The 72,089-nt window shown below is 39.8% G+C and overlaps 1 protein-coding gene across 1 annotated transcript; it reads right to left on the minus strand.

Annotated features, from left to right (window-relative positions):
* Positions 1–29,943: 29,943 nt before the first annotated feature.
* Positions 29,944–32,396, minus strand: LOC124595326 (60S acidic ribosomal protein P1). The gene is made up of 4 exons (XM_047134028.1): positions 32,206–32,396; positions 31,978–32,131; positions 31,320–31,424; positions 29,944–30,024 (listed from the first exon to the last, which is right to left on the minus strand). Exons 1-4 carry the CDS (start codon positions 32,275–32,277, stop codon positions 30,011–30,013), a joined length of 345 nt encoding a protein of 114 aa, XP_046989984.1. The 5' UTR covers positions 32,278–32,396; the 3' UTR covers positions 29,944–30,010.
* Positions 32,397–72,089: the final 39,693 nt, after the last annotated feature.

Here is a 72,089-nt window from a genome sequence, read left to right on the forward strand (position 1 = left end):
ACCTAGTGATGAAACATTCATCAATATGCATGTGGCAGTCAACGTATTAAATCTCTGTGGCATCCATATTACGGAGACTTGCACAGATGTGGTCACTTTTTTCTGAATTGTTTCTAAAACAAATAATTTTTTTCATTCTAGTTCCCAAAGAAGTCTTAAAAGAAAATATTGGATAATCCCTTCACAGCTTTTGGAAATGACATGTTCTGCATGGATAGATACTATGCATCCATTTGCTAAGCATTTGCCACAATTACAAAGGCCAGTTGGTTTTCCTTTTAACTTTCACTGTGGAGACATATATTGAATTAAAGGACATTCAGAAATATTTTAAATCATTTCAGTATGTCTTGATGTCTTCAGTGTGGTACAAAGTGCTATCTACAATAAGCATACGTAACATTGTGATTCAAGCAAGGGAAGCCACAACAGAAGTCAAAAGTCCTAATATTAAGAGCTAGTGGAGGAATTAAATGAACTGAGAAATAGTTGGGATATTATTTATGCAGAAAGTTACAAGATAGCAGAAAATATTAGAATATGACCTGACTTGAACATAACACTTCATGGCACAGAGAAGTGGATAGGCATTTTTAATAAAAAAAAAAAAATAAAAAAAAAAAAAAAAAAAAACTTTTTGTGGATGAAACACTAGAAGAAGATTTAAACCTAAGCCCAGAGGACAGTTTTAAATAAAATGGTTTCAGTGTTATTCTAGAGACAGTTGTAGAAAACTTAAGTATAAAGTATGCTGCCATATACAACACGATGGAAGCAATTGATTTCTTATGAAACTACACAAGCCTAGGTGATTCTACACAATCACAGAACATAGAAAACATGGCATCTTTGTACAGTGTACATATTAATAAGCAGGATTTGAAAGAACAAATTTTTCACTTAAAAAAAGATTCATGCAGCTAATTTTGAATCTGAACTACTTCCCCCTCTGCAACTTCTCAATGCTCTTCATAAGTGCAATTTTAATAACATATTTCCAAAGATAATGGTAGCCTTAAGGAAACTCTGTACTTTGCTTGTTACTGTTCTCGAAGCAGAGCAGTCATTCAGCGTTCTTATAAGACTTAAGAATTGTTTGAGAACTACAACTGGGCAAGAGAAGGATGTTGGATACGCTATAATCTCAACAGAGTCAGAGTTAAAAAAAAAGAGTTCCCATCAAAAAAAGCTAGAGAGAAATATAATTTTGTAAAGTATCAAATTTATGTAAACAGCAAACATTAAAAAAGTTTCTTACAATGTGTTGTTTGATTTTTTTCCATATTGAAATGATCTGACTGTATCCAAAGAACTAAAGTTTAAAATAAAAAATTTGGGGGAGGAGCCTAAGAACACTTTGAATATCCTAGTGTCAACCCTGTGTGTATACCATGCTTAAGCAGGAAGAAAATGTATAGCAAAAACAGAAGAAAATGAACAATGTACTATCTTTATCTGGAACAGATTATCCAAGGGACAGTTAAAGGCTAATTAGGGCACACTAAAGTGAGAAAGAGTTGATGGAAAACTGTGTGGATGAATGGCAGAATCATGAAGCTGTTATTCTGAAGGCACACACAAAGAAAGAGTGATAAAAACAGACATTGAGAGAATGCACATGAAAACTGAATCCGTACCAAGAAAGGTAGGTATCACAACATAAAATATGTAGAGTGAAGAAGTTTAAAGTATCATAATGTTATCCTGGGTGGAATAACAACAGCATGGAAAGGACAGATTGCTACTCACCATATAGAGGGGGCACTGAGTTGGGGTTAAGTGCAATAAAAAGACTGCTTTTTGACTAATGCTACAGTTTACAGGCTGTGGCAGTAACCAGAGTTGCTCACACCGACTGACAGCTAACCACAGCTGCCAACTGCTATACATTTGTGGAAGTGATCCTCAAAGAATTACTCAGAAGTAATCCTTCGATAATGGGCACAGGGAATTTCGTTCTTACATTTAAGTTGTTGTTGTACTGTTCTTATTTTAGCAGGCTTTCTGTGACTCAATACCTCCTCTATGTGGTGAGTCACAATCTGTCCTTTCCATATTGTTGTTAATCATAGCATTGTGGCAGATTTTCTACGAACTCGATTATTCATTGCAGGAAAACATTAGGACACTTTTCTACCATAGAGTAATAAACATCCACAAAAGTGAGCCATCAGTGCAGCCTGTCCTAAGAGTCAAAGTTGCAAAATGTTATGTGACAGAACATAAGACACAGGTGAACCTTAACGTTACCTTATCACAAGCAAGTATCTGTATGTGAGTTATGATAAGCATGAGTTTTATGCATTAGAGAAGGCAATAGTGTGGAAAAAGTTAGTATTTATAAAAAGTAACATCTTAATGCTTGCAAGAATTTCACTGCAGCTGTCTGAAAGTTGGTGGAGACAACATTCATTAAGAATGGCTGTCATGTGTTGTATCTGTAGTCAGAAGACAGAAGCACACTTAATAAAAGTTGGTATTAAAGCTTCTTAGAAGGCAGTTTAAATATTGATTATAAACAAATAATCTTGCTTTAAGATGTATGAGACTGTATTTTATACCTTGTATTTACTATCATACCTGTTTTTGGATAATGCAGAAGTTTGCAGGCCATCACAGCAACTAGAGTTCCTCACGTTGACTGATAGCTAATCCTAGCAGTTGTAATCTTCTGGTCAAGTACTCATCAGCCATCCAAGTGGAAACTGATTGTCATGTCACTGATAGCATGCTGACTGTGATGTTGCCAGTGCTTAGTCCAACATGAAATAAGGCAATATTTATGCTTTGCATCTCCTTCAACCTCAGAATGTCAGAATTCCACACTGTACTGAGTTTCAGGACATCACCCTTAATGGGCGTCTCAGCCACAGTGTTTATAGAACCCTCCCCCCCTTAATATGCAGACTGGTGTCAGCATCCTCTCAGTGACCACCCTACAGCACAGAAGTGCAGTAAAAAGCTATTGCATTGAACAAAAGCCATCACAGGTGCTATAACTCTGTCACAAGAACTAAGCCACCCAAAAATGTCTTCCAATAGAACAGCTATAATCATGAGCAAATTTCAGTTGTCATTTTGAGTGAGGTAATCAAGGAAACCAGCCCTCAAAGAACAGGTATAGAAGTGTGCAGTTTTGAAATTTTGTGGTTCAGTGATAAGGGAAGCTAAGCTGGCTCCTGAGGAGACATGGTATTAAACCAGTCTTTAAGACATCAGCAAAAACACAGAACTTCTTGAAGCATGTGAAGGACAGTATAGAACTCAGAATATTTTATGTATATAAGGTCCCTAGTATCGATTTGCATGTGATAATATCTCGGAAAAAATTAGGAGAACAAACTGTTTCTGGAATAGTGTAATAAAAGAAGTAATTCAAATTTAAAACCATGGAAAACACCCTGATCCAAGAATGATGTGAATATGTGGCACATGAATTAAAATTATAATGTGATTGCTGTATGGACTATGGAATCTTAATGCCTCACGCTCTGCACAAAGTATAGTTTCAAATATTTCTCTGCACCCATTTGTGATTCTAGACTTTGTCCTATTTCTGTTTCAAAGAAAATCTTTAAATTTATAAATATTTTAACATAAAACAGTGAATATACATACTGTTGGTCAGTAAGGATTCTGTTCTGAGAGATTCCCCAGTAGGTCTACACGACAAATAACAGAGTAGGTAGATAGAAGCTGCCAGTTAGATTTCTCAACAAGCATTCCAGGTTTCTTTCAATTTTCATCTTGTTGCATGTTTTGTTTTTTCTCCATCAGGCTACATGTCTATTTCTATTGCCCATAGGGTAGTTATTTCATTCTTTGCTCTTCCTGAACTCTACTAATCCATGCCCAAATTTCAGCATCTTGATTTCAGACTCTTGACTTTCTCGGTGTGTGTGTCATATTACAATTAAAAATCTACTTGATATTGGGGCTTTCTCACAATTTTCAAAAGATGGTTGTTTAAGCATTCACTGCCCAAATATATGGAGTTTGCTGCCTGGCTGTGGTTCAGAATGTAAAAATGGAATGTTTACTTGTTCTCAAACAGCTCACTTACACATTCTCACAACCCTATGGCACATTATCCAATGGCTATATCTTTCACAAAAATTAATTTGCACTTGTTTGCATTTCAGAGAACTGATATTTCTTTCTGCCATCAACCAGTCCCCTGTCTGTTCCAGGCTCATTGATGATACATTCATGATCTGGAAGCAGGGTCGAGACACCCTATCCTTATTCATACATGACTTCAACACCACCTCTGCCATTCATTTCACCTGGTTCTCATCAGTCCAGTGCGCCACTATCCTGGATGTTGACTTACTCTCTGACAACTTTAAGCCATACCTACGTCCCTACCAAGTCACTAATCATTTTATGCATTACCTGCATTTTGACAACTGTCATAATCCCCTCCCTCCCACTATGGTGGACAGTGCATCTGCAGTGACAGGAATTCCCTTGCCCAGCATGCTGATGGTCTCACAAGGGCCTTCACAGACAAGCACTATCAATGAAATTTCATCTGCAAACAGATTCCCTGCACTGTAAGGCTCACACACCCCTAATCCTCCCACCACCCCCAAGAACTGGTTGCAAAGGAACAACCCCTTATTCACGAACATCGTCCCAGACTGGAGCAACTCAACCTTGTCCTATGCCAGGACTTGTGACTATCTATCAGCCTGCCCGAAAATTAATAATTCCCTACCCACAACCCTTCCCACTCCTAAAGTGGTATATGCTGCTCACCCAACCTAGACAACATCAAGGTCCATCCTTATGCCACACTACACCCAAGCCCCTGTGGAAAAACTAGGTGCAAGAGCTGCCCAATTCACATACTCAGCACAACCTACTCCAGTCACAGGCGTATGAAAGCAGTCATGCCATATATTAGCTCTGCTGCAATTTCTGCACAGTATTTTATGTGATTATGCCCACCAACCAGCTTTCCATCAGAATGAATGGCCAGTGAGTGCCAAACTGTGGCATAGAACAGAGTTGATCACCCAGTGGTGGAATATGCTGCTGAACACAACAGGCACGAGTTCAGTGGTTGCTTCATAACCCATGCCCCCTCAAAATCAGCTTTTCTGAACTATATGGGTAGGAGGTATCCTCGAAACTTGTCTTTCACTCCCATAATCCTCTTGGCCTCAAACTCCACTGATCCACTGCACCCACATCTCCTACCCAACAGTCTCCCCTTCTTCTGTTTTGTCACTCCCTCACAGTCCACTACCAAAGTCTTTGAGCTCTGCATGAACTTCACATGTGTTGCATTCCTGTGTTGTGTACCAGCTGTGTCTCTCCCCTGCATTACTATTTTTCACACATGCTGCCTCACTCTGAACCATCAACCACCATCACTCTTCCCCAACATAATATGAGCTTGTGATCTATCTTTAATGACTGCACTGTTGACAGGACATTAAACTCTAATCTTGTTTTCTTTTGTCCCTTTACCCATCACACAAGACATGACCCTTTACTACAGTCTACCTGCCAAACAGCAATCCTAGCATTGTGTGCTTATCTGCCACAATTTAGTTGTACACACAGAGAGAGAGAGAGAGAGAGAGAGAGATAGAGAGAGAGAGAGAATGTGTGTGTGTGTGTGTGTGTGTTTATGAGAAGAGAGATTTAAAAAAAGTTTCTGGCCAGTATCTCTCATTCCCATAATATCTAAGGTCATAGAACACTGCAGAAAGTGCAACTATGTAGCTACTTTGACAGTAAATTCACCTCTTCTTGTCTGTATGACTTTAGGTCCAGTCTGTCTACCATCAAAGCGACGAAAGGCAAAATCTCTAGTTACAGATTCCTGAAAAGTTTTGAAAGCCATTCTTTTGCCTATGTTGTGCTCCTTCACCTAAGCAATGTACCACATGATATCATAATATCTAAATATGACAACATACTGCTAAGGACAATGAACTACATTAATCAAATATTACTTATTAGACATAAAACAAATTGTCACAGTAAATATTTGTAGATCAAGTGCCCTACCAGTTTCTACAGTGGCTTAAGGCTCTGCCCTGCGCCTTTTTCTTTTTCTAATACATAGGATTTTCAACTATTGTAGGTAGAAATGAGCACCAACACACTTTCATGTGGTTGTTAAGGAATACTTAAAAAAAATTTCACAACAGGCACATCAGTCGTGGCTTCTCAATATCACAGCCTCCTAGGTCTCCCAACATGAACACACTGGATTTTTTGTGTGGGAGCATTTAAAAGCATTGGTATATTCCAGCCCTGATGATAGTATTTGTGAACTCTGGGAACACAATGTGGGTATTTGTCAATAGTAGTAGTTCAAAGCCCAAGTGACACAAACAGTCATTTCGGGCTCTAAGGTGAGAGGGCACCACAACATAAGATTTTTATACAGAACGAATCACAGGCTGAGAAGGGTGCCAGTGATTTCTAGCTGCAAGATTTTTATTCTCCGTATGTGTCACAATTAATAGTGACACTGGTGAAAGTCTACGAGGGGAGGGGGGGGGGGGGGGAGGGGGAAAGAGGGTGCCAAATGATAAGATGCTTCTGCACAGAAACATTCTCAAACCTGCCCTGGTTGTCAATGCATTCAGAAACCGCCTATGATTTCTGAATGTGTATGGGCATTGATGAGGAGATGTGCTGAATCCTTTTGCATGAATTGCAGTCATTTGGACACTTTGCGACAGTGCCTACCTGCATTGTCTGTTAAGCCCTCGAGAGACTTGATGATCAAAGTCCTGTAGAATATCTGTAAATGGATTTCTCTGATGATGTCTACTATACAGTTTTCCAAGTATCATGGCTTTTTCCCTCATTTATTACCCCCACAAACATTGCAATGACCAGTTCAAGTTTTATATCAGTGATGGTTCAACTCATCACAGCATTCTGAACACCCATTGAATGGCTCTAGTGTGTCCTGTGTGAGCTGCCAGTGAAATAAGCATGCTCATCACAGTGGCTGGGGATGCTGCAGCCCTGACTTTGGTGGCACAGTGGCATGAGTGAGTGCTTCACTGTCGAGCCATCAATGAGGAGACATGATCTGCCATCACACCAATGGTGCATGAGTGTAGTATGTCATGTGCCTCAAGCTGGTGAGAATCTGAATTCATCAACTGGATTCATGACTGGCACATTACCTTGGGATGGTATCACCTCAGTTTAACATGAATTATACAGAACAAACACATTGTGGTGTTATATGGTGATTCTACAGAATAACACGTTCAGTTTTAACTACTTAGGATGATGAAAGATGTTTGTGGAGACAGAAAACGTAGTTTAGGCTGTTGTCAAGTATGGAACACCCCACTGTGCATACATTGGTTTGACGTTAGTGCAGATGGATGCAAAAGTCATCTCAGCACATTGATAAGGAGCAATGGAGAATGTGTGTGTTGATCTGCTGCAGAGGCCCACTTATGCTTTGGCATCACGGCTTGTGGGTGCCTTTGAGGCCAAGGAGAAAAGAGCACATGCAAGAATGTATTTGTCTGAACATATGAAGAATATGTGAGAACTTTCACTCTGTCAATTGGTTCTGAAATGTCAAATCAGTAGATCACAAAATGTTGTGATCTGTTTGGAGCTACTAGTTAAGAGAGATACGTTCACTCACAATTGTATTGGAAGCTGTACACAGAAAAATTGTGCATAAAATACAGAAGAGTTACCACCAAATTGTTCAGCATTTAGTAGCTTGAATAGATTTAAGCTCTCTTAAAGCACCTGTCCCACTGCAAAAAATGAAGATGTCACATGGTATTATCCAGTGGCACTGCATGGCAGGTCACTACAGAAAATAACCCAGAGAATGGCAATGGCAAGATATTATTAATTTTATGTATATAGACTGAAGCAGTGAGTGAAAATTTGTACCATGGCCAGGAATTGAACCCGGGTCACCTGCTTATTAGGCAGGTGCATTAGCCACTAAGCCACCTTGGCACAGCGGCTTACACAACTGCATGGATTACCCGGGCATGCCACCCTCCTCAATCCAAATTTTGACATGCCTCTTCAGTCTATATACATAAAATCATATTTGTATGAAACAAGTAAAATCTCTGAAATTGTGTCATTTCATTTGTATAAGTATCTGAACCTGAGTTTCAGGCTGGATTCCCCATTTATGTACAATGCTGAAGTGCTATTCCAGAACATGGAGAACCTCAGCAATTCTGTTTGTGTATAAGGAGCAATTTAAAGTAAACTGGGGTGGCAGTGAGAATTTGGATCAAGGAAGGAGGCACGCCAGGGTAATCCGTGCAGTTTCATGAACTGTTGTGCCAATGTGGCTTAGCGGCTAATGCAGCTACCTAGTAAGCAGGAGACCTGTGTTCAATTCCCGGCCTTGGTACAAATTTTGAATCACTGCTTCAGTCTATATACATAAAATCATATTTGTTTGAGGTCAGTAAAGTCTCTGAAATTGACATTTCACCAGGTATTATTATGGTAAAAGTTGGCACTCACATTAAATCTGGTGACAGATTGCACATGGAGTGCAACCCAACAACATCAATTACACATCTACACATGTTCCAGAGCCGTAGAAACATAAACTTTTGTGTGGCAGTGGAATTTGGCTACAGAGAATCTTCACTGGCTCCATGTTGGTTAACATTGTCAACTGAATACCAGTGATTGTCATTTTTGCCAAGGCATTTGTGATAACTTGGAGCCTTCCTTATTACTTATGTTTTGACTACTGCTTCTTTTACAGTGACCACATTTAGAGTGTTGTTTCTTTTCTTTTTTAAAAAAAATCTCTGCTAATTACTGTTTTGGGTTGGTTTAGTGCAGGAGTCAGTATGGATTTAAAATCATATTTGATTGTTTTAAAGGTATTTTCTATACTATGAGTTAAAATTTCTAAAGTTTTTTACATTTATGTACACATAATGCAATTCTACATTTGCTATAGAAGCTTTCGAAATGTGGTGCTACAGAAGAATGCTGAAGATTATATGGGTAGATCATATAACTAATGAGGAGGTATTGAATAGAATTGGGGAGAAGAGGAGTTTGTGGCACAACTTGACTAGAAGAAGGGATCGGTTGGTAGGACATGTTCTGAGGCATCAAGGGATCACCAATTTAGTACTGGAGGGCAGCATGGAGGGTAAAAATCATAGAGGGAGACCAAGAGATGAATACACTAAGCAGATTCAGAAGGATGTAGGCTGCAGTAGGTACTGGGAGATGATGAGGCTTGCACAGGATAGAGTAGTGTGAAGAGCTGCATCAAACCAGTCTCAGGACTGAAGACCACAACAACAACAACAACAACAACAACATATTTGCTTATTAATGTTTGCACATAGGAATGAATATAATTTTTGCTGATTAATTACAAATGTTCGATAGGGGTTTGCCTCTTACTTTGGGTCTGAACTGAATTTGTTTTATCTTAATTTGGAATAAATATTTTTCCTAAATGTTATTGGAAACCTGGCAACCCAGCACCACCACTTCCAGTTACCACCAGTTTGATAGCAGAATGTGGTTAGTGGTATGCCAACTGAGAATTGGTAGGGGTATAAGTGTGGTAACTCCAACACTTTTCCATGTTAAGAGGCATCCCTGTCTCCTGCAATGACTCATCCAGCAGTGGCTACTGTCATTCATCCAGCCACCAGTTGAAGTACAATGCGGTTGAAATGTGGCCACATTAACAGCATCACACCATTTCCCCCTTCTGCCTCACCATGCTACATCATCAAGGCTCATCCACTAGTCAAGGTGAACATTCCAGAATTGATTGCTATGAACAGCACCTGCCTCTCTGTAGTGAGTCTGCGACACAGATGCATGCACCTATGCTCACAGTGCGGCAGCTGGCCTATTTACGCCACAGACTGCACTCCATGCTTCAATTCACTTGCTGCTCCATAATGATTGTGTTTTCATGTACCCTGCATTGTGACTATCTTGGATCTACTACAGGACTTTGGATTACTGTCTTCAGATCAGTGTTTTCCAATGCTTGTAATTTTGGTATTAAAGGACTCCTTACCAGTTGAAATCTTGAAATTTTCAATTTTTTTCTTTTCCCCCTTTCCAATAACATACAATACATAATTATATCTAAAAACAAAGATGATGTGACTTACCAAACGAAAGTGCTGGCAGGTCGATAGACACACAAACATACACACAAAATTCAAGCTTTCGCAACAAACTGTTGCCTCATCAGGAAGGAGGGAAGGAGAGGGAAAGACGAAAGGATGTGGGTTTTAAGGGAGAGGGTAAGGAGTCATTCCAGTCCCGGGAGCGTAAAGACTTACCTTAGGGGGAAAAAAGGACGGGTATACACTCGTGCACACACACACACACATATCCATCCACACATATACAGACACAAGCAGACATATTTAAACAATACATAATTATATATTGATACATAATACATATATATATTATTGCCTTATTTCTATTTTATTCATTAATTTAAACAAAACATTGTGTGGATGTGACAGTTCTCAGACTAAAATTAAATTTTAACAATGTAGGAAAGACAGGCACAATTAAGACACCTACACAAAGTTTTCAGCCACAGCCTTCATCAGCAAAAGAGAAACACACACCATTCATACACACAAGCATGCACACAACTGCCAACTTTGGCGGCTCAGGCCAGAACGTAACTATCATGTGGGAAGGTAGCTGCAATCTGGAGGGGGCGGGGAACAGGAAGGGATAGTAATGCCGGGAGGGGCAGAGGAAAGATGTCTGGCAAAGTGTGCAGGGACTAGAATGTCAACAGGCACAGAATCAAGAGGTTGTGAGGGAGTGAGATGGGGAAAAAAGGAGCAAAAAGGAAAGGAGTGGGGAAAGATAAGCGGATGCATTGGCAGAAGATGGCAAACAAAGAGGCTGGGCAACAAGAATGGGGAGAAGGTAGGGAAGGGGGGTTGAAACTGTTGGGTAGAGTATGTGGGGACAGTATGTTACCATAGGTTGAGGCCAGGGTAATTACGGGAGCGAAGAATGTGTTCTAAAGATAACTGCCATTCATATAGCTCAGAAAAGCTGGTGTTAGGGGTTAGGATCCAGATGGATCACATAGTGAAACGGCCAGTGAAATCGAGCCTGTTGTGTTCAGATGCATATTTTGACACAGGGTGGTCCACATTGCTCTTGGCCACAGCTTTGTGTAAGTGTCTTTTAACTGTGCCTGTCTGCAACTTAACATGTCTTCTTTATGATAAGTAGCACCCTGTCTTTTCCTACATTGTTGATATTCCTATGTAGCATTTTTATTATTTGTTTAAAATTAATTTTGTTTTAGTCATCTGCTTCTGAGGGCTTACGCATTAGACGTCAGCAACATTATTGTGTTAGCTGCACTCTGTACTACCTGGATGTAGATTTATGATCGCAGAGTACGGAACTTTGGAATGCCTGCAGATTCTCGTCATCTGCTTAGCCTGCCGTGTTGTAGTTAGGCAAAAAAATTTCCACCGATCTGCACATGATAAACAATTCTTTACTTATTCCTGGCTTTGAACTTTATATCAATATGCAATGAAATAGGTTGATATGGGAGCAGAATCAAAAAGTATTTCCATGTTGAGTTCTCGTGACATTTCATAACAGCCATGTTGTAACAAAATATAGACATTCTTGGCTACTACATTCAGACAGCTGCAGTTCAACATGCAGCTGAAAATTTTTAAGATACAAAAGAAAGTGGGAAACCACATGTTCGGCCACATCACCTCAACATAGCTGTTTTAAGAAAAAATTTAAAGGAGTTACAGCAATACAGTACATTTGAAGAAGAGTGTAGTGGAATTAATGTAAATGAAATAATTAATATGGATATAATGTGTTTGTTGCTGTCTTGTCCAAACACCGTAGATGTTAAAATAAAAATGAACATGTAGAGAACTGTATTACAAACTGCAGTGGAGGCATAGAGGTGGCAGGTGTTCTCATGATTTTCCAAGAATCTGAACAGTTGAAGAAGGTAACATTCATCAGTTATTGAGGAGATGGGATTCAAAAGCTTTCAAAGCAGATAAGGAGGAGAAGCCATATGGAGAAAATGTAACTATCACTAATCTGGAATGCACAGGCCATCAACAAAAGTGAGTGGGTATAAGGCTGTGAAGACTAAAAACTGCATAAAAGGGGGAGAAATTGGAAGGTGTCAGAGGATTAGATGGTAGGAACAGACTCACAGAATCTATCATAGATAAAATCCAAAATTATTACGGCATGGACAGCAGGCAAAATGTTAGTTGTGTAGAAGATATGAGAAAAGCTGTAAGGGCAGTTTTGTTTCATGTCTCTTCAAGACGATAAACCCATTCATGGCCTATGTCCTGCAGGAAATGATTCACAGTGCAAATACAACAGAACACAGCATACCAGTGAGAAATTTATTCACAAACCAGCTATTCCTTTTGCAAGTGAACACCTGAAAGAAACTTTTGAAGATTTATTAGATGTAAGTACTGGACGGGATGAGAATGACAGATTGGTTTCAGAGAGAGCTGTTAGAGACCTTGAAATAAGAGCAAGAGCAGCACAGACAAGCTGGAAAAAAGATATTGCAGGATGAGATGGAACAAGATACAGAAAACCCATTGTATGGAACTGGGATGCACTGACAGCTTTAATGGCTGTTTCCCGCAAGTTGTATTTTTTAAGAATAAAGTGCACTTTTTCTCAGCTTCTACTTGCCAGAATTTGGTCAAAATTACAGGATACACTAATCTGAGTACTGTGAATATTTTAACATAAGAATTTTCTTATTTTGTAAATCTGAACGATGTTAGAGACTTATGTACATAGAAAAATGTAGACAGTTTCTTATTTTCTTATTTTGATGTCCACTTTTTTACAAAAATAATAATTATCTTTAAACTAATTAATATTCTTACAAATGTTCCCATTAACGTGGTTAGAAATGTATAACCTACAAGCCATATTTTTTACAGGTTTTCACTCCCAGCAGATTCGAATAAAAGGTAGGTGTACCTTTCACAAGAATAAATTTTATTAAGGTGGCGATTACCGACCTGCCTGGACCTTGTTAATAAATGTTAGTGTTACAATTTGTTTAACTGTATAGTTGTCACTACAGTACACGAACTAGATTTCCAAAGTTTTGAAATTTTAGTTTTTTTTCCTGTGGAATTTTTGGCTTTGCTTAAACTAGCAGACATTGCTTGTGGAGAATATATGTGAGGATGTTTGCAAGGAAGATAACTGATATCACATAATTGAGAAAAGATGAAATTATCTATGAATTGCCCAGTTAGGGGTTGCAAGGTTTCTGGGAATTCAGCAGAGTTCGCATGTCAGTTGGGGAGGCAGCTGACCACTTCACAGTCCTTGGATTCGACTGGAGGGGGGGGGGGGGGGGGGAGTGAAGCAGTTGTCAGCATTCAGTGTGCGCTAAGGGAGCTCATATTGTTAGTGTCCTTTTTCAAAACTACTAAGCCATCATGCTTGCTAATTAGTAGAATTAGAGCATGAGTGGTGCATTATGCTAACACAGTTAAGATTTGGGTAGAGTCAACACAACTGATAGCTGACCAATTGCTCGAGAAGATGCAAAGGTTAGTCAGTTATTCCACAGAATCCATGGGGGAGGAAGCAGCTTTATCTAAGGAACCAGTGCATAGTGAGCGAACTAGCCTAGACTTTTTTGCTAGTATTTCTGAGCTTTTTACTAAATTTCCTAATCCTCCAGCAGTATTGCAGCAGGAAGTGAGAGTACTGCATGTTACAAGCAGTGAGGTGGTCAAATGGTCAATTCATTTACTTTTAGATTTGCTGGATCATAGTGAAGTCTCTGGCCTGAGTGACAGGCAGTTTTACCAAATTTTGTGTCTGATGGTCTTCAGATCTTTGGAACAATCTTTGCAATGTGCCCCATCTCCTGGTCTAGAGTTACTATTAGTGAGCAACCTAGGAGGTTTCAGAAGTTGGAAAGAATGATCTCGAAAATGGAGGCAGTACTCCACCCTTACAATATTCATAAGGAGAATGTGGGCGGCATATGAGAGGAGGACATCAGATAATAGAACACTTTACCAGATGGTGATGGTGTCAAGCGTTACTTGGTGAGGAAATGCCAGCAGTTGAGAAACAAGAGGTGAAGAGTCTTTATCCTTGATTCCCATTCTGTAAACAGAACTTGGTGATGGCCAGTTCAAGGACCCCATTTGTGTGTGGGAACATTAACAAAGAACCCAAGTGTGCATTTTTGAATTCTGGAAATTGTTAGAGCTTGGTCAATGAAGATTGGTATCTGCCACAGCGTACAGTGTGCAAATTTCTTGCATTTTCTGCCCAAATTCCAGGGAAGTGTAATCGCTGGGGGAATTTCCCATTAAGGTTGACATTAAAAACTTAACCTGGCTAATTAAAGTCTAGGTGGCTTGAAATTTGTCAATTCCTGTTATTTCAGGGGCAGATTTTATCCATCATGCTGGCCTAATTCTGGACTGGAGGTGAGGCGAGGCGAGTTTTTTTTGGCTTCAATAGTGTGCATGCCTATGATTTTTGAAAGCAATTGTCAGGAAGAGCAGTTGGGAATCAAAAGAGGGTGGTCAACATGAATGCATCTAAGGGAGACAATTATGATTTTAATCATTTATCTTCTGAACAAGGTCATTGGCTCTGTCCACTCTACAGTCAGTCAAGGGCCTTGTCCAATTTCCTGGGAGAACTGAAAAGGGAAAAATATGAAGATTAACTCCAAACGGGTGCTCTTTTTAAAGTTTCAGGAACAGATGTGTGATGAACACATTGATGAGAAATGGCTATTTATTGCTATTGCCTTATCATTTATTGCAGTAATTTATGTCATACAATGATTACAAATAACATTTATGCTTAACAATTGGTTCATGTTGTAAATACTAATTTATTACAGTGGACTTACAAATCAATAGTTTTTGACTTAGGGTGAACACACTGCATTTTGCACAGGGAACTGTTGTTTGAGAATGATTTTTGCAAACAAAATCATCACAAGAGCTATATCTTACTGTTGTGGAATTATTCTTTCCATTTCCACAAATTCCATGTGCAACTTTTTTCTTCATTGCCTGCTCTTGTATATGCATCTCTTCAACCTTGTAATCGTGTAGATACATGCTAACATCAGATGGTAAACTTAGTATCATAGATCTTTTGATAAGATGTGGTTTCATGAGTTGAAAAGAAGAGTTCCACTCTACAGAAAAACTCTGACACGTACATTTTTCATTCTTTTTGTTTCCTTGAAACAACACATGCACATTGATACCAGCCATGGTCAGCAATACTTCCCATATAGCCACTGTCCCTCTTATAATCATTTGCGTTACTGAATATTTATTGCACAGTAGGTCAACAGTAGCAACACCACCCTTTGTCTTGTTATATCTAGTATAATATGAGGTTGGTTTGTGAGAATGAGTACAACAAATTTGTTACCTTTAGGTGCATGTGATACCATAGTAACGCCTTTCTGGTTCCAAAACCTGCCAAACTAATTTCTCTGTTCTTGTTGGGCAAAAACTCAGGCAGGGTTTCTTTTTTATCCTTTCTTAGCATTCTGACACTTGTGATTTCAGACTTAACAGATAGCTAGCATACTAGTTATCTCTTATCACTGTTCTACTTGTACCTTTTCGGCTCAGATGGCTTATTAGAAACACAAAACAGTCCTTCTGGCTGTGTGCAACAATATGTTTCCAACAAACCAGACTTAGCATCACACAGAGCTAATATTTTGATGCCATAATTAGTTAGTTAGTTTGTTTGTTGGGAATGTATTTTACGAAACTGCAACAACCTCTGCTTGCTTCGCATTTCTTGTCAGTAGTAACAAATTCTTCAAGATTGTAACTGTGTATGCAGTTTTTCACAAATGCATCAAGAAAGCTCCTGATAGCTGCTAATCCATCAGTTTGATGTCTCATATCCCTAAATTCTTTATCTTCAAATCTAATGCACCTGTGAAGCTATAAAAACTCTTAATTGAAGCTATAAAAATCTCTTGTAATTGATGCAGGATCTGAAAACAATCATTCCTGTTCCATTATTTCACCAAAAGTTCAAACGACTTATGTGATTTCCACTGTTGGGGGCAATCAAATAAACAATGCCTAATACTGAACAACTTTCATTTTGATCTGTCAACATAACACCTCTTCATCTAGAATAATTTTCCTCTCGCCTTTTTCTGTAAATGCACACATTTGTTAAATGTAAAATTTCACCCATCAAATCAATATTGATGATTTTGTGGAACTATTCAGTTTCTTTTACAATATTTTAGGCCCTATAATGATCTGGGTAATATTTTTGGCTGGTACATGGGATGTCTTTTTATCCATATCATTTTTTATGTATTTTGTTTCTTTGTTCCCACCAAAAAATATATGTCTTCAGTATCAAAGGAAGATAATCTTTCACCACATGCAATTTTAGAATCTTCATAATGATCACTCATTAATATTACTTCATCCGCTTCACCAGAAAACATATCAGTATCTCCACTGTCGTCTTCTTCCACAAGCACCTCTGAAAGAATCCACTCTAACTCCTCCTCTTATCAAGTATTTTTTGGCACTAAAATTAGAAACATGAACAACTGTTAGCAGCCAATGAATTAGAACAATGGATACCTCTAAAATACACCACTTTTTAGCACACTGCTTTGTGCAATTGTACTAGAGATGGCGCTGACAATTCAAAATAGTGCAATACTTACATGACAAGGCATGTGGTATATACAGTAGTGGAAATATTTACTGCACCACCGTGAATTACTTCGTCTTTTTCAGCAGTTTGCTTAAGGTTATACCAGTCCCATGTGGCTAAACTTTGTCGACATATTCTTGCCTTAATAATCTGACTTATGCATGCATTATTTCCAACGATACACAACTCTTTATTGTTGGCATTTGGTTTTACAATGAAACCAGTGCTTATATTGCCATTCTGAGTTGAGACTTTGCAGTGAGAAGATGGGCAGGTCAGTTGAATTAACGCCAGAAAAGAAAGCTGCTATACTTCCTTATTGTCTGCTGGTCCCAGCACCAGAGATATAGCCTCTAAGACAGGATTTAATAAGTCTAAGATTGCAAGACTACTGAAAAATACAGGGAAAAAAGAAATGTTGATCTTGAGAAAGGAAGAGGTCGGAAAAGGGCATCTGCTGTCAAACAGGACAGGGTACTGAAATGGCTTTCACTCAACGATCGTCGCCTGTCATCAACTGAACTAAAGCGAGACTGGGAAGAAATGTGTGACAACTCAGTAACCCGTAGAACTGTAAGAAATAGACTACGAGAGGCTGGACTCTCAGCCCATTGTTCTAGAAAGAAGAGTTTATTGACCAAGATAATGCGACAACAGTGACTACAATGGGCAAAGGCACATGCAACATGGACACCAGAGATGGGGAACAAAATAACCTTTTCATATGAATACAAATTTAATTTGCATGGCTAGTTGGAAAAGTGTTTGTGCGTCGAAGAATTTTTGCCATGATGCATAACACATACAGTCAAACACCCACAAGAACAGATGGTCTTGGGGTGCATTTCAAGTCTTGGAGTAGGTCGTCTGGACTTCATCAATGGCACTGTCAACCCAGACGCCTACACAAGCATCCTTAAAAGGAAGCTAATGCCAACCATTAGAGTCCAGTTTGGAGATGTTTCCAATTGCATTTTTCAGGATGACTCCACTCCTTGCCATAGAGCTTTGAAGGTGAGTCCTATGACTAATATTTGTACCAAAGATGATGCAGATTACTTTCTTGGTTAATCATCACATACTTCTACATTTCAGGTAAAATTTTTCCTTCGACAAAATGGGGTTCGAGTATTAGAGTGGCCTGGAAACAGCCCTGATCTCAATCCTATTGAGAAATGTTGGAAGATTATGGGAAATGCTATCACCAAAAAGAAGCCACGGAATAAACGGGAGCTGTTGAGACCCTGTCAAGGCCTTTATGATGCCAAGCACTGATTAAGGCGCATGGTGGAGCAACAAAGTATTAAATGCAACAGTGTGTTCATAAAACACTAAAATCCATCACTGTTATGTTACAACATTAATATGCAGTATTTCTTTCAACATTAGTATTCATATTACAGAATAGCCGACATATCCACTTAAACTCATTTTTCAAGAAAGCGTTAAATTATATTAAAAAAACCAATTTTATTGAAACAAAAATTAAGAACAAAAACAGATTGACAAAAATTATTGTGTACTTTATTTCTGATCAAGAGAAATCAGGCAAATTTAGCTTAGTTATTCAATGATTGTAACAAGAATTGTTAAATCTACATCTACACATCTGCATTTATACTCCGCAAGCCATCCAATGGTGTGTAGCGGAGGGCACTTTACGTGCCACTGTCATTACCTCCCTTTCCTGTTCCAGTCGCGTATGGTTCGCGGGAAGAACGACTGCCGGAAAGCCTCCGTGCGTGGTCAAATCTCTCTAATTTTACATTCGTGATCTCCTCGGGACGTATAAGTAGGGGGAAGCAATATATTCGATACCTCATCCAGAAACGCACCCTCTCGAAACCTGGACAGCAAGCTACACCATGATGCATAGCGCCTCTCCTGCAGAGTCTGCCACTTGAGTTTGCAAAACATCTCCGTAACGCTATCACGCTTACCAAATAACCCTGTGACGAGGCTCTTCTTTGGATCTTCTCTATCTCCTCTGTCAACACAACCTGGTACAGATCCCACACTGATGAGCAATACTCAAGTATAGGTCGAACGAGTGTTTTGTAAGCCACCTCCTTTGTTGATGGACTACATTTTCTAAGGACTCCCCCAATGAATCACAACCTGGCACCCACCTTACCAACAATTAATTTTATATAATCATTCCACTTCAAATCGTCCCGCAAGCATACTCCCAGATATTTCACAGAAATAACTGTGTTTGTTCTGCTATCATATAATCAGACAATAAAGGATCCTTCTTTCTATGTATTGGCAATACATTACATTTGTCTATGTTAAGTGGCAGTTGCACTCCCTGCACCAAGTGCCTATCCACTGCAGATCTTCCTGCATTTCGCTGCAATTTTCTAATGCTGCAACTTCTCTGTATACTACAGCATCATTAATTGTAAGAGGTGATGCAATAAATATTTGCGTTTCTGTATAGTAGACTAATGCTGCTGCTACAATTTCAGGAATAACTTTATCATTTTCCTTGACTTGTTGGCATTGCAATCACTATGACACAATTAAGCAATGAATGAGAAGGTAACAACAATTAGAGGGCTATATGGCATGGTATTTTTCCAGTAAAGAACAAAATATGACTCTGGTGTATAAAATGACACGCACTGCCTTGCTGATCTTGTAATTTGAAGTGAAAATTTTTATTAACACCTTGAGCATATTAGACAAGTCCTTCAGCACATTCTCATTGCCAATTTCACATTTAAGCCATTAAAGGTGAGCTTCCGCAACCCAAGGCGATGTTTAGATCACCACGTCTCTACTCATGGTGTCAGAGCAAACCAGAACAACACTGAAGCCATCCAATTGTGCCTGCCTCTGAAGACTATGAAAGGAGTAACCTGCTTCATTGGCATGATCCATTTCTTTCAAAATTTTATTCCAAATTTTTCTGAGCTCATGGCACCCCTTAACGACCTCAGGAAAAAGATGAGCAAATTTGAATGGGGCTCTTCTCAGCAAGCAGCATTCAAAGTCCTGAAGGAAGCCTTGGTGAGTATCCCCATGTTAGCAACGCCAAATTTTAAGGGAATTCATCGTTCAGACTGATGCGTCTATGGTAGGTGTTGCAGCAAACAATGGAAAATCCAGGATGGAAAGTAACAGTATAATGAAAAGGACAGTTGCTACTCACCATATAGCAGAGATGCTGAGTTGCAGTAAGCCACAACAAAAAGACAAAGGCCTTGTTGGCCAAAAGCTAACTTTCAGACAACCGTTTTGTTGTGCCTTGCTGCAACTCAGCATCTCCAATATATGGTGAGTCGCAACTATACTTTTCATTACATTGTTAAGTGTAGTCATATTTTTCAGTCTTTACATTTATATACAAATAAAATAAAGCTACTCTGTACTTTCTTTCTAAAGGTTGCACATTGGTGTTGTTATAATTTGTATTAATTATAAATTTTCACTGGGACTTTACCCCTTGCTTTGGATCTGCTTTGAATTCGCGCTATTTTAATGTGCAATGAAGATCATTATTACTTTTTGCTGAATGATGTTGCACATTTCTCAACCTGGCACCACCACCCCTAACTATCACACCATCAAATTTTTGTATGCAATAGGCACCTCTTTCTCTCTTCACTATACATGTACACAGACATGGCATTGGTAGTATAATCACCACAGGAAAACAGTCCTTTTTAGACAATATTAGCAGAACACAGTGGCTGCAAATTATGCAAAATGCAAACAGTGGACACACTAGAATTTTTAGAGGGTCACCCAGATGATTAAACATCAAGGGCATAAAACATGATAATCTGGATTAAACATCATCCACCGTTTAAAAAAAGCATAGTTACTGCTCAATAAAAGCACATAAGATAATCCACGCATGCAAGCTGGTCATACATACACGGTCAAAAGATTTTTCATAGAAATGTTAAATATGAATGTCATCAACACTAATAGCTGTACAGCTGTCAACATGATAACAGTGAGCTGCAACTTATCTATACAGAAACCAGCACTGTAGAAAGGCCACAAACTCAAGAATCAACTTTAATACAATCCAGACTAGCCGCAATTTCTCAAAATATTGCATAGGCGTTCTGTCGCTGCTAGCTGGGCGCAGATTGAAAATTCTGGGTGGCACCCAATTATTTAAAGACTGGTGTATGAACTTATTGCTTGGAAGCTAAACAATCTGAAAAATGGCCATTATTTTGCCACATAGTGTGCACTATACATATTAACAGCAATTTGGTTTATGAAGTGTATTGCAGGTTAAGAAATTAGAAAAGTTTATGAAACCATTTTTGCATTCACCTCAGGAACAGATATTTACAAGCACAGGCACCACACTGAAAATTATCATAAATTGTGTAAAAATCTTAATGGTTAAATTAGTGAATTATGCCATTGTGCATAAAATCAAGTCAACAAAAGTGTCACAACAGTCAATTTAATAACTACAGGAGCAAAATCTAAAATGTAACTGGTCATAATGTGAATTATCCCTTAATTAGTTTCAGATAAATCAGAATACTTTACTGGAAAGCCAGGAAGCCAATTCTTCTAATTAATCATGTCAGTCTAATCAGAGTTTCTGATTACCTCACCAGAAATTTATTCTTCCATTTTGCCAATAATCCTTTTTTTTTTTCTTCTTCTTCTTCTTCTTCTTCATTAACATGGTTTTCGTGAAAATTGCCTATGCCATGACAATCAGCATACCACAAATACAACTCTCAACATTAAATACAAGTGAAACTCATTCTAGTTAATGTTTTGAAATATGTGTGTGTATGCTACATGTACACTCAGTAGATTAGGAAATAAATTAATAATTTTTCTTATCAGAGGTGCAAGAAGAGCAGATGGGAGATTCCAGCTCACTGTTTCAGCTTCTTGTAATGTGCTCATCTCAAGCGCGTATCTGCAGTTTGGACCCTTGAGGACTTGTTTTCACCTACTCAGTTATACTTGGGAAACCACTGGTTTCTGAACCTATGTTTATTAGGATTCTTCACTTACCTCATTGCCCTCTACTCACCCCTTTCATGTGTACACTACATGAATGACCTACCTAGTTCTTTGCCCTACCATTCGAAATATATGATGCTGATACAACCTCTGTAATGGCTATCACAGTATAGACTAGGTGAAAACACCGACAACAGTGGCTATGTCTACACAGTGCTTACACAAGAGCAAAATAAATTCAACTGCATACCTTTTTCTCCATAAACTGGGAGAAGAAATAAGAGTAGACTATTAGGAAATTATCTGGGTCCACAAGTGCAGTGGGATGAACACGCAGTAATTGTGCACTCAACTACTGCAAATGATTTATGAAAATTAAAACCTGTGTCACTTTGGAACAGCTGTTTTTCATCCTGTGGCACTTCTCTCACTTAACTCATGGAAATCTGCCTCTCAGTGAAAAAGCAGCCCGATACATTAACTTGGAAATGCTGACAATTGTGGCACAAGGAACAAATATAATATAGATTTAGAATACACTATGTCAACCGAGATCCACAACAGTTTTAAACGTACTGACAAAAAGCCTTATTAACTACAACATTTAATTTGTGAGGTATTTACAGAACTTGATCAGATGTATTTATAAGGTACAAGAATTCCATAATAGTATGGTATCCTAAAATATGTAATTTTTTATGTAAAGTCTTATCATTGAACAGCTGCAAAGTGCAATTATCGAAACCCTTGTATTCACGGTCATGGACTGATGAATTACTTTTCACTGACAGTTTATGAGGCAAAACTATACAAAGCCTTAGTGATTAGGAACAACACACTGTTTTTCCAACACCTCTGTCACCAACACTCACCCATCAGCAGGAGACAACTATAATACTGACAATTTATGTCCTCTCCTATAGTGTACTTTTCTAGAAATACAGAGTTTCTAATCAGACTAATACTAATTGAGAGGTCATTGAAAAATGAGTGCTTGTAGTACAATGAAACTTCATGGAAGCATTTGTAATGACATGCAGAGCGGAAGTAATGAATAAATGATGGAAAGAAACATATCTATTTCGACCCCCCCCCCCTGTGAGGGTAACATTGTTAATTGCATACCACTTATGTCCCAGATTACAAATGTTACTCAATGTGACAACCATCTGCCTCCACAACAGCCTGGAACTATGCTACAGCTATTCTCTACAGCTGCTGCCTGCCAACAGGTGGAATGTTGAGTATCACCCTCACTATCCTCATCTTCAGCTCCAACATCTGTTAGTGTCCCATTGATAAACCCTGTCCTTCAGGTAACCCCCTCAGCCAGAAATCATACAGATTCAAATCTGGTAGTCTTTGTGGTCACACACCAACCAAGGATTCAGTTCTAACTGAGTGACCTCACAAGCACTGTGAGGTAGAGCTGCACCAAACATTGAAACAGAGACCACAGCACCTCTCCCTTAGAGCAGGGATCTATTTCAACCCCATGCCATCATACCACTAATTCCCAACAGCAAGTCATGGCAGCAGCACTACTAACAATGCAAATCCTGCACCAAGTCAACATTCGCTCATGTAACAAAGTAGTGAAGCAACTTAAATCACTTAGTAAAAGCAAGTCTTCTGGTCCAGACTGTATACCAATTAGGTTCCTTTCGGAGTATGCTGATGCATTAGCTCCATACTTAACAATCATATACAACTGTTCGCTTGATGAAAGATCCGTGCCCAAAGACTGGAAAGTTGCACAGGTCGCACCAATATTCAAGAAATGTAGTGGACGTAATCCACTAAATTACAGACCCATATCATTAACGTTGATATGCAGCAGGATTTTGGAACATATATTGTGTTCAAACATTATGAATTACCTAGAAGAAAGCTGTATTGACACAGTTTCAACGTGGGTTTAGAAAACATCGTTCCTATTAAACACAACTAGCTCTATTCACATGACGTGTTGAGTGCTATTGACGAGGGATTTGAGATCGATTCCGTATTTTTGCATTTCCAGAAGGCTTGACACTACCCCACAAGCAGCTTGTAATGAAACTGCATGCTTATGGAATATTGTCTCAGTTATGTGACCAGATTTGTGATTTCCTGTCGGGTGTCAGTTCGTAGTAACTGACGGAAAGTCATCGAGTAAAACAGAAGTGCTTTCTGGTGTTCCCCAAGGTAGTGTTATAGACCCTTTGCTGTTCCTTATCTATGTAAACGATTTTGGAGACATTCTGAGCAGCTGTCTTATGTTGTTTGCAGATGTCACTCATTTATCAACTAATTAAGTCATCAGAAGATCAAAACAAATTGCAAAACTATTTAGAAAAGATATCTGAATGGTGCAAAAATTGGCAGTTGACCCTAAATAATGGAAAGTGTGAGATCATCCAAGAGTGATAAAAGGAATTCGTTAAACTTCAGTTACACGATAAATCATTCTAATCTAAAAGCCGCAAATTCAACTAAATATCTAGGTATTACAATAACGAACAACTTAAATAGCAAGGAACATGCAGAAAATGCCGTGGGGAAGGCTAACCAAAGACTGCGTTTTGTTGGCAGGACACTTGGAAAACTTGACATATCTACTAAGGAGACTGCCTACACTACATTTGTCCATCCTCTTTTAGAATACTGCTGCATGGTGCGGGATCCTTACCAGACAGTATTGAGAACATCAAAAAAGTTCAAACAAGGGCAGCACATTTTGGATTATCAAAAAATATGGGAGAGAAAATCAGAGAAATGATACAGGATTTGGGTTGGACAAAAAAAAAAAAAAAAAAAAAAAAAAAAAAAAAAAAAAAAAAAAAAAAAAAAAAAAAAAAACCTTCCACATCATCAGTAAACGTTTCCGGCACAGCAACAATTATTTAACACATTATCAGTAAATGTTTTCATAGTAATAAAGTTACAAAATGCACAGTTCTTAAGTCATTTAATTAGAACTTGCCTTCTCAACAAATCCAAGTGCTGACCAACAGATAAGTCATCTGATCAAGATAAACTCTGGGCTGCAATACTCAGCACATCATACCAGTCTCATTGTTAATTATATCAACAGGAAAATTCACCTGAGAAAACTACAAAATTTTGTTGAGAGAGAATGACTGGGCAAGAGGCTACTTACCTTCATGGGGTGAAATTCTAAATGCTTCCAAGACACACATATATTTAGTACAAGAAAAATTCCCTTTCAGAAGAAATAATGGAAACTCCAGGTAGGAACATCAACGATGTAGGAAATGTAGATTGCTACTTACAGTAAAGAACACCCACACCCACCCACCCATGAGAGGGAGAGAGATAGGGAGGGGGAGAGAGAGAGAGAGAGAGAGAGAGAGAGAGAGAGAGAGAGAGAGAGAGAGAGAGAGAGAGAGAGCGGGGGTGGGGGGGGCGTGGTATGTTTTGGGGCAGGTCTTTTACCCCCCAGGATGAGAGGTATCCAACTGTCTAGAAGACAGGCTCTCCAAGTGACCTTTCTAATCTTCAATTTGCATCTTAAAATCTTATATTGAAATGAAATGTCGTGTGGCTCGGGCCTCCTGTTGGGTAGACCATTCGCCTGGTGCAGGTCCTTCAATTTGACGCCACTTCAGCGACCTGCGCGTTGATGGGGATGAAAATGATTAGGACAACACGACACCCAGTCCCTGAGCGAAGAAAATCTCCGATCCTGCCGGGAATCGAACCCGGGCCCTTAGGATTGACATTCCGTCACGCTGACCACTCAGCTACGGGGGCCGTACATTCATTTGAAGTTCTTTTCAGAGTGAAGTTCCTAAAGCTGGAAACTTTTTGTACTTGTGTGTGTTTGTTTTTGTTGACAGTACTTAGAATTTTGCCTCGTGTTAATTCCTTTGGTAACTGGGCCATTAGAACATATCAGGGAAAACCAGGATTACGATGAGGGGAATTATATATAATAAGTATTAGCAACATTAAGGGAGAGCAATTACATTTACAACCAGAATACACAATGCTGTATACACAGACTTGACATCCACATACCCTTCTCAACAGGATGAAAAAAAAAAATTTGGAAGTACATTTTTGGGGGATAGCCTCAAACTGTCCATTTGGGTATTAGGTTTTCAAGTTAAAGCTCTTATTCTTGTGGCTACACAAGAAACAACCATGTGCAGCCCCAATTGTTACATTAATTACACAACATTCCCAAGAATAGTATTATGAATATAGATTTCTACAAATCACTTCGTTCAGTACCTTGCATGTGTACTTAATGACACTGCTTCATCTATTCTTTCAGTTTCATTACCAGCATAATCTTTCAATTTAGCAATGTTATGAAACATTTGTTCTACATCCACTTTACCATCACTGTTCAAAGTATTCATTGCAAGTTCCTTAACATCTTCCAAAAACACTATTTAACATTCAGCGCTCCTTGGCACATATTAGAATGTGTCACTGTTCGTTACTTACCTGCCATGCAAAACAATGCACATCATACTGCTGCAGAAAATCAAATCTTAAGGCAGGAGAGTTTCCCAGTACTTTCATTTTTCAGCATAGACACAAACATGAAAACATCATCCAAAGTATTGAGTGGTTCTATTATGTTATTGAATAGCACATCTCTTTTCCCCTATTCTATCTGTAAGTGATACTTGTGAGCTCGACTAATGGAGCAAAAATATCTCTAAACAATTTTGCACTTTGTATGAACATTTCACTTTTCATTAATCCTACAACCCCCACTGTTCAATCTCAAGCAATGGTGGAAATAAAGGTTCAAGAGTGGAATTAAAATTCAAGGTGAAAGGATATCAATGATATTATTCACCGATTACATAGCTATCCTGAGCGAAATTGAATTTTGTGATCTGCTGAATGGAGTGAACAGTCTAACAAGTATAGAACATAGATCGAGAGTAAATTAAAAATCAAAGACTAAAGCAATGAGAAGTAGCAGAAATGAGAGAGAGAAACTTATTGGGACTGATCACATAGATGAAGTTAAGGAATTCTACTACCTCAGTAGCAGCAGCAAAACAGTCAATGACATGCACGTGCTTTTCACTTTAAGAAAGCATACACAATGCAAATTGTGTCTTGCTTGTGCAGAATGCACTACTTAGCATCACTATCAGCGGTGACAAATGGAATAAAAATTCACTAAACAATTTGCTAATATGTTAAATGCTCACATTAGCTACGGCATTCAGAGCAGAGAACTCAGGACACTACCGAACACTCATTGGATGTCTGAGGATGGCAAGATTGCTGTGAACAAGCCTAAAAATCTACCATCATCATTTGAGATGACAACTATATTGACACATGGACTGTGGGAAAACAAACACAAGAGAATCTAAGCATTTGAGATGTGGTGCGGCAAATGTAGGTTGCAAATCAGGTGGACTGATAAAGTAAGGAATAAGGTTCTGCACAGAATCAGAGGCAAGGAATATTTGGAAAACAGACAAGAAGGGACAGGATGATAGGACATCTGTTCATACATCAGGGAGTAACTTCCACAGTACTAGAAGACAGGGTGGAGAGTAAAAACTGGAGGGCGGAGATTAGAATACATTCACCAAATAATTTAGGATCTTCATTGCAAGTACTACTATGAAATGAAGAGGCTGGCAAAGGAGAGGAATTTGTGGTGGCTACATGAAGTCAAACAACCAAGACACTAACATTAATTTGCTAATTAGGCCGGTATTACACTACCAAATTTCTATGTCCAATATCTTTGTCAAAGATATTTGATGGTGTAATAGGGACTTTGTCAATGTCGTCCAATATTTGATCAAATCTAGGGCATCGCTGTAGATTTGATCAAAGAAATCGCTTGTCTTCTGTTCACTGCAATGTGACATGTTACCACATGGAGCACTAGCATCACTGTAGCGTTCTGTCGTCTAGTGTTTTTATAAACATTGCCGGTAAATACAATTGGTGTGTGCCGACAACTACAAAATTAATAGAGATGTATGAAGCTGATGAGGTGCTTTACAACGTGAGGCACCCTGAATACAAAAATAGATTAAGAAGATTGGAGACCTGACCTGACCTAACATAACATAACCCTCTCCTGTAGCAAGGAATCTGAGTGTTAACAGTGAGCCTGTCTTCTGAAGATGTAGCAGAGCTTCAGTGAATATTGTGCTTTGTGATATGAGGATACACTTCACTGAGCACATACAGAAATGTATGCTCATCCATTTTTAAGTAATTTATGTACAACCTGACATCTTCCGCTGTAAGCTCACGTAACAAGTTTTGCTGAATGCTTTTATCGTTTCACAGTAAAACCCACGGCTTCACCCTGATTAGATTAGTTTTTCATTCCATAGATCCGTGCTGAGGAGATCCTCGTGGATGTGGAACATGTCAATTTTTTAAAGCTGAAGTAACAATACTAATAGTATGAATAAATACAATACATCATTTGTTTCTATTAAAAATTTTGTCAATGGAGTAGGAGTTGGCCACTAGTAAGTCTTTCAGGCTCCTTTTAAACTGATCTTTATTTGTAACTAAATTTGTTTCCTGGCAAATTATTGATACGAGTGATCCTGAGTAGTGGACCCCTTTTTGAACTAAAGCAAGTGCTTTTAAGTCCTTGTGCAGATCATTTTTGTTCTTGGTATTGTATGTATGAACTGAATTGTTTGTTGGAAAAAGATATTTAGGACAAATTAAGGAGTAAATATACTGAGAGGCAGTAGTTAGTATATCCAGTTCTTTGAAGAGGTTTCTGCAGACGTCCGTGAATTTACTCCACAAATAATACGTATTACACGCTTTTGGACTCTGAAAACTTTTGTTTGACTAAGATTTACCCCAAAATATTATCCCATATGACGACATGGAATGAAAGTAGGCAAAGTATGCAAGCTTTTTCATTTTTATGTTGCCTATGTCTGCTAACACTAATTGCAAATACAGGTGACTCTGCAGTTCTGTGGTGTACTCTTCCCAACTGAATTTATTATCAAGTTGTAATCCCAGGAATTTAAGACTGTCAACCTCGTATGTATGGTTCCTTTTTCCCCCACTTCTTTTCCGCATGTGCACACAATGCAATTGTGGTACGTGCAACTGCTGCGGTTAATAACAAGTTGTCAGCAGCCATCTTTAGCTTTGACGAAAAATTTGATGACAGTGTAATACCCCTTCTAGTGCTACGTCAAAGATCTTTGTCAAATATATTTGACGGAATATTTGATCACATCTTTGATCAAATCTTTGACAAAGAAATTTGATAGTGTAATACCGACCTTACCAGTGAAACTTCAATATGGTAGGCTGACATCTTGGGCCAACTATACATACATCTAAGTTGCAAATATATCACTTAATTAACTTGTCCACAACACACCACTACCATATATTAACTGTATTGCTACTTGGCAGCACTCTGACCACTTCTATTCCTGACAGGCTGTGTGAACTAAATATAGTTCTCAAAAATACAGAAAACAAGGGCAAATAGCAACATTACTCAGTTTATATTCATTTAAGAAAGTATGCACATTTCATTTACTGCAAATCCACTAACCTTAAAATTTTACATGCAAAACCCAGAAGCAGGGAACTACACTTTTAGAAAATATTTACCTTAATTATCTGTATCAATCCCATTCCCAAACCAACTGTCTTGCAACTTGCATTAGGGTCTTCATTTATACTGTCTAAATTAAGATTTGTCAAATCAGTGTGATACTCCATTCCAAATTTTCACACAACCAGTTTCATATATAAGTATGCCAACAATCCAAGTCACTAAAGCCTCTTCCATTTTAGTTTATCACATGTTAATAGCAAAGATTTCTTTGAAAAAGTGTTCTGTCAAACTGAACACATCAAATTTAATATGTAGCCACACAGCCTTAATTTAAACAAAACCAATTATTTCAAATCTTCATTGAAACCATAATTATGGGCTGAAAAATTCACCGACACCAACACCACACTTCTTCACACTCCAAGTTTCACTTGGAATGTGTTCCATTGATATTGATCCTGGTAAATGCAGACGTGACTAGCGAGCACTTTAATAGAACCATTCCTCTAAAAATTCAATCTACTTTTCTCCACAATCTCAAAGTACTCAAAATAATATCCCCCTGCAACAAGATCAGGATACTACAAAACGCTCTCATTTAAATACCACTTCGGTTTTTTTGTTTGTTCGTCTGTGCTACAGTCCACATCTGAAAAACTGTATTTCAGGAAAGCTTCACAATGAAAGACAGTACAAAATTGATTAGAAAACTTTATTCAATTAATGTACAATAAAACTGTACAACTCCATGTGGAATGAAACAATTTAATCGAAGAGACCTGAAACAAAAGATTCAGAATTAGGATTTCGAAATCTGCCACTGAAAATTAGTAATTGTACTGCGAATGCATCATAGAATTTTTATCTTCACTTGTATCAGAAGCTAATACAGTTAATCATCTCAAATCTAAATGTATATTTCCAGATTTAAACTTATCTCTCAATCACAAATTACATACACATTTTCACTACATTTATAATTGCTCGTCCTTTGCCAACTACAACTGAAAGTAACATTTTCCGGGTCTAGTGTAGCAGGGGATACAACCCGTCGGCTTTGAACAATGATGTCACAAGTCGCCAGAGAGCATGTATTACAACGATGAAAGAGCTGAGGAGAATGTTGAGAAACAAAGGAATGCGAGAGAGAAACTTTATTTCACATATGTAAGGGCCAGTAGTATTTTCACGTTAACGATATCGCGTGTTTGTATCTTAGCATTTCTCCGCAAAATACAATGGAAAGAAATGAATGAAATCACTAGCAAAGAATACATCACGTTACATGTATGTCAGTTTTATCTCAAGTCTTTCGAACTGTATTGATTAAGTGCAGTACGGGATACAAGTTCAGCGTAGTCGATTTCTTAGTTTCAACTAGCATTGCTGTCCTGCTGTTCACTTGAACTATGTATCCCCTGCTTCACTAAACCGCAAATGAAACCCGATACAAATTAAAAGCTCATTTGAAGTGTTTTGCTTAAGTACAGTCCGGAATACGAGTTTGTCGTAAGGCGATTTCTTCGTTTTCACTAGCATTACTGTCCTGTTCTTCACCTGAACGATTTATCCTCCGCTTCAGTAAACCCTAAGTGGAACACGGGATACAAATTGTAGATGTGCTGTTTATTTTGTCTCCGCTATTACTAGCATAAAGCAGTATCAGTTTATTCTATCTTGTGAGATTTTTTTTTAAAGCCAAAAAACACTTATCAGCTACTGAAGCATCTGAATCTAATATCAAGTGATCGCTTTTAGATTCACATTCAATTATTTTAATGATAGCGCCTATTAGAACACAGAACTGCTTTATTATCTATGCCTCGAAGTGAAGACATTACTATCTATGACTAAGGAATGACATTGTTCAAAGCCGACGGGTTGTATCCCCTGCTGCACTAGACCCCATTTTCCAATGACTATCAACATGAACTTTGTAAGTGAGAGAGAGCTGCAGAAACTTGCCGTCATTAAACATTCTTCGTAAGTACGTAATACCCAACCAACAACATGTTATTCTGATTATAACCTACAAAGCTGTACAGGGCCATAATCCATTTATGAAGTAACTCACCAAAACCCATGTCATCATCAGATTCCTCCGATTCTTCTTTCTTTTTGGCTTCTTCCTTCTTTTCAGCTGGCGCAGCCTCTGGAGCAGCACCGGCAGCAGCTGGGGCTGTAAAAACCAAAGTTTCATAGTAAATTGTTTTAATAACGTTTCAAAACCGCCATAAGAAACTTAGAAATAAAGTTTTGACTACTGCTGGAAAGCACACTACGCAAATAGTCCAGCAACTCTCAAAACAGGCTAGCATTGCCCTGTATTTCCTCTTTGATGAAAGAATCCAGAAACTACGTTAGGTATAATAATGCAAATACAACTAATACACAGCCCATGTCTTATTAGCTTATATATCCCGTCGAGCGTTTAATTGTTAATGCCAAACCCAGATTTAATATAACGTTCGTAACTTCGGCATAAATTCATTTCCCCCTGGAGAGCGCAAAATTGTGCTAATGGGAAGAAGAAATACTACTGGTGGGGCTCTAACGTCTTACTGTTAAGTACTCAATTGCATATACCAACACAATTCGCGTAATTTGAATCTGAGTATGTCGTGGACTTGCCTAATGTTGGCCAAGTAACTAAGTTACAAACAAATACTACTACTATTACTACTACTACTACACATAAAGAAAGAAAATAACTACCAAGAAGAAACACTCACCTGCTCCAACAGCGGGACCAGCTCCAACGCCAGCACCCACGTTTGTGATTAAATCTTTAACATTAATTCCTTCCAGTGCCTTTGCAAACAATCCTGGCCAGTACGGATCAACATCCACTGCTGCTGCCTTCAGAATAGTCTGGATTTTCTCGCCCTTAAACAAAAATTTTATATTATAACCAATGTCACTGAGAATCAAACAACGTTACGCAGTTAGAAATTACTTACAGTTACTGCGACCTCATCGTCAACGAGAATCAAGGCAGAGTAGATGCACGCTAATTCAGACTTGTTAGACATGATGTCCTTAGTATCTCCTTTGCTACCTAATTTCAAGTGCAAGTCGCCAAACAGGCCTTAGCTCCTTACGAGAACAAGCACATGTGCAAGAGGAAGCCCGTTCGTCACAATTCCCACTTCTTCATTTCAAAGATGTTGAATTTCCGCTGAAGACAAAATGCAAGTACTTCATTTGATCGATGGTCAAACAATCAACACAAAAAGTCGATTCACACTTGAAGGCACGGAATGTCAAGTAATTTACAATCTATTTCAAATGACGTCGACAGAGCGGAAACGGGCGTCAACGTTTACTGCTAGAGGCCAATTCCCACTTTCCGCCACGTCGCATCCCGTCAAAACATTCTGCAAAGCATTTCAAATGGTGCTATCCACGCTGGTCGCCCCGGCACGTCACGTCACGCTACATATATTTAAACAAATTTTTTTCAGTGTCTGAAGATTTCAGTTCATTTCTTTATGAAACACTACAAATGGATGACAACTTTAAAAGAAAGTCCACCTACTAATCAATTTGTTTCTATCCACAATACTTTTTCATAACAAGTTGCACCCACATTGCAATCCATTTCGTTGTACAATAAGAAATAAGACACCAATATCTATAAGTACCCACTTTATAAATGCAGTAGAGGGCGAGTAATTTAGTACACTTGTATCATACAATTTAGACTGCTACCTCAATGCTTCAGTTAATCTTTATTTATTATAAATTTTAAAAAAGAAATAACGAAACTAAACAATTTATATCAAATAACGAACAACAAACAGTTTATATAAACCAAGAAAAGCGCGATGAAAATAGATAGGAATATCTGCGCATAACTGTATATAGGGAGGAAATGAGCTTGGGGGTCACTTGGTCAGTAACGGACAGATGACCGTTAAAACTTTCTTCCTGAGAAACTGTGGCGGTGCTCTGCTGTGACAGGACGGATGGCGCCATTTAAATGCATTGCAAAATGTTTTGACGGGACGGAAAGTGACGTGACGCGATGGCCAGTTTGAATTGGCCTTGAATGCTCTTCCACAAAAGGAGGCCAGGTACCTGATAGCGAAAGAGAAGTTTTACAGTACCTGCACAGAGAAGAAGCCTATACTGTGCATGAATAAGAACATAAATTGATAAGTAAATTTTATCAAGTAACCTTTCTTCAACACTGAATAAATCAGCTCTATTGAAGAAGAAAAATGAAGGTAGTTGTTTCCACATTATTTAAACTTGGAAACGGAATGGATAAGATAAATGTAACGTATTGCCTTACAAATACTGTCTGATGTATTTGTATGTACATATTTTTGATAGCAAATACATGTCGATTTCTTGAATTAATTGAATGACACTTTCCTTGTTGTTTCACTTTTCAGTAGTCTACCACACAAACTTTATCAAGAACATCCACTATGAAGTTCACTTTTGCTGTCAATAATCTTTAGCATTAGCTGTTCCTTAATTCTGACACTATAATGACATACCGTATTTCATTACACCATTTTCAGTACTGGGTTAAGAGAAATGACATGTTGATGATCCGCCTATTGTGAGCATACGACCATTTGACGTTGACGTCGCCTGCCGTTCTGTTACCATCTATTGGAAGTCCGCAGTTCGTGATCTAGTGGCTAGCGTTGCTGCCTCTGGATCACAGGGTCCCAGGTTCGATTCCTGGCCAGGTTGGGGATTTTTCTCTGCCTGGGGCTGGGTGTTTGCATTGTATTCATTAATTCATCATCATCATCATCATTCGTGACAGTGGTTAGTCTGGACTGTGTACAAAAACTGGGCAGTGTAAAGATTGGGACCTGGTACAGGCGCTGATGACCAGCAGTTGAGCGCCCCACAAACCAAACATCATCATCGCCATCTGTTGGAATCGTCTTTAATAGCGGTTAAACTCCATGACTGTTGGAAAAATCTTGAAATTTGTGGTAAGGTCTTATGGGACCAGACTGCTGAGGTCATCAGTTCCTAAGCTTACACACTAACCTAACTTAAACTAACTTATGCTAAGGAGGACGCACACACCCATGCCCGAGGGAGGACTCGAACCTTCAATGGGGTGAGCCGCGTGGACCATTGCAAGACGCCTCAGACCACATGACTACCCCACACGGCATGACTGTTGATTAAAGTTCTTGGAGAAATGCAATAAGCTAGCAGGCTTCTGTATTTCTTCAAGTAACTTACAGTCTCTGTTCGAAGAGCAGAATGAAACCACCATGTGTAAACTCGGGTTCCCAGTGGCAACAAAAAATTTTCGTATGGACCATCCTACCACTGCACCTGCCAACCAGCCGGCTGTAAGAACACCTTGCCGATGACAGAAAATTTAAAAGCCATTCAACTTACTGGTCTGTGCAACATCGTCTACTGTCACTCAAGGGTTTCAGCAAGTGCCAGTAAGTGGATCTGCACTCGTTCAGCATTCATTAATTCGACACCGGTCTTGAGTTGTTTGTTTGCACATATAGTCAAAAAATAGCTTTGTCGTCGACTATATACACTATGTGATCAAAAGTTTCCAGACACCCCCCAAAACATACGCTTTTCATATTAGGTGCATTGTGCTGCCTCCTACTGCCAGGTACTCAGGTACTCCATATCAGCGACCTCATTAGTCATTAGACATTATGAGAGAGCAGAATGGGGCACTCCACGGAACTCACGGACTTCGAATGTGGTCAGGTGACTGGGTGTCACTTGTGTCATACGTCTGCAACCGAGATTTCCACACAGCTAAACATCCCTAGGTCGACTGTTTCCGTTGTGATAGTGAAGCTGAAACGTAAAGAGATGCGTACAGCACAAAAGTGTTCAGGCCGACCTCTTGTGATAAATGGCAGAGACCACTAACAGTTGAAGAGAGTAGTAATGTGGAATAGGCAGACATCTTTCCAGACCATCACACAGGAATTCCAGACTGCATCAGGATCCACTGCAAGTACTATGACAGTTAGGTAGGAGGTGAGAAAACTTGGATTTCATGGTCGAGCAGCTACTCATAAGCCACACATCACGAGGGTAAGTGCCAAACGACGCCTCACTTGGTGTAAGGAGCATAAACATTGGACTATTAAACAGTGGAAAAACGTTGTATGGAGTGACGAATCATGGTACACAATGTGGCGATCCGATGAACGTCATCTGCCACTGTGTGTAGTGCCAACAGTAAAATTCGGAGGCGGTGGTGTTCCGGTGTGGTGGTGTTTTTCATGGAGGGGGCTTACACCACTTGTTAGTTTGCTTCACACAATCACAGCACAGGCCTACATTGCTGTTTTAAGCATCTTCTTGCTTCCTGTTGTTGAAGAGCAATTCGGGGATGGCGATTGTATCTTTCAACACAATCGAGCACCTGTTCATAATAAACGGCCTGTGAAATAAAATGAAATGTCGTGTGGCTAGGGCCTCCCGTTGGGTAGACCGTTCGCCTGGTGCAGGTCTTTCGATTTGACGCCACTTCGGCGACCTGCGCGTCGATGGGGATGAAATGATTAGGACAACACAGCACCCAGTCCCTGAGCGGAGAAAATCTCCGACCCAGTCAGGAATCGAACCCGGGCCCTTTGGATTGACAGTCTGTCACGCTGACCACTCAGCTACCGGGGCCGGACAGTGGCGGAGTGGTTACACGACAATAACGCCCCTGTAATGGATTGTCCTGCACAGAGTCCTGACCTCAATCCTATAGAACACCTTTGAGATGTTTTGGAACGCCGACTTCGTGCCAGGCCTCACCGACCAACATTGATACCTCTCCTCAGTGCAGCACTATGTGAAGAATGGGTTGCCATTCCCCAAGAAACCTTCCAGCACCTAATTGAACATATGCCTGCGAGAGTGGAAGCTGTCATCAAGGCTACAGGTGGGCCAACACCATACTGAATTCCAGCATTACCGATAGAGGCAGCCACAAACTTGTATGTCATTTTCAGCCAGGTGTCTGGGTACTTTTGATCACATAGTGTAACTAAATACTTGGTAAAATTTTCTTAGACTTTGTAATAAGAGTTTCATTTCATCCTTCAGCAGCCTTTTACCACTGAATAGAATGGAAGTAACTCAGTATCATTTACCGCAGTGCAATGTATTCATCTGCAGGTATGTCAATATTTTAAAGGTATTTTGATTTCAGTATAATGATAACAAGCTTTTGCCCCAGCCCTGAGTGCAGATATTAACTTCTCAGAACTCTGACAAAGAATAAAACAAAACAGAATTGTTCAGATAAGAGCCTTAGTTTCAAATGCACCTATAGGGTACCATACTGTAAATAGCAGCCAGCATTTCATAAAAATCTTTGAAGCTGTGGTTTGAGGAACGCAAGAAATGTATGATATGGTAGTATGAGCGACTCTGCTAGGCGCATACCTCAGTGTTACCTGAAAGCACACTGATATCTAACTTTTATGTACAGGAAGAAACAAGATCAGAATTAAATCAAACTTTGTTTTACTCATTCAAATTTATTTTTGAATATCGCTTCATTCCCTGCCGAAGACTCCTTTATTAGCATGTTCGACACCCATTATGATTTGTATAAGACACCTGTTTCCTTATTCAGTATTTGCGAGGTCCATTCTCTTCATTAGAAGTTCTTGAGTTGAAATCTACACACAACTACGTTTACAACTACGAGAATAACTTCAGTAGACACCATCTTGAAAACTTTGCTAGTATAAAATCCGACCACACATGTGAAAACATTTAGCGGCCTATCAAGGTGATGGTGCGGAACTGAAGTATGGGAAAATTCTGCAGCAAAGCACATAAATAGAGCATTCGTCCTTTAAAAAGATTAAAAAACGGTCATTAGGACTTTGAGCAACCTTAGATGTAATGAGTGAAACAAAGGGACGTTGAGGTGTAAATCACTTACACTGCCATTAATTTGGATCCCTAAAACTGTACAAATTATTTTAAGATACAAGCAGCACAACAGTCTAAACAAAGACGTCCATACTTACAACGCTGTAAGAGATGGTGATTATCGTCTGGAAAGACATAGCTCAAAAGGTGAAGACAACACCCTCTATTACATGGGGTACAAACTTCTGAAGTATATACAAAGTTTGAAGCGAAGTTTCGTTGAAGTGGCTTTGAAGGAGTATCTTGCTAATAAGTGATAATAAATTTCCCTCAGAGGGTCAGACTGCCTTCATTTGCAGTACAGTAGTCGTAGGTAATTGAAAGATATTGGGTTTTCGTAAGTGATCCTAGAAAGTTGTGACATGAATTGTACCATATACCCACAACCCAAAAGAAATATCGTATTTGTCTATGGACAATAAATAAGTGTACGAGTTTGTTCCCTGCAGAAACAGGGCTTAAAGCTATATTTGCACAGCCAGTGAAAACTTGCATATGAATATCGTATCACTCCGCTTGCCAGCCAACAGGCCTGTGGAAACACCCTACTGATTCACTATCACGCCAGTTTACATGACAGTCAGAGAACAAAAATCCATTTAACCTACTGGTGATTCCCCCATCCCCACCCAATAGCTTCAGAAACTGACACTAGCTCAATATGCTCTCATTCTGCTTTCTTGTACAGATGAATAACTAGCATTATCACACAGAAATGAGCTCTGCATTCATCTACATACATAAATACTTAATAATGTGGCAAAATGTTCTTAAACCTAATGATACGAATCTCATTCTAGGCTTTGGCAGTGCCTTTCAATCACAGATTATCTGGGATGGAAATTTGCCTTGTATCACGAGATGTGTTGAATTATGCTGCTGTCTCTTGATGGGTATGCAGAGCCATGCACTGTTAGTGTAAGAACGTCACTAGGGGTGCAGCCATTGGAGTAAGGTACATATAAAATAGCAATGACAGTCGTATTCACAAATTTTGTTCTTTTGTGGTGAAAAGTCATGCTCAACAGTGGTGAGTTTCAGTATGCAGCTTTTAACAGCCACATTATTGATTGATATGCAGGAATATCTGTTGTATGCTCATATGGAAACAACAGCTTAGATTATTCACGATAAGAAATGACGTTGGTGAAGTGAAAAGACAGGACTTCTGGTAAGGTCAGTACAGGATTATCAACACAAAAACCAAATGGGGGTAATGCATGAGTAGGTCTAACAATGGATAAAAAATATTAATACAAGTAACGCAATGTGAACAGCACAGTCAACGCATTATTGTAACCCTGCAGGAAAGAAGCTAGTTCAGCGCTATCAGTTGATATTCCTAATAGCTCCAGAGATGATGAAGAGTTTCAAATAATCTGTGATGAATTAAAATAAATCATTCAGATTATTAAGGGAGAAGCAAATTTATTTCTGATGGGGGACTGGAATCCAACAGCAGTAAAAGGAAGTGAAGGAAAAATATTAGAATAAAATAGAGAAGCCCAAAAGAATGAAAGGAGAAGAGAGCTGGTAGAATTCTGCAAAGAGGGTGATTTAATATTTGCTAAAGCTTGTTTAAAAAATCTGAAAGAAGGTTATATATGCGAAACAGACCTTAAGACTGTTGGAGATATGTGAACAAAATATTTTTCTAGTGCATATAGTTATGTGTATGATACAATGTGTCAACTGCATTAGACCTCTATGAAATGGCATTCTATGGTTATTGATTGGCAACATGGTCTTGTGCATAGCCTATATATAGAATGTTTTATGTGTTAATAAAGTTTAAGTTTTATTTTGTTCCTAAACAATTTTTACAGCCAATTCCCTGCGATAAGGTAAGGAATCCAACAAAGTCAATGAGAGGTTTCACATAAATTATATATAGAAAGACACAGATTTTGTAACAAAATTTTAAGCTGAAAAACATTTCCAAGAGCAGGACAGATATGGATTCCTCTCGTAATGTATTGGTTATGAACAGGATCATTAAGAGATGAAATACTGAAAGTAGCAGAGGATCAAGTAAACAAAAAGCCAAGCCCAGTAGAAATCTTTGGTTAATACATGGGATATTGAATGTAACTGACTAAAGGAGAAAATGTACAAACGCAGCAAATAAAGCATGCAGATGGGAAGACATAAGACTGACATGAAGTGCAAAATTATGAAGGAAGATAGAAGCATGCATGACAATGGGAAACATAGGTACCACTAACAATAAATTTAGAGAAACTTAGGAGGAAAGAGAAGCATCTATATGAAAATGACAAGCTCAGATAGCACAGCAGTACTAAGCAAACAAGGGAAGGCTGAAATGAGGGAAAAATATACAGTGTAGGGTGTACCACAGTTCCTATTATAGGCTTCTAGTGGTGCAGAGTAGACTTATTAGATAAAGTTTAGATAAGGGATCCATTTCCAGCAATGTAACATTTGGACATAAAAAGTATGAAGAGTGGATCACTTTTAAATCTCTCACATCACAAATGCATGCAAACTGAGAAGAGTGTGCTGTCATCAGTCCCTTTTATAATTATGGCATTGTAAACTATTTTCGTCCGACTACAATAACAGCTGCAAAAAATGGTACATTCACAATGAGGAGGTTGATTGTGGTATTCCTTGGATGCACCACATTCTCAACTTTGAAGAGGATAGTCTTTGTCACGTCGAAGAGAGGTGGATGACAAGTACTTGAAACATCGCCCACGTCATATTCCCTGCAGATCACACAGCTCAAAGCTCATTGTCTCCACTGTTTGCGTAGTGTGAAGTGGCAGATTGGAAACTGTTTCAGTCTTCAAACTTATATTACATTCAATGGTACTTCCTCAGACATGGATTATCAAACCTTTATCTACTAAGTCCTCTCTGTAACATGTAGAAGCCTTTAATAGGACCTGTAAAACAGCCTGTATGGAAGGACTATGCAAGGGAAACGAACGATTTATATTACTAAATAGCTGAAACAGTCATCTGGTACCCCCAACCGCATGCTGCCTGCCTACTGGCTTCCAGAGGTACCCAAAATTTGATTTTCAATTTTCCATATAATCATTCACCGAATTTAAAACTTTTAAATACCCACTCGTTAAGAGGTACAGTCTTACATTAACAGGTTAACTCAGTAAGAGAAGTATTAAAGTTAGAAACTTAAGGCAGCATTACTCGCAGTGAGTAAACTACCTGAACTATATTTACACAGTGTTAACACTTCTAAAAAGCTTCAAACGTCATTTGAGAGCTTTTTGAAATTTTTTCTCACTGACACCCATCACTAATTAAGGAAAGGAAAAAAGTTTATCGTTTCCTATATTTTTGCTGTTCATGTAATAAATTTTCTGCGTCAAGAATGATGTTTCAACTTATTATTTCTTTACTACTAACTCTATCCGTAACACATTTACTAGATGGTATCCACTTATGCCACTGAACACATATGAAAAATTATATCATTAAACAACACACAGTTCAGAATATATGACTTCATAAACAATGAGATGCGTGGAAAACTATCTTTTCTTAAAATGGAACACAAATTGTCCAAATATACTCATCCAGTGTTTGATAATGGAGCACTAAGCGACTTTCTGCAAACTTTAAACATAATTTCAAACCTATTCTAAGCTTTTTCATCAGTCTATAGGTGAACAATCCCAAACCAATAATTCATTTGTAAGGTAATCGGGCATTTGAAACTGTCTTACACTTTTAAGTTAGATTCTTTACATAATAGTGGGTGGGCTACTAGTGTTATAGAAAGGGGAGAAGAAGTACGTGAAGATAGGATGGATGATAGGATACTGTGAGAATAATCTAACAAATCACTGAAGAACTTAAGTAGGAACGAGGCACTTAGAGTAGATGACACTTCCTCAGAATTGTTAAGATCCTTGTGTGAACATATCACCATAAATCTATTCCATTTGGTATGCGAGAGAAATGAAGGGCAAAATATCCTCAGACTTCACATAGAAGGCAGGTGTAACAGTTTAATTAGTAATGGTTACAAAATAATGACACGAATTATTTATATAAGAACAGAAAAGAGGTCCACCTCAGAGAAGATTAGTTCAGCCTCCAGAGAAATGTAGGAACATGCAATGCAAACTGACTTTACGACTTATCTAACAAGGGCAACTCCCTATCACCCCCACCCCTCAGATTTACTTGTGAAATGGCCCATTGGATATCCCATCAAGAATTGAACATGGATCAAGCATGAAAACATGAAAAAGGTGTACTGGTCTGTGAAGAAAGAAGCAAAATAGGAACAGTGAATGGTCCAAGCTCACATGCAATGCAGAGTGAACGTGAAAAGCCACGGCACTGTGGTTCTGTGGTAACAGTATTGGACTTAGAAGCAGGAGATCAATGTTCAAATCTCTCTCATGTCCATTATTTTTTTGTTTTACTAAATTATGAACTTACTGTCTGGTCATTCGGATGTTTGTTCTCCTTCTGTAGTCTTGGCAATTGTCGTACTCTCTCATGTCCATTATTTTTTTGTTTCACTAAATTATGAACTTACTGTCTGGTCATTCGGATGTTTGTTCTCCTTCTGTAGTCTTGGCAATTGTCATACTCTCTCATGTCCATTATTTTTTTGTTTCACTAAATTATGAACTTACTGTCTGGTCATTCGGATGTTTGTTCTCCTTCCGTAGTCTTGGCAATTGTCGTACCGTACATTGGTTATAGAATATGAGTTATGTGGTATGAATATATTACTGTCGAAACTAAATGTGATGAATAGAGAGAGCAGACGAGATGCTGAATAGACCTCTCACAGAAATGAAAACAGCAAATAAACGGATGTGGACAATGTTTCAACATTCGAATTTAATAGCCAAAACTTCCAAAATGGAACGCAACCTTCACAACATGTGGTATTTGTGTAGAAGAAATAGGAAATACGTACATCTGGGGGTCCATGCCTCACACCTAGCAGTTGCAGATGGATGCTACACCATGACACAGTCACAAATTTGAATACAGCGAACAGATACGTCATCGACCAGACGTACATTTCATAATTTAGTGAAAAAAACATATGTGGGGACATGGGGGGTTTGAACACGGATCTCCCCCTTCACAGTCCAGCTCCATGACGATATAACAACGGTAACATGGTTGTTCAAGTTCACTCGATGCTACATATTTTAACATTGGACTGATCACTGTTTCTGTTTTGCTTCTTTTTTCACAGTTCGGTACACCTTCTTCCTGTTTTCATGTTTGATCTATGTTCAGCGTTTGATGGGCGATCCACTGGACCATCTTACGACTAAAACTGAGAGGGGTATGACGGGGAGCTCCCTTGTAAGAAGAGAGACTGAAGAAAGGCAGACCTACATTTAGAGTATTTCTACATTTTGAGAAACCATTTGACAATGTTGACTGGGAAACTATCTTTGAATATAGAAAGTAGCAAGAATAAAACATGGGGACCGAAAGATAATTCACAACTTATACGGAAAGCAGACTGTAGTCAGTCGAAGGACATGAAAGTGAGTCAGCAACTGAGAAGAGAGTGAGGCAAGGTTGAATCCTATCCCTCCTGTTACTCAATCTTTACATTGACCAGTATACGAAGGGAACCAAGGAGAAACTTGAGAAGTGTATTATATGTGACAGAGAATACTTTAAAACCCTGGGGTTACCTGAATCCAACTAATTCTTTGAGAGATGCGAAAGCAGCTGTAAGAGCTGCTGGACAGAATGGATAGCAACTTGAATATAGTTTACAAGACGAACATCAACAAAAAAAAAAAAAAAAAACAAGGATAATGACATGTGACAAATTAAAACATCAAATAGTAAACGAGCCAGTAAAAAGACGAGTTTTGCCTTTTGCGTGGCAAATTAACTGATGACGACTGAGGTAGAGAGTATACAAAATGCAGAATGGCAGTAGCAAGAAAATTATTTATGAAAAGAGATATTTGTTAACAATAAATATAAATTTAAACATTAGGAAGTCTTTTAAGAAGTTATTTGTCTGGAATGTAAGATTCTATAGAAGTGAAACATGGTTGAGAAACAGTATAGACAAGAAGCGAATAAAATCATTTGAAATGCGGTGCTCCAGAACAATGCTGAAGATTCGTTGGATAAAACGAATAAATAACCAAAACTTATCGCATCAAATCGTGGAGTAAAGAGTTATGTGACACAAGTTGATTAAAAAATGGGATCAGATGCTCATGAGACATAAAGCACTCCATCGTCAGGCCACGAGTAGCCTACCGTGACCATCCGACCTCCGTGTCATTCTCAGTGGAGGATGCGGTTAGGAGGGGCGTGGGATCAGCACACCGCTCTCCCGGCCATAATGATGGTATTCTTGGCCAAAACTGCTACTATTCGGTCGAGTAGCTCCTCAATTGGCATCACAAGGCTGAGTGCACCCCGAAAAATGGCAACAGCGCATGGCGGCCTGGATGGTCACCCATCCAAGTGCTGACCACGCCCGACAGCGCTTAACCTCAATGATCGTGCGGGAACTGGTGTATCCACTGTGGCAAGGCCATTGCCCATCAGACATAAAGGAATAGACAATTTGACTAGTGAGGGAAATGTGGGAGTAATAATTGTATGTGGAGACAAAGATTTGACTACAGTAGACAGATTGACATAGATGGATGTTACAGCAGACATGCAACAATGAAGAGACTTGAACAGGACAGACTAGTATGGAGAGCTGCGTGGAACAAGTTATGATGTGCCACACATTAACCAAGCAGAATATTACGAAGGAGAATATCATATTCGTTTATTTCTACTCTCCTATCTGGCGGTAATATTGTGTCAAACAGTAACAACTTCTGCGCGAGAGTGTCGTGACTGTATATATTAGACTGTAGTTCTAGCAGATCGAAAAGTGATTGTGTATGGAACCTAAATCGTCTACATATAGTGTCTTTGGAGTTCTGTTAGTTAGTTACTTGGTTGCATGTTCCATTAATCAGTTGCATGGTACAGTAGCCGTTATGATGTGGAACATATGAAGTGCACAAAAAATACACATATAAAACAAGATTTTTAATATATATATTATAATACAGAGTTAAAGATTAATATTTCAATTATTTACCCCATTCCCTTAAATGGCACAAAATGCATATACTATATTTATAGATTTATTTATTCCTATTCAAGAATTCATCTATGGTATAGAAGGAGTTGTCAAGGAGATATGATTTCAATTTATTTTTGAAGCTATTACTGCTGTCTGTCAGACAATTTATTTCATCTGGTGATTTGTCGAAAATTTTTATAGCAACATATTTTACCCCTTTCTGTGCCAAAGATAGGTTGAGTAAAGGATAGTGTAAGTCTTTCTTTTTTTGGGTATTATAATCACGAATGTCACTGTTGGTTTTAAACTGGTCCATGTTGTTGAGAACAAATTTCATTGGTGAGTAAATGTACTGTGAGCCTGTTGTAGGAATTTCCAATCTCTTAGAAAGATGCCTTCAAGATGTGCGACTATGAACCCCACACATTATTCCAACCACTTTCTTTTGAGCAGTGAACACTTTTTGTCTAAATGTTGAGTTATCCCAAAATGTTATTCTGTATGACATCAGAGAGTGAAAGTATGCAAAGTATGTTAGCTTACTAATTTCTGTATCCTCAAAATTAGCAATTATTCTGATTGCAAAAGTTGCTGAAACTAGTCGCTTTAGAAGATGGAAAATAAGAATTTTCCAATTAAGGTTCTCATCTATGCATACAACCAAAGACTTAGTATGCTCTACCCTGTCTACTGACTTCTGTTGATGTGTTATATTTATTGAAGGAACTGTACTTTCTGCAGCAGAAAATTGGATGTACTGTGTTCAAAGTTTAGAGCAAGCCCATTTGCAGAAAACCACTTAATGACTTTTCCAAAGACCTTATTTATATATTTTCAATTGGAGTTTCTTTTACTTGATTAATACTGATGCTATCATCAGCAAAGAGTGTCAGTTCAGCTTCCTGTTTCAGATAGGAAGGTAGGTCATCCACATAGATCAAGAACAGAAGGGGACCCATGATTGTACCATGTGGAACACCTAATGTAATTTCACCCCAGTTGGATGAAGTGCCAAATTTATTTAAATCACTTGACCCATATAAGGAAACTTTTTGCTTCCTGTTCTGTTGGTATGACTTAAACCACTCATGTGCTATTCCATTTATACCATAGAATTGTAATTTCTGTAACATAATGTCATGGTTCACTCAATCAAATGCTTTGGACAAGTCTCAGAAAATTCCTATTGGTGACATTTTACTATTTAAAGACTCTGTTGTGTGGACAGTGAAACTGTATATTACTGTCTCAGTGGAACAGCATTTTTGGAATCTGAACTGTGATTTATTAAGTACCCCATTACTGTTGAGATGGCTAACCACTCTTGAATACAATACTTTCTTGGAGATTTTTGAAAATGCTGTAAGCAAGGATACTGGCCGATAATTGTTGACATCTGTGGTGTCCCCCTTTCTGTAAAGAGGCCTGACAATGGCATATTTTAACCTGTCTGGGAAAATACCTTTAGTTAGAGATGTATTACGTATGTGTCTCAAAACATCAGCTATAATTGCTCCACATTGTTTTAATATCTTATTAGAGATGTCACTTACTCCAACAGACGTTTATTTTTAAAAGATTTAATAATTTTACGTATTTCACAAGAGGTTGTTAGGTGAAACTTAATCTGACTAATTTTTTTCAAAACAGACTCTTCCATGAACTGCCTGGCCTTTTCTTTTGAACTGTTCTCACCAATTTTTTCTCCTACACTTAAGAATTGGTTGTTAAATACATTAGCTGCTTGTGTACTGTTGGTTAGGAAAGTCTCATTCTCTTTAATAGTAAAACTACCTACCCCAGTGGTTACTTTTCCTGTCTCCCTTCTAACAAAATTCTGTATTGATGTTGCAACTCTTCAGGTTTTGCCGGCGAGATCTTGACATGTGGAATAATCGGGTCTACTGCCAGATGTTTGTGTCGCTCTGGCACAATATTTCGGCCACGTAACTCGTTGCCTTCTTCAGGTGCTACCTGAGACTGCCATATTGGAGGATCTTGTCCAGTATTTATGTCCAGAGTGCGCTGGGTGCTCTCTCTGCCGTCCGTGCTTGCCTGGCGCTGCCTGTAATGTGTTGTCTCTTCCCCGGTGCTCCCTCGGACCTGTTCAGGTAGACCTGTCTCCTTGAGCAACTTCCGGGTCTTCTTGTCCAACTTGTCAGTGGGGTCGCCATCTAGTGGTTTGTAAGCAGTGTCTTCCAGAAGTTGTTGCACCTTTCTATCATACTCCTACTTGTTTAAGATGACCGTGAAGTTACCCATATCAGGTAGCAGAACTACAACGCTGTCATCCTCCTGTAGCTACCTGAGTGCCACCCTCTCCTCGCTCGAGATGTTGGATTTGGGGGGGCTTCGTCCTGGTGAGTGTTATTTTGCTCCCCAAATAGCAAAACTCCTTTACTAGTTTAAGTATCTCATTTCCTAATCTAATTCCCTCAGCATCACTCGACTTAATTAGACTACATTCCATTATCCTCGTTTTGCTTTTGTTGATGTTCATCTTATATCCTCCTTTCAAGACACTAACCATTCCGTTCAACTGGTCTTCCAAGTCCTTTGCTGTCTCTGACAGAATTACAATGTCATCAGCGAACCTCAAAGTTTTTATTTCTTCTCCATGGATTTTAATACCTACTCCGAATTTTTCTTTTGTTTCCTTCACTGGTTGCTCAATATACACATTGAATAACATTGGGGAGAGGCTACAATCCTGTCTCACTCCCTTCCCAACCACTGCCTCCCTTTCATGTCCCTCGACTCTTGTAACTGCCATCTGGCTTCTGTACAAATTGTAAATAGCCTTTCGCTCCCTGTATTTCACCCCTGCCACCTTCAGAATTTGAAAGAGAGTATTCCAGTCAACGTTGTCAAAAGCTTTCTGTAAGTCTACAAATGCTAGAAACGTAGGTTTTCCTTTCCTTAATCTACTTTCTAAGATAAGTTGTAGGGTCAGTATTGCCTCACGTGTTCATATGTTTCTATGGAATCCAAACTGATCTTCCCTGAGGTCGGCTTCTATTAGTTTTTCCATTCGTCTGTAAATAATTCACGTTAGTATTTTTCAGCTGTGACTCATTAAACTGATAGTTCGGTAATTTTCACATATGTCGACACCGGCTTTCTTTGGGATTGGAATTATTATATTCTTCTTGAAGTCTGAGGGTATTTCGCCTGTCTCATACATTTTGCTCGCCAGATGGTAGAGTTTGTCAGGACTGGCTCTCCCAAGGCTGTTAGTAGTTCTAATGGAATGTTGTCCACTCCCGGGGCCTTGTTTTGACTTAGGTATTTCAGTGCTCTGTCAAACTCTTCACGCCGTATCGTATCTCCCATTTCATCTTCATCTACATCCTCTTCCATTTCCATAATATTGTCCTCAAGTACATCGCCCTTGTATAGACCCTCTGTATACTCCTCTCACCTTTCTGCTTTCCCTTCTTTGCTTAGAACTGGGTTTCCGCCTGAGCTCTTGATATTCATACAAGTGGTTCACTTTTCTCCAAAGGTCTCTTTAATTTTCCTGTAGGCAGTATCCATCTTACATCTAGTGAGATAAGCCTCTACATCCTTACATTTGTTCTCTAGCCATCCCTGCTTAGCCATTTTGCACTTCCTGTCGATCTCATTTTTGAGACATTTGTATTCCTTTTTTCCTGCTTCATTTTCTGCATTTTTATATTTTCTCCTTTCATCAATTAAATTCAATATTTCTTCTGTTACCCAAGGATTTCTACTAGCCCTCGTCTTTTTACCTACTTGATCCGCTGCTGCCTTCACTACTTCGTCTCTCAAAGCTACCCATTCTTCTTGTACTGCATTTCTTTCCCTCATTCCTGTCAGTTGTTCCCTCATGCCCTCCCTGAAACTCTGTACAATCTCTGGTTTAGTCAGTTTATCCAGGTCCCATCTCCTTAAATTCCCACCTTTTTGCAGTTTCTTCAATTTTAATCTACAGTTCATAACCAATAGTTTGTCTTACAATTTAAAACCTGGTTCCTAAATGTCTGTATTACCATTTTACAATCTATCTGATAACTTCTAGTATCTCCAGGCTTCTTCCATGTATACAACCTTCTTTTATGATTCTTGACCCAAGTGTTAGCGATGATTAAGTTGTGCTCTGTGCAGAGTTCTACCAGGCAGCTTCCTCTTTCATTTCTTACCCCCAGTCCATATTCACCTACTATGTTTCCTTCTCTCCCTTTTCCTACTGCCGAATTCCAGTCACCTATGACTATTAAATTTTCGTCTTCCTTCACTATCTGAATAATTTCTTTTATTTCATCATAGATTTCTTCAATTTCTTCATCATCTGCAGAGCTAGTTGGCATATAAACTTGTACTACTGTGGTAGGCGTGGGCTTCATATGCTTTATACATTCACCACAAACTTCTCTACAAAACAAATACCAGTCTAAAACAGTACACTCAGTCATATGGCATTCATGCACACAAAGGATACCTGATATATCAACAGTATGTAATTTTTATTATATCCCTCAAAGGCCAGATCCGATTTAGCAAATCATGCTCCTCATCTAAATGAGCGCCGCAGTCGGTCGTTGCTGCACCTCCATATGAATAAATAGTGTGTGCGACGAGCACACACACTTATCAGGTGCATATCTTCGCTGCACTCACGACATCGAACGTAATCAGCAAGAAGACCAGATGTTTGCAAAAATCGAATGATTACCATCATATCTACTCCCAAAGCCTGCTTTAAGACTTCCAAATTCAAGGGAATAAATAAATCCATAACTACAAACGAAAATGAAAAACTAAACATTCTTCGAATTGCAAAGTTATTTTTCCAAATTCTCTCAAACTCACTTAGATTAAAATTAAGTACCGATAGAATTGGAAAGAACTAATTATTTAAATCAATGCAAACGAAAAAAAATTTATGCAGTGTCTAGCAAAGTGTTTTAAAAACACATTCATTTATTTCAATTTACAATGATGGCGCTAATCGACAGCAGAAAACGGATTTATTATCTATGGTTCGAAAGTAAAGACATTAATATATATGAGCAACCCAAGACATCATTGGCCAAAGCCGACAGGCTGTATCCCATTCTTCAGTTGACCCATTTTACCTTCAAAATACCAGGGTATGTTCCTGTCGAAGTATAGGCAGTTGTAGACGGTGTCATCTAGCACCATACCTGTAAGTTATTTGAATCTGGATTATATCTACTTCATATCATTTCTCCATCTTCGGTATTCTGCCCATCGAGCCTGGGAACAAAGTTTTCCTCAGTGCGTGGTACCACTGATATGTAGTCATTTACTGCACCTTTGAGTTTGGCTAGCTCCATTTTTATTTCATCGAATTGCTCACTAATGGCCTTTCGACATGTCTCCAAGTCTTGATTCAGTTTTTTGGTCGTCTTATGCAACTCAGCATCTAGCATCTCATTGGGCCTATTACTTCCCTTTGATAATTTGGTAGAAATCTTTCTAGCCTCTTCTTGCAGCTTCATATCTGCGAGCTCCGAAATTTGTTCGTCCTTTGTCGACATCCAAGAAATAAGATCTTTGGTTAATATTTTCCTCTGTGAGTCAAATTGATTGCTTTGATTTTTTTGTTTCGTAGCAGGGTTATCTGCTTTATTTGTTAGTTCCTCAAACGTTCCAGATATATTACACTTTGTCTGCTTTACCTCACACAACGCGTGAGATAATTTCTGTACTTCCCCCGGCATTCCAGCATGTGCTAATTATAACGTGGTTATTTCATCAGATAATTCCTTTGTCAGTGCATCATGTTTGGCCAAAAGTTTGGTACTCTCTACTGTAACAAAATCCTGTTTATTCGCAAACTCGGACGCCATTGCATCCAGCTTTTTAGATAACTCATTTTGTTAGTTCACAAATTGATCGTTTTTTTTTTAGATAACTGATTTGTTTGCTCGTAAATTTACTTGCCCAATTCAATAAGATCCACATCTTAGATGATATCATCTCTAACTTTCTGAGTGATGCTAAAGGCTCTGTCAGATGACTTGCTTGCATTATGGAACACCTATGAATTCGATACTGCTGTATTGTCTTTGATGGGATCCATAGTTAGCATTTATGCATATGTTTTTACCACATCACGTAATTACTGAAATCCCCCCAAAACTGTCACTTTTACTCTGTTGAGCTCTATTGAACAATGAATTCTAGTACTAAATGTCTTAAATATCGTCTCTCAATAACAGAGACAAGATTACCTCATACTTTCATAAGTGCTGCAGCGGTATGTAAATCTGATCTCTCGTGAGTTCAAAAATGCCATCAACACATAAAGTGCTTCCAAACTGTTCTAAAATTACGGCACCGAATTCTGAGTTACTCTAATCGAGACTTGATCAAAGTAAGCCAGTATGAAAAAAGTATAGCTTTTCACTCATACTTGGCTGATCCATCGATGAATACCTTCCTCTTTTGGGGTGATATGACTTGACTCTGTTATTACTTCTCCACTCAAATCTAAGTTATTTTGGTTCCATTAAAAGGAAAACTACATACACTTTAGGACACACAATACACAACAAATAAAATTTTTGTGACCTGGAATGGGCGTCAAATATAATGTGCCACACATTAATCAAGCATACTATCAGTTTCCTATATATTCTAATTGTCCTGTCTTGTTGTAATATTCAAAAACAAATCTGACTTTAATGTGACCCAAAAATAACGTTAATCTAATAAAAATCTCTCGGTGTATTCAAGAAATACGTCGTGAAAGACTTCGTAGCCAATAATGTTAATCGTTGGAAAGAAAGGTCCAACTAGGATTCCAATGTGGTACAAGCCACAGTCTGCCAAACAACAATAGTACTAAGCATTTTATGGCATGTAATACTGGCACAGAGCGCCCACTGGCCCACAACATCAGTACACAGCACTGTCTCCCTTATAACACTGTTATGAAGCAACATCTGGACAACATCAATACAAACTATCCCCCACCATATAAAATAGGTTAGAAGCATCCTCCACCATAAAGCATTGGTACCAAACACCCTCCACCAAGCAACATCTGTATCAAGCACCTTTTGTCACTCAACATTGGTAGAGTGTGTTGCAACATCAATAAGCAGAGTCGACAGAAGTCGAACGCAGGCATTAAAATAATAGTTCATCTGTGATATGCAGAATTGTTTTTGTCTTTGTATGATTAGCTTCTTTGCTACTTGTGTGTGACAGACCACGTTTTGTTGGTGGTGAAAGTGTCTTACTATGTGCAAAGTGTATTTAATACAAATATAGTGTTAATCGCTTATAAACTGTATAAACCAAATGCATATTTGGAATGGAACCAACCATTCCCACAGTGGTGACCCCAACATGAAATAAACACACAACCTTCTGATATTTCTGCGGCCTCTGTCGCCAGGGCCCTCCTAAATTGCTGGTTCTCGACATTTGGCATTCCACAAGTTATTACAATGGACAGGAGTTGGCAGTTCGAGCGCCAATTATTCAAAGTGCTTTTGAGAATGTGTGACTGCAAGCACATTCGAGTCATGAGCTAGAACCCTGCCAACGACTGGATGATGCAGCATATACACTGAACATTAGAGGTGGCCTTGGGAGCTGTGCATTGTTCTGAAAGAGAACTTGGGTTGTTCGCTCACTCAACTACTCTATGGTGAACATTGAAAGGTTCCGGTAGCTTAGGCTACTGGTGAGGGAGTCAGATGCATTCTTGCACAGATTTCACTCGCATATGTGTCATCTCTTGCTAAAGAATTCTGTTTGACACGGTGACAGACTCATTTTCTTTCATAAAGGTTTATTCAGATATGATTTTATGTGTCTGACGGATGACAGTTGAAACACCACACTCTCCACAATTTACACACCCATTTGAGGTCATAGACTGTGGGGATAAAATATTCATTATTGAGAAAAATGGGAAGCAACATACTGTATCTGTTGAGTGTCTCAAGCCTACTTACTCAGAAGACACTCCATCCACAGTAGTGAGTGACCCAGTCAGAGCTGTTCCTTCACCATAAAATTTAATGCATGATGCATCACATGTGAGACTGCAGGTGCCTATTCCAGATCCTTCTAAAAATAAGTTAATGTATATGCAGTCTGGCATACAAGTAACTTGTAACAGTTGGTTAGAGTAGCTCCTGGGTTTTCTAATTCTATCAAGTGAGTAGCTCCTAGGTTTTCTAATTCTGTCAAGTTAAGGAGTGAACTGCATGGGTGGAAAAATGGGATATACTGCAAGACCTTCCAAGCCACAGCTCTTAGAAAAAGGGGGGGAGCGGTCTGATGTAGTGACATCAGTAAGCAGATTCGACTGAGGTCGAATGCAAACATTAAAGTAGTAGTTCATTAATGATATACATAACTGTTTTTGGTTTTGTATGATTAGATTCTTTGATACTTGTGTGTGACAGTCCATATTCTGGCCATGGTAAAAGTGTTCTACTATGTGCAAAGTCTATTATTGCAAATTAAGGGTTTTCGCTTATAAACTGCATACATATTTGATGTGTAATCAAATGTTCATACAAGTGCACCCTCCCCTACACAACACTGGTGTGAATCACCCTCTGCCATAAGAAACTGGTATGAAACACCTTCTGCCAGAAAGCATCACATGAGCAACCATGAAACGAAGGAGGACATTTGCCACTAATGGCAAAGCATCGTTTTCACAGTGCTAGGAGACTTTCATTTATCATAGTTCAGGCAATGTGCACAAAATATTTATAAATTACACTCAAAAACCTTTCATGTACATCAGTCTACCTATTAGCAAAAACTATATCAAAATCCCTACAGTGCTTTTTGACATTAGGGCAAAACACACACAGATATCTATTTATATATATATATAGAAGATAGAAGTAGTATATAAAGGACATTTCTGGCACAGAGTGTCATCAATGAGTCAGAGGATTTCCTCATCTACCACCCCTCTCTTTTCTGACACAGGCCAATTGCCCTACGTATTAAATGGTGGGAAATTTAAATTTTGATGGGCATAAATTGTCAGGATTAGATTAGATTCAGTTTTCGTTTCATAGCCCTAAAAATAAGATGATCCTTGTGGGTGTGGAATTTGGCAGAAAGTATCACATAGAAAACAGAAAATTTAAATATAACACTCACTTCGCTGATAATTTGCCAGGAGATTGTCAAGATATGTGAATACATTACAGTAAACTGGAACTGCTAATGTACAGAATTAATGCATTGGCAGAATGAAACAGTTACATACTTTTAATAAATTTTTCATACACAAAATACCTAACCTTGACTGCTGTGACCAGGTGCTGTCAAACTGAAATCTAACAGACATTTTTTGAAGCTGGTCTAACAGTCCCTGTTAAGATATTCATCTATACAGCAGAAGGAGTTGCCTAAAGTCTTTCAAACTCTGTTTAAATTGTGCTTTATGTGAAATCAAGATTTTTATGGTTGTTGGCAATTCATTGATAATGTGTGTTCCTGAATACTGTACCTAAATCTATGTTTGACTTGCTATTTGTTGCAATTTTTGTATCATCTGCAAACAAAACAAACTTAGCATCTGGCAATGTAACAGACGAGAGATCATTAATATACACAAGAGAAAGCAACAGACCGAAGATGGAACGTTGAGGAGCACAACATGTAATTAATTCCCAATCAGATGAAGACTGATTGCTTACTCAACAGGTATTTCACAATGACAGCCTTTGTTTTCTGTTAATGAGGCAAAACTCGAATCATTTTGCAGCACTGCCAGTGACACCATAATATTCTAATTTACTTATGAGGTTTATGTGATTCACAGTCAAAGGCTTTTGAGAAGTCACAGAAAATGCCAGTAGCCTCTAATTAGTTATCTAATGAATTAAATACATTCTCACTGTATGTATACATAGCCTTCCTTATATCAGAACCTTTAAGGAACCTGAACTGTGAGTTGGACAATATGTTATTTGCAGTCAGATGCTTGAAAAATCCAGCAAGAGTGAAATCGGTCGTAGTCAGACAGTACCTCGTTACCCCCCCCCCCCCCCCCCTTTCTTGTAAAGAGCTTAGCTTCAGCATATTTTAATAAGTATAAGTCTGGAAATGTTCAGCTGTTAGGAGATTGCTTACACAAACAACTTTAGATAGAACGTAACTCACATTAGCTCTCTCTGATTAACTTCCTTAATATGTTATCACAACCATTAGAATACTTTGATTTTAAGGATTTTATGATGAATCCTGCTTTTATGGGATGAGTGACAGTTATTTCCGTTATACTGAAGTTAGACTGGTCTCAAATATTCCATTGCACTGTCTACTGAACCTGATAACCTCCAGCTGCCAGTAAAGAAACAAAATACTTGTTTAAGAGGTTTGCAACACTACAAGCACTTGTTACCAATATCTCATCTATTTTTAGAGGTATTTGTTTCTTTTCCTTTCTGGCTCCACCCATACCTGTCTTCAGTATATTCCACACAGTTTTTACTTTGTTGTCCAATTCAATTATCTTTTTCTCTTAATAAAGCTGCTTAGGTTTCCATATTACTTGCTTCAATATTTTCCAGTGTTCTTTGTAATTTGTTACAATGCTAACACCAGACCTGTTGCTACGTAAGATGCAGTTTCCTTTTGTCCCACATAATACCTGGGAATAGTGGGATAAGCTCTGTGGCGTCAGAATCCAAGACTTGGAATATTGGGAGAGGCTCTATAACATCAAAATCCAGCTCACACCTGTTTGGCTATTTATAACAGAGTAGAAATGTGGTATACTGCTGCAGCATTGGAACACTGGCACTAGCTCTATGGCATCTGTCAGACTATTTGTAATAGTGTGGAATTCTGACCCAGTCTTGAGACACTGAAACAGGTTCTATGTTAACAGGATCCAAATTCTGGAATACTAGCACTATGATGTCAGAGATAAAGGATGTTTATGCAGGTCCAGGCCTATCTACTGGCCTTGATGACATGTTTCTGACTCCAAGCTGGTATTCAGCCAGTGGTGTATGGTCACTGCTTCTCCAAACTCTAAGTTTGGAGGCCTCTTTATTTAAACAAATACTAAGAAGAGTGCTTTGCACCTGCTGCTCCTGTCACCCTTCAGTAACTGACTGGTGCTGGGCTATAGCATCAATGGCTGGGCTGTGGTGCCATGAGTCTTGGCATTGCTCTGGCTTTGGGGCTGCTGACACTGCCAAATGCTGGCCAGGTCACAGCCACCACCAGACACTGGACCACTAGCGCCATGGCACACCAGGGCAGCCATCACCATTCAGGTTGGGAACTCTTAGCAGAATGAGTGGCTTGTGCCATCACCACTGCCGCTGCTGTGACATTACCATCGTGCAGCCAGTCTCACCACAACAAAGGGCTTGCTGCCCAACTGCGAGTAGGCTGCATAGTACACTACTGATGCAGTGCATGATGTTACACTAATAGCCCTCTCTACCACCGTCCTGTCACAGACTGTGCATAGTGATAGCCTACAGCTGCTGCATGAAGCCACCCAGCACACTAGCTGTCACGCGGCGATCACAGCAATGGTTGCCACACACATCAGTAACTAATTATACCCTTCAATGCCACATTGCGGCGGTCACAGCATCTATGTAACCAGAGAGACATTCATGTAATTCGAATCTCTGACATATCATATCCTGTATGCTCGGCTTTCACCTTCTTTATAGTTAAGTGTCGAGACAGAGGGTTTTTGTGCAACATGCTAGTTACTGCCACATACTTTCACCCTACAGTCCGCTGTTCACAAGGATTCGTTATTTAGACAGTAACCAGCCTGTTGCATATGTAACCACCATGCTTTTCCTTTCCATATTATTCACTCAAAAGTAATTCCTATGCTATTCGTATCAAGCTCAGACGAAAATTACGCTTCTCAGGAATCTGAACAAATATTTCACGTGACTGATGAAGTCTGGCATTGTCAGAGTAAGAGAATTCTTCCTGAACACTCAGATGTGTTGATAAAATAACACATCGATTCTATGATAGTAGCAAACAATCAGTGAACGAAGAAGCTTGAATATGTTAATCGTACATCAATAGTGTCTCTGTTAGGTCATCGTCCAACTAAAAAGAGATTTAAGCTGTATAATCAGTGTAGTGCGAGTGGTCTACTCGTTGATTCCACACAAAGTTGTGGTAGCATGTGCTCTCAACACACATAATCTTCTATCCTAGCAAGGATTCTAACATTAGGTTCCTGCCCCTCACATACAGCTGCAAGACATCAATCACACACTTTTTTCCCTGGAGTTACCGACATTGCATTGCGAAATAAGTATATATACGGTCGATAAGTAATGCCTTTACTTTACAATGTGCAATCAGGGAGGTAACATCGGATTCATGAATTGCCAGGCCCCACCTAAACAGTAAACATTATGTACACATGATCAATTTTCTTGGGTAAATGTGTAGGAGTAGTGTACTGTGGACCTGTGGCTTAGCTCGTTTTATTTTCCCATTTCCAGATAATGTTGAGATGTACCTTCTAACAAAAACATCTCAGCAGGAGTACATATCGATTTTCTGTATGTCTTTCAGCCTAAACTCGAGTGGGTATAAACGTGTTAGCTTAGGAATGCTATCTGATAGTGAATTCAACCCAGTAGTAATTTTTGTGAATCCACCTATTGCTGTAAAAAGGTAATATTAAACCCTACACAGTGGAGCAAGCTGTATGACAACTCAGTAGCCATTGCATGCATGTTAACTCAAAGTACTCAAACACCACCTACACCATATTAGATGATCACAAGATCAATGCTGCTAACTTTATACAAACGATAAAATCTGTCAAACAGAACGGAATCGACTCATATACTGCAACAGATCTTCAAGAATTTGATGAACAGCAGTTCTGCCACACAGCACACACTCGACCAAAGACTGAGCTGTCAGCCTTACGTTTATAGCTTCTAAGACATATTAAGGACTATTTACAGGCATTTTTGCGGCAAAATTAGAATCCCACAAAAGAATGTGTAGCTCAGTATTTCCATACATGTAGAACATCAATACACAGAACTTTATATGACTTTACAAGACTCGAAGTAGTCATAGAATTGTGATCTCATTTGTTTACATACACACTGATCATCCAGAACATTATGACCACTGACCTACTATCGATATAAACCCGTCCAGGCGATAGTAGCGTCATCTGGTGAGGAACGACTGCCAGTCAGACACACATATGGTGCATGTAGTATCAGTGAGCATGTTGTCTGTGGGTAAAATGAGGAAGGCGCGATCCATCTGAGTTTGAGTGAGGGCAGATCGTTCAAAATGGCTCTGAGCACTACGGGACTTAACATCTGAGGTCATCAGTCCCCTAGAACTTAGAACTACTTAAACCTAACTGACCTAAGGCCATCACACACATCCATGCCCGAGGCACGGTTCGAACCTACGAACGTAGCGGTCGTGCAGTTCCAGACTGAAGCGCCTAGGGCTGCTCGGCCACACCAGCTGGCAGGGCAGATTGTGATGTCCCAGAGGCTCGGCACGAACATTTTGGAAACTGGAATGAGATTTTCACTCTGCAGTGGCGTGTGCACTGATATGAAACTTCCTGGCAGATTAAAACTGTGTGCCCGACCGAGACTCGAACTCGGGATCTTCGCCTTTCACGGGCAAGTGCTCTACCATCTGTTGAGGAATGACTGCCAGTCAGTAGAGCACTTGCCCGCGAAAGGCAAAGGTCCCGAGTTCGAGTCTCGGCCGGGTACACAGTTTTAATCAGTCAGGAAGTTTCATTTTGGAAAATGCACGACTTGACATATGTTCAAGGAGTGCTTAGGTGAGTGTCTCCAACACGTGACGAAACCAAGGTGAAACCATATCCAGACATCATGGGGTTGGGTGGCCACCCTTCATTTCAAATGTCAGACATTGTAGGCTGGGCAAACTGGTAAAACAGGACAGGCGACGGTGTGGCGGAATCAACATCAGACTTTAATGGTGGGCAGAGTAGATTTGCACCTGAACACACAGTGCACTGAACATGCGTAATGATGGGCCTTCGCAGCTGTTGACCCATGCATGTGCCAATGTCAACATCATGACATCCACAACTACAACTGAAATAGGCATGTGACCATTGACACTGGACAGCACAGTGGCAGAGCGTTGCATGGTCTGATGAACCCTGATACATTCTTTATCATGCCGATGGCAGGTCGCGAATCCATCGTCTTTCATGGGAACAGCTCCTTAACACCTGTGCTGCAGGATGGAGATAAGCTGGCGGTGGCTTTGTTATGCTCTGGGGAACATTCACATGGGTATCCACGGGTCCAGTGAAGATTGTGCAAGGCATTATGACACCAAGGAATATCTTACACTGGTTGCATACAATGAACACCCCTTCATGACGACCATGTTTCCCAATGGCAGTAGCATTTTTAAACAAGATAATGCGCTATGTCACAAGGCTGAGAGTGTGATGGCGTGGTTCGAGGAACGCAGTGGCGAGTTCTAATTCATGTGCTGGTCACCCAGCTCGCCAGATCTCAACTCGGTCGAATACATCTGAGCACTGTTCGCAACTGGGGTGCGATCAGCTCATCTAAGGCAAACTGAGGAGCTACTCGGTTGAGGAAACTGACAATGGCTGGAGAATGACACAGCAGTTGGTCAGTAATTTTGGGCCTTCCGAGACCTGTTTGGACAGAGTTTAGTTTTTTAGTTTAGTGAACCAAACAACCAATGAGTTTTGATAACTTCATGAAAAGAAGTGTGTGATCGATGTATTGGAGCTGTATGAGAGGGTCAGGACCCTGCAGTTAGGATGTTTTCCACGACAGAATATTGTGTCTGTTGAATGGACATGTTACCACAGCTCCTTGTGGGTCAACGACTAAACCACTTTGGCTACACTGATCACACAGCTTAATTCACCTTTTAGGTGGATGATGGTCTAATAAAAACACTATTAATGTACAATTATCGTCTTCAAGCTTCTTTATTCGCTGATTCTGCCAGCTTTGAATCAATGTATTCTTCGATCAGTATATCTGGATGTTCAAGACGAATTATCTTTCTCTGATGTCAGTAGAATTTGTGAATCATGTGGAATAGATTTTCAGATTCCTGAGAAGGGAAATTTTCGTGTGGGCCTGCTACAAACTGCGCTGGAATTCCTGCTGAGTGAATAATATGAAAGGGAAAAACATGGTGGCTATATACACTGATCAGCCAGAACATCATGACCACCGACTTACTGTCGATATAAACCTGTCGAGGCGATAACACTGTCACCTGGCAATAAATGACTGCTGGTCAGATACACACACAGTGCCTGTAGTATCATTGTGCATGCTGTCATGAGTGGAATAGGAAAGGCGCAATATGTATCTGAGTTGGAGTGAGGGCAGATTGTGATGGGTCAGAAGTTTGGCATGAGCATTTCGGAAACTGCAAGACTTGTCAGGCCTTCAAGAAGTGATGTGATGAGTGTCTTCAGCAGGTGGCGAAACTAAGGTAGAATCACGACCAGACGTCATGGCATTGGGTGGCCACCCCTCATTACAGATGGCAGATGTTGTATGCTGGGCAGACTGGTAAAACAGGACATACAGCGAAATGTGATGAAACTAACATCAGATTTTAATGCTGGGCCAAGTATAAGTGTGTCTGAACACAGCACACCGAACAGTCCTAACGATGGACCTCCACAGCCGATGACCCATACATGTCCCAATGTTAACACTACAACATCTTCAACTATGACCATCAGCACTGTATGTTGGTGCAATGGCAGAGTGATGCATGGCCTGATGAATCCCGATACCCCGATGGGGGGCGGGGGACTTGAATTTGTCGTTTCCCAGGGGAACAGCTCTTTGACACCTGTACTACAGGTCAGAGGTAAGCTGATGGTGGCTGCATTGTACTTTGCCGAACAATCACATGAGCATCCATGGGTCCAGTGGAGCTCGTACGAGGCACCATGATGGCCAGGGAGTATTGTACACTGCTTGCAGACCTTGTACACCCCTTCACGATGATCATGTCTCCCAATGGCAGTGGCATTTTTCAACAAGATAATGCGCCATGTCACAAGGCCAGGAGTGTAATGAAGTCCTTCAAGTAAATCAGTGGCGAGTTCCAATTGATGTTCTGGCCCCCCCAACTCAATAACATCTGGGATGTAATTGCACGTGGCTTCAGAGCTTATCGCCACCTCTCCGGAATTTACTGGAATTAGGTGACTTACGTGTGTAGAAGTGGTGGCATCTCCCTCCAGCGACCTACCAAGGCCTCCTTGCTTCCATTCTGTGACACGTCGCGGATATTGTCTATGCAAAAGGTGGATAAACTGGCTTTTAGGTAGGTGTTCATAATGTTCTTTCTGATCAGTGTATATAGCACGCTGGTTACTGCCTAAGTAACAAATCCATTCTAAGGTGAAAATGTGTGGACATAGCTAGCGCATTTATATGAACATCCTCTGTCTTGACTCTATAATACGTCAGAGTGTTCTGTCACATGAATATCTGCCATGTTGCTCTCTCACTAAGACCAGCGCAGTGGTGTTCCAAAGACTACAGTTAGTTACTGATTGCTCTGACAGCCATTTTTGATACAGGAGTGTCATCACGCAACAGCTAGCTCAAGGGGTTTCTTTGAGCAGCAGCTGCAGCTGAACAGCATGCACAGCTGGCAGTGGGGTGATGGGGGCAGGCTATTAGAGTAACATCATGCACTGCGTAAGTAGCAGACTTTTCAGCATGCCCGCAATCAGGCAGTAAGCTCATTGTCATTTGGGAGCACCTGCTCGATGGTAACACCACAGCAGGGGCAGCGGAGATGTTGTGCACCACTCACTGAGTTACTGAGCTATGAGCTCTGAGCCGGAGTGATGATAGCTGCCCCAGTGGGCTTCAGCGCTAGTTGCCGAGACTCATGGTCCGGTGCCAGTCAGTTACCATGGGATGTGCTAGTGGGGAGAGTGGAGGACAATCCTCAATGTTTGTTTAATTAGAGATGTTATAATTTTCTTCAGAACTCTCGGTCATAGATTGTTGTTATAGATAGCCCAACAGGTCTGAGCTGGATTATAATGTCATAGAGCCAGTGCCAGTATAACAGCTCTGGCGGAGTATGCCAAAATTTCATATCGTTACAAAAAGACCAACAGGTCTCAATTGGATTGTGATATCATAGAGCCTGTCCCAGCATGCCAAATCTAGGAGTCTGACTTCATAGAACTTGTCTCAGTATGCTCTGGTTGGCATCTTGCACTCTGAATTTCCCGCCAATGTATTTTTAGTACAAACGTCCTGCTTCCACAAGAAACATATTGGTGCAATGGGACTATTTTTGTATTTCCCGCCAAAATTTTGAATTTCCCCCTATTTTATGTATAAGGCAATTGGCCTTTGGTTGGGGAGGGAGGGGTGGGGCATGAGGAAATCCCATGACCCGTAAATCATGCAATACATTCTGTGGCAGGGCTCTGTTTAATTACTGATAGATAGTAGGTACAGAAAAACGAGACAGCTTAGAGGATTTTCCAATTACACTAGAACTCACTGTTATTTTCTTCAACTAATATTCAGTGTGCAAAACAGATGTCTCACATGTCTGTCAACTACAAAGGGCCCAATTAAAATTGATTTCCTGCTCTGCCACATGCTCATGACGGTAAACAGAACATTTCTCCTTACTACCAATGGATACTAACATCCTGGGGTTTTCTGACCAAAAGTGCAGCTTCACTTGTAGTGAATCAACGAAGAGAAGTTGCTAGTCTGTAGTTTCAAATTCCAGAAGTAGAAGAGTTTGATAAACTGGAGATGGGTTGCTTCATTTTATTTTGTCTTCTCTAGTGGCATGGTAACTTCTGTATATACTAGTACAGCAGACATATACCTGTAAACAAACAAACATTGCATTAAAACAAGCATTCAGTGCATAGTGCTGTGGAATGCGGAAAAAACAGCAAATTGGCGCTCATAGGAAGAAGAACAACACCAACAATGCAACAGGAGCGTAATATGTAAGAAACTGTCTACGCAACCTGCCGAAAATAAAGGCGAAACGCGTATGGCACTAAAAATTGTGTTTTATTCAGTTGCTGTCAGACGGCCCATAAGTGAAAATTATCAATATACCGTAGTATTACGCGCAACTGAGGAGGACAGGACCACAAAAGTTGAAGATATCAAAACAATTAATTATGCAACTTTATTTTTGTGAGGTGATAATTAAAACTTTATGACTATCCCGCATACAACAAGACAACATGTTTATCAGTATTGAAGTCGCAAGACAAGTTTGACCAAGAGTTTTTTCTGAAAACTGGTAAATCTGATAAAAATCATGTGGTTTGACTATTACACAGGATGAACATTAATAAAACCCACAAACTGCAGGGACGGATTCATGACCGGAAATGAAGGAAATAAGATCCTGTTAACATGTGTCCAGAAATGAATTGTCGCCATGGTAGATGGTGCTTACGAATGACATTTCCTCTGATGGTGTGCCGTTAGAGTTGCTTGTGTGTTGCACACTGTGTGATTGACGCAGCGTACCGTAAGCAGCAGAATGATCCGGTATTAATGTCGAGAGCAAGACGAGATGGTGTTTGTGAGCGGGCCAGCAGATGGAAAGGGTCGAGAGGCATCACAACTATACCAAAACAAGTACTCTCACGGACACCAACCACATCACACAACATTTCAAGTCCATTACGCGCGTTTTTGTGATGATGGGTCCTTTCAGACAAACGAACGTGGTAGGAGGCGACAGACTGTGCGTGCGCCAGATTCGGAGGATCAGGTTCTACAGCAGGGGTGGCCAAGATTTCCGATCGCGGGCCATGCCGGGGCCCGAGTGCCAAAAGCGTTCAGCAACACTTCACATTTCCCCCACTGCTATGCTACACTGTGCGATTTCATTTTATATTTCACATAGATCACAAACAAATTAAGTTTTCAGTATTAATTAATTATTTTTGGCGCGCTGAAGACATAACACAAGTATCTGGTACAAACTGTCGGCACACGGACAGAAGCAGACAATTTCACGGAGTTTCGCATTCAAGTTGCCACGTAATCGTGACTTAGTTAGTTTCATAATCGAAAAAAGGTCTTTCACATAAATATGTCGATCGAAATATTGTAGCACTTCCGCAAACTCATTATGGAGACGTGGAAAATCTACCTCAGGAAAGCAATGACAGTTTTAATTCAAACTGGAAGTATTTTGCAGGTCAGACAGTTACGTCTGCCCATGCATGGTGGTTTTCAACTGAAACAGCATATGGTCTCGAAAACAGCTCGAAAAGAGACTTAAGACTGACAGTGTCCTCAAAATCTTTATAAAACCTGCCTTTCAATTCTTGCAAGGCCACAATGAGTGGTTTCTTTAACACCAGTGCGCTTAGCGAACTTGACTACCTTTGTGAGAATGTGTCCCTTCTACAAAATAATACATCCCCATAAAATCAGAAAGAAGTTACCTTGCAATGTTTTACTGTGGGCGATGTGCAGTCAAGTTCACTTAAAATGCGAAGTCTGCAATTCATTCTGGATGTTCTAATGTTCGTTGCTGCACTCATTTTTCTTTCATAAATTCAACACTAGCGAGTTTTAAACAGAAAAATTGCTCGAGCCATGTCCCTTGACTTAACCAATGTACTTTGCAGTAGTATATGAAGTCTCCATACTCTATGTTCATTTCCACTGAAAACTGTTGCAACTGACAATGGAATAATGGGTGCGAATTCAGGAATTTTACTACTCGTTCCTCCACTTTCTTCAAGTGCTCTTTGCCTGCAAAGTTAGGACCAAGTGCTTCTGGATGTACAGAACAATGAATCCCGTCTCTCAACTGTTGTAATTTTTTGCTCTTTCATTGTCATCTAAATGTTTAAATTCTGACAGACTTCTGTTGGCTTCTGTCTCGGGTTCTTTGGCCTACGTCTGTTTGATGAGTTTTCTGACGTTTCACCAGCGCGAGTGGCTGGCATTGTCAAAGCTTAACCCTCCATCGCTGGTGGTGAGCTCGAGTCGAGCTCGCGGCCGCAGATAATTTGTACCTGGAGTGCCTATGTCCAAAGGCAATATCAGCCACTCATGCTGGTGAAACGTCAGAAAAATCACGAACCAAACATCAGCTGACGAACCTGAGGCAGAAGCCAACAGGCAGTTTGTCAACAAGCGGCCACAGAAGCCTCAACAAAGTTGTGTTTAAATTCTCTCTGCGTAAGTTGTTTCGTAGCAAGTAAGCAGTGTCCGTTACTTAAGCTGATTGATAATTCTCTTCCCTCTCTTTGTCATTCCCATTCATTTTGAAACATAGTGTCTACAGATCGCTTGCTGCTTCTTTATGTGCAAACAGCCAGTGGACCTGTGAACGTCCTTCATACCAGGAACAAATAGCGAAGATTAAACAGCGCTGACACCACGTTTCTGCCACACTCGAGAGTAGTACCGACCGAAAAATGCCGCACTGCAATGCTAAATGAAATGTCGCGCTGTTCTGGGTATTCCTGAGAAAGACCAAGCAAAGCCGAGTGACAGGCCAGGCCTTGGTCCGCAGGTGGTTCACAAACGCTGCACGTGTGGAGTTTGGCATGTCGTGGCCGGCCCTATTCTACAAGATATTGAGACGAACCCTAGTACAAGCTCCAAGCAAGCGGCCAGCCAACGTGGTGTAAGCCAGAGTATGAATATGTGTATCCTGCATGACAACAGCTACTATCCCTATCACGATTGCAAGGATTATCAGTACCAAATTTACCTCTATTTAAAGGATTTTGTCTTTGGTTTTTGCATGCACATCATCCATTTCAGAACCCATGTTCATAGAATCTTTTCTGCTCCATTTCCACTCAGATATCCGTCCCTGCAGTTCGTCGGTTTTATTAATGTTCACACTGTATATATCCTTACCAATTACTCTCATGAAGAAAATCCTTTCCTCTCTTTCCAGAACCCCATAGTTTGCAAATACCTAGAGGACATTTCACTGTGGTAATGGGCATCATACTTGAAGAACACATTACCACCACCAGTATCCACTCTCAAGCATTCATATCAAACCAAAAAATAATCCACTGCAAATCAGGCACATAATAAACTGTAATCTTTCCTGAGCAATGCCAACTACAACAATTTATCCCCAGTACGGTTCATATTTCATATTTGTTAGAGCGACTCATGAAAAAGGTTGAAAATTTGACTATGATATGCCAGTGACTTTCTTTCATTTAGCAAAACTGTCTGAAATATCCTAATTTTATGACTGGTAAGTCTTAGACTCACCACTAAGGTAGTCAGGTTACAGGGGTGCGGTACATTCCATTGTTCCCAGATGTATACAAGATGGTGGTGATGGTGTCATCCAAGATTGCGGATTTTGGCGGGAAGATAAGCCAATTGGGCGACCTCCACTAACCCAACCCCTCCCCTCCAACAGGAAATGGTGGGAAGTTCAAATTCCATCAGGATAATGCATCACACCACGGTTATCTCAACTAACCTAACAAAATCGCGGGAAGATAGGTCACGTGGACTACCTCCATTAACCTAAATCACCAAACCACCACCTCATAATAGGAACTGGCGGGAAGTTTGAATTTTTGGCAGTAAAGGAAGGTCACTTGGGCTTCTTCTACCAACCTAAGAAAATGGCAGGAAAGAAAGGTCTCTTGGAATACTTCCACTAACTTCAGTCACCTGACTGCTACCTTGTCCTAGGAAATAGTGGGAAAAGGGTTTGTCCTGTGCTAGACGTAAGTCTATATTATTTTGCATGCACTATTTATTCAAACAAGTAGAGACAACACCACCATCCAGTGTGTTCACCACAATGTCGGGACTCCAACTGTTCTAGTATACAGTACCACCACCGGAGTGCATTGTTGTCTGTTCCGTGACATAATCCAAGATGACGGCCATGACGTCCACTGATGATGCAAGTACTGTTATCCAAGATTGTGGCAAACAGTGCGTTCACCACAAGGTCTGGACCTAGTACACACTACCGCCACCAGAGAGCACTGTCGTCCATTCTGTGATGTATCCCAAGACAGTAGGGGTAAATGGTGGGAAACATTGTGGTCACCACAAGGTCTGGATCTAGTACACAGTACTGTCACCAGAGAGCGCTGTTGTCTGTTCTGTGACATAACCCAAGATGACTGTCTGGAGGGGGAAATGACTCAGACTGTGCTGGGATGCTGTAGAGAGAAAGGAGTGTACTTTATTTATTTTGGAACAATTTATTTAGGGATGGTTTTGAGATAGTATATTTATCACACTGATACAAAACACATGCTCTGACATGCTTGGAGTCATGCCACACAGCCCACAGACCTGTAAACTACTCCTAAATAATACACTACAAACAACTCCTAAATAACTGAAGTAATTTCAGTACAGACATGCAAACTCCTCCTAAATAATGCAGTACACTGATGTGCAGACACGAAATCAACACATAAACTGTCCAAATTATGCATAGCATCTGCACACAAAATAATGCAACAGACATGCAAACAACATACGCAGACACCACCCGCCACCTCATGTCCATTGGACCACACAGGAGGCTATCGCACATGTTCCCAATAGTCAGGATGCACGGGCACCCCTCACGAAGTCATGCACAGGTGCCCATTCGGGTCCCACAAGCATGAGGCGGCGATATCCCTTTCATATTTGACACCTGATAAATACGTGTTCACCTATGCACCATTGCTGACGCGAGGATATGGGAGCGAAGACCTATTTGGAGAGCGCGCCGCCACCGCCGCAAGCCACCACCAGATGCAAGCCAGCATGAGCCAACACTCTCATACCGCTGATACCTGCAGCGAGCAAGTGAAAGTTGCTTCTATTTTCGGGTATACAGTTAGAGTTCGCTGAGTGTCATACTGACATCACAGAACTCCAACGCGCGCTCACGGCGGTGCTAGAATAACCTCAAATGCATTCTTCCTAGGCACCGATGCTGGTGCGACAACACATAGCTCTGGTGGGGGTCCAGCGTGGAGAGAGAGCTGTCGCAGTGCTTCACAGAATAGCACAGGGTGCATTCCTCCTAGCAATTCTAACGGAACAGCCCATCCATCAGTGAATTCACCCATCAAACTGCTGCTGCTGCTGTCAGTGTGGGATGATCCACTGCAGAGGCCAGTTTAAAGTTCCATCACCTGTACTATAGGAGGATGGTCGTATCCTACAGACTATACTGTAAATCGCAAGAGATGCTCCCTGTGGCCCTGTCCCATTGTTTCAAACATTATTTTTTTCTGCTGTAGCACACTTTGTACATTGCCATACCTTTTGTTTTTCTGCCTTGACTTCAAGGTCTGTGTCATGATGTAAACTGACATTAAGACGCTGTGATCTATGGCCTACTGCAGAAAACTAGACATCGCACCATGTAAATTATGTTATTACTGTGGTTGACATAACACGCCACACACACACACACACACACACACACACACACACACACACACACACACAATGGACGATTTTACATAAAAGAGAGTTACAACATAAGCAAATTAGGGGAATTTTTGCTGCGCTATGGAGCGTTTCTGAACTGCTGTCCAAAAGTGATTCGCAAGGTCTACATTTAAACTCATCTGTCGCAGTGATGGAATACCTGATGGCTCTGCATTCTGTTTCAACTGATTCCTCACATTGCAGTTATGTACGCGATCACTGTTTCAGTTCTATCCATCCCCAGAAAATGCTGTCCCTCCACCAAAACTCTTTCTCCAACTCAAACAAGTGATGTCAGTCAATCATTATGTGGTAATCAACAGCGTGCCAGTGGATGGATGTGATGGAAAATACACCGTCATAGTACTCTAATAATAGGCATCACAGTTGATAGTGTGAACAATTTTAGCAATTTTACAGTAATTTCAACACCGGCCAATGCTGTGACAGCATGTTTCCCAGTTTCAGTATCATAGCTAAACCACCCCTTCTCCACTTTGCCGAGTGTCATTGCGAATGTGGATAGATGTCTGTGCAGTACGTCCATTCATTGTTAATTCTCGAACACATACACCATCATAGTATATTAGACATATTTCTAACACCTCGAGCATAGTGCTTAATTTACGATCTATCTCTCTGTGTATGAGAGTCACAGAGCATTCTCGCTGTCTTATAGTAAAATTAGAGAGTGAAAGATCCTCCTCACAATGTCATTGACCAACCCGCCCTGCAGCACCATTCCCGATTTGATCTTCAACCGACCAGAAGTAGACTGCTACTTTCCATGTCCCGTGAATGAATTGAGCTTGCCGAGTCCTCACCCATCCAAGTGAACAAGATTTCTTGAGATGCAGCTATGTCGAGGAGGTTAGCACTCCTTGCTGATGTGTAGTAACAGATTTGAAAGTGTCATGATGTAATAGCAGATGGTTAAGAATAACAAGAAATGAATGATTTTTATGTGTGATGTATCTCCAGATGGACGGAGTTGGAAACATTTTTACATAAATCAACCAAGCTATCAATTTTAAAGTTTTATTCCGGAGTCTAGGATCAGTACCTGGAAGGCATTGGTAAGAGCAAACATAAACACTTGCACTCCTAAGGCTACAACGTTCTGCACTTAAAATGGGCTATAATGTTAGATCACTTGCATTTCCGACCTATCAGTCATATGAAATGTAGCGCTGTTAATATTCCAATGTAAGAAATATATTTCAAGCAAATGACATACATCCTTCTTCCCAGTTTCTCTACAATAAACTATGTTATCAAACCATAAAACGAAAAAATTACTTCCGTAAAACATTTGCCCTGCATGATACGAGCACAATATAGCTTTCCAGAGATGTATAGCGTCGACTGTTGACATCTGATCACGGTTCAGAAATTATACCATGCCTGCATCAGCCATATATACTGTAAAATGATCGTTTGTAACAGGGGATACCTCTTACAAGGAAACAGATAAATGCAGAGCAGTAGCGTCAGACACGTGAAAATTACGAGTCATTCCACCACTAACTCTGTCAGGTAAATGTATTCACAGGGATTGCTGTGCCTCACAAGCACCTATACCCGACAGGTTTACCGTTAACTATCGCAAGTAGACAGTGCTTTAAACCACATACAGAACACGTTGCTGTATACATGTCAAACACAGGCTATATCATGTGACTCACGCATCCTGACCTGCACCAACTTCTCTTTCTCTAGAATGCATCATCAGTCAACCATTAAATCGTGCCTCATTACAGCTCCAACTCAATCAATCACTCTGTCCATTCTCTCTTATCCTTTAATACAGATGCAAGTAAGTTTAGAGGTGGATGGTTCCTGTCATCCTGAAAAGCATCAAAGACAATAGTCAACTCGCATGTATCACTGGTACCTCAATAGACATACAATATAATGCTGCCTCAATGGAGAAAAATTGACTGCTTCCCTGATTACCTTCATTTCCATGACGACGTTTTCTCGGATTCCTCTTGCTGCCGCATACGTAATCCCATGTACAAATGGTTCTGCACAAACCAGAAGATATGCAAGTTTCTCCTCAATTTCCCTACATTTCGGTGTATATTCAGCCAATTTATACCTATTCCCCCATCATTTTTTCATAATTCTGTCGATTTTTTATGTCACTTCTATCCATGCGATCATGGAATATCCTCTCGTTCTGTGTTCTAAAACTGATTGTATGTGTAGCCTAGATGCCAACACCTAGCCCAAATGCACTGATTGGGAGGTGTAGTATAGCACTGTATTCGATTGTATCCAGTCGCCTCCCCATTTGGAGAGGGTTTGCTCTGTTTTCTGTATGTCTGTGTATATGCATGTGTTGCGAACGGGTTGGAGCTCGGTTTCATGCTCTAATATTCAAGCTCCTGTTCTCATTGGGAGAGCAGTATAATTGAGTAAGAATCTTTCCATATTTGACGATATGCAGGGGCACTTTGCAGATTTAATTTGCGGTGCAAATGGCGATCTGAATAAAATCGTTTTTTCCCCTCTGGAAGTCTTGTGTGCAGAAAGAAAGAAAAGGCGGACGGTGCTTCCACACCAGTGGCATCAATAATTCGGAGGCTAAATTCGATAAGAGCCAATCATAATGCTTAATTAATTCACACGACATCCTTCATGCTGGGATATAGGAGTCTCTACATAGTGGTGAGAACGTTTGCGTATGTTGAAAGTAGGAAGGGTAACACGTGATGGACGAGGTGCTACGTAAGGACCGCGAGGAAGAACGCATTTGAGGTTATTCTGTGCTATTTTCGTAAACAGTTTCTGTTAGGGCAAGAATTTCAGTGCATACAAGCTGAGACATCAAGAAAGCGCGTATCAACTGTTTCTGGGACACTCAGTCCTTATTTTAAATAGCCATGTGAGATCAGTATAAGATTGAGAACTTTGTTAGATCCGCTTGCGATGGTTTGTAGCTACGCGCGCGTATTTTGGGCCGTTGCGTCAGTCACACTGGGCAGTTAAGCACAGTTAGACGCGTCTCGCATTTCGCGCTGGGAACAATGCACTCTGTGCTATTCGGTGACGTCAGTATCCCCAGGTATTGCACCAGCAATTGTAAAAAAACACGTGTTGCTCAGAGGTGTCACCCATATGGGACCGGCGTGAGCGCGCTGTAATGTATTACTATGTTTACGACATTTCTCGTCAAGCCATATACGTTATCTCGCAATTCTCGCTGCTTCTTTCACACAAATAATGATAAAAATTCAGAAATTCAGGGTCGCCATCAGCCCAAGCCCTTCCTAACCATTTAGAAAAAACAGAGCTGGAAAATTATTAGTTTAATTACTTTAATAATTTAATTACAAGCATGCAAATTTCTTTAAGTAGCCAGATAAATAGTACTTCATGTTGTGCATGAAGCAACTTGATTAATTCAGGATTGGAAATCGGAGTAAGTGGGTAAGATCAACACCACAGAATTTATCTTTCACGTAGATTATTTATTGTATCTAAGTATTTGGTTGCACATCCTAACTACACAGGGTGCCTGACTAGAAATGTTTAAGCAAGAATTATGTGAGAACGTAGCAGAGCACAATTTAAATACAGCAACAAGAAACACAGAAAACAGGTGTAGGAGACAATGATACTATCATCTCCTTTGCATTGATACCATAAAAATATCTCAATGGGATTTGCATTTTGATTGTACGCATGCACTATCCTGGGCAGAGGTTTAACCAATACAGGAGGTTGTGCGATAATTATTCAACATACTAACTGCATCTGCTGCTTGCAAACGGCTGAACTAGAGCATGTGGTGCATTCCGAATCAAACTGTTGTGCTGCTTTGTAGAAATCGCAGGAAGAAAGAACAGATATTCTTGCAGAAATTACAGCTCATTAAACAAGCAAAATGATAAAATAAAGCCTATTGCAGTGCTGTGGTGGACCAGAAGGGTCATTGATTACCAAACACGTGGCACAAAATCGACACACAAAGAAAAAGCAACTTCCACAAAATAAAAGATTAAAAATCATATTCGCTTTGACACAGTATTACACTTACGTACGATTGAAGTGATCCTAACCAGCTTTTCCTAATCAGATTTACCGTTTGAAATTCTACTTCATTGTTTTTCAAAATGAACAAAGTAATTTCCACACTTTTAACTCAGACATCCTATTAAAAGCACAGAACAGACGACAATGCACTCTGGTGGTGGTACTGTGCACTAGGACAGTTGGAGTCTGGACCTCCTGGCGAACACACTGTATGGCTGTACTGCATCAAATTGTTTAAATAAATAGTGTGTGTAAAATAATAAAGACTTATGTCCAGCACAGGCCGAGTCCTTTTCCTGCCAATCCCTAGGAAGAGGTGGCTGTCGGGTGA

The sequence above is a fragment of the Schistocerca americana genome, chromosome 2 (assembly GCF_021461395.2).
Source record: "Schistocerca americana isolate TAMUIC-IGC-003095 chromosome 2, iqSchAmer2.1, whole genome shotgun sequence".
Classification (NCBI taxonomy): Eukaryota; Metazoa; Arthropoda; class Insecta; order Orthoptera; family Acrididae; genus Schistocerca; species Schistocerca americana.

Bases quoted from the DNA above. Each gene is read 5' to 3' on its own strand.
- LOC124595326 (XM_047134028.1), bottom strand. From the start codon at position 32,277: ATGTCTAACAAGTCTGAATTAGCGTGCATCTACTCTGCCTTGATTCTC. The intron at 32,132-32,205 runs GTAAGTAATTTC...TTTTTGTTTAAG, and splicing joins ACGATGAGGTCGCAGTAACT to GGCGAGAAAATCCAGACTAT. The intron at 31,425-31,977 runs GTGAGTGTTTCT...TGGTTTTTACAG, and splicing joins TGGTCCCGCTGTTGGAGCAG to CCCCAGCTGCTGCCGGTGCT.